Here is a 71758-nt window from a genome sequence, read left to right on the forward strand (position 1 = left end):
TACCTGCAGTCGCTTGTGGTGGCCCTGATCCACGAGTCGGAATGAAAGGCAAACGGTTGCTTCGGAAACCCTGTGGTATTCCAAGCGTGTGTGTTAGGTTTACCTTGCAAGGGTTGAATCTCGATTCAGAATCGTCCGCCTCTCACGATGTATGAGACTGCTATATCCCCTTTACCACATAGAGTAACAAGAGTAATTATGTGATTATCAAAGATGATGTTTGATAAAGATACCATGTCTGATAGTTATAGGTGCTTACCTAGAATGGTTAATCAACTAGAACCTGAAAGCTAAAAGTTGAAATAAGGATCTACTCTTTGTTGCTTTTTAGCTGAAAACCCTACCAAAGCTAAAAGCCATCATGAGTCTAGTTATGGGCTAAGATATACCCAATTCCGGGTAAGTCTTGCTGAGTATTAGTATACTCAGCCTTGCTTTTGTTGATTTACTTCAGGTAATCCCTCTGATGAGCCAGCATTCATTACACCGTGGCCTTACCCTTTGCCTGATGGTTGGTCCGTGGAATGGGATCCGTCCCCGGCCAACACAGATTCCGCCGAGTGATATTATGCCAGGGCTAGCATAATATCTGTAATGACGACGTGTATAATGACTACGCTTTTTTTTTAAACTCCGCTGCTTTGACTAAAACTTAAAACTGTTTGTAATAATCTCTCCTTGTGGGAGCTAATGTGACTTTTGTATTTTTGTAATATAACTGCCTGTGGTGTAAATTATTTTGGCATTATATCTCTGGACTCACCTTCGTGTGAGGTACCTTGTTGGATCCTGAGTTCGGTGGTTTATCGGGACGTTACCCGACAGCCAATGGTTTTATACCGTTTGAAGTACGAGGTAGCCCTCCGGTGAGGACTCGCGTACTTGAGTCGGTATAATTCAGGTTGGTTCTGCCACAGCTGGTATCAGAGCTAACAAGTGTACCTGGAGATATAATTAGCCTAAAAAGTAATTTTTAGTATAAAAATTGATTAATCAAGTATTTGCAAAACTACGTTGGTTCGTTAAGGATTATGTATAGTACGTAAGCCCTAGGGTAATGTTATTATGGGAATTAAGGTGGCTGTATATATATATATATATAACTGACTTCCAGCATTACTTTTCTGTTGAAACTTAATTTCATGCACAATTCAACTTTACATTCTGTAACGACATCTTCGATCGTGAGGTAAGAAGGTAAGGATCCTCAGCCAACTGAGGGAGCTTGGCCTTCCTGTCGGTGATGCGAACCGAACGCTGTTTCTCAAGCAAGTGGCCTACTTGAGATGCTGCCAATGTACCAATTCGGTTGACTACATTGGGAGTATATGGTTCGGCGCAGGGTATGGCGATCGCTGTTCATACCCCCGCATTTTGCGGTACCCCCGTGAATACGTTATTCAATAACGTATGTTAACGTTGTCTGTACGGCGGTAATTGTACAGATGCTGTTTCTATAGTGAGCAGTAATGAATGGGGACGCTTTCATGACATGCTGGCATGAAAGGTTCATTGGATATATATATGCATTGTGGTTTTCTGCAGGTACACTAACCACGATTCCGAAACTAGGACGGATAGGGTTTATCGACTAGTTATAGTGAGAGACGTATATATTATGCCACCGTAACTAACTACGTAAGACCAAGATTACTTGGCAGTTACTTTTGGTTGTGAGATCGATTAGTACGTGCATGCATAATCCATTAATCAACTAAATTGAATGTTTAAATTGATGCTTCCTAAGAAATAGGCAACATGTTGGTATTTCTTAATTTGGGTAAGTAAGAATCTTTAGTTGGGTATCTTAGGTATCCATCTGATTTCCAGCCTTTGCTGTTATCAGAATAGCTATCTTAATCCATTTTACCTTGTAAATTTCTCAACAGGGTAAAAATATCTTACCATTTGCATTGTTGTCGCAGATGGCTGCTCCTGCTAATACCTTTTGGGATCAGGAGGGGCACTTTCACACCAATGGTTTACATTGGGAAGGATTTCCTCGTCTTTTGTGGGAATCCTTGAGTATGTTTCATTATACAGAGCCTCCTCTGTATGATGGGGTAGAGTATCGTGAAGAAGGAGTTCCCCGCTGCAGGGTTAAGATGATAATTCCTCAACACCCTTTCCGCTCCTTATGGCCTCCCATAGAAGTGGAAGTGGTTGGATATCGTCTAGTGGATACTCTTGAAACTGCTACTTTAGAAGGTGTCAAACTCTTCTGCAATCAACATCCGATTGAAGTTGCTGCATATCCTATTGGGTTATTTCCTACCATAGACCCGGTAATTCGGACTGGGATTTTCGGACAGATCATCATGGTCATCTGCTAGGGGATCTGGCTGAAGAAACCGTCCGTATGGTTACCAGGTTCCATGGATGTGCAATATCATTATCAAATGCTACTGCGTCATGGAGTAAGTCAGATAACTGGTGTGGCTCAAGGCCACTATCGGAACGCTGACCATCAAGTAACCCAAATAGAAGAATTACAAGCTTTGGTAACTCAGAAGGATGAAATTATTGCAGCAAGAGATGAGACAATCCTCCATCGTGAAGATCAGATCTATGAGAGTGATCATATTATCACTCAGCGTGACACTATTATTGAGTTTCTACAGGCACAAATTCATGATCTGATACTTGTGGCTGATGATGCCCAGGCTCACATTGAGGAATTGCAGCAGCAACCGATACTTCCCGCTATACCCATAGTACCTGAAGAAGAAGAAGAAAGACCCCGAGGAGATTGAGGGTATCTCTGAGATTGATTCTGAGCATGGGGATCCTGTTCTTAGTCCCCATCACTCTCTATCTGGTAGTCAGTCTTCTGTAGGAAATTTCGACGATTTTTAGTAAATCGTCGACTTTCAGATGTAATCTAAAGGAATGTAATAGTTTAAGTAGTTAAACCTCGCACCATTTGATGTAACATAGATGGCCTATGTAGTGAACTTTCGACATGCGAAGTGGGAACTATCTCAGTCAGCAATGTAATATAATTTCCGGTTTTATCATCTTGTTCGTTATCTTTAATTCTGAGATGAGATGATTGTGCGGAATATATGCATTGTTTATGTCTTCTGAAATTGGGAGTAAGGCTATATGGTTAATAATGGACATCTCCTTTGTTTCAGATGGTTGGGGCCACACGCGGAACACCGGAAGGTTTCCGGGCTGATCAGGCCAGCGGTTCTCAACAACCGCCACCACTCCTCCCAACCTTGCCGAAGTCATGGCTCGGCAAACGGAGTTGCTTAATTTGCTGGTTCAAGCACAGCAGAATCAGCAGCATCAATTCGAGGAGGCCGTGATGATCGCAATCCTCCTGTGGCTATTACCAAGATTTCCTCAGTACCCAGCCGCCTTTCTTCAGTAAGGCCGAGGAACCATTGGATGCCGATGCCTGGCTCCATATTATTGAATCAAAGTTCGCTCTCCTGACCATACCATGTGCGGACTCTAGCAAAGCTTCCTTTGCTGCTCAACAACTTCGTGGTGCTGCTCGAATCTGGTGGGATAATTTTAACGCCATGCAACCCGCAGACCATGTCATCACTTGGGATGAATCCGGGTCGCTTTCAGAGCACATTATATTCCAGCCGGATTATTGGAGCGAAAGCTTAATGAATTCCTGGCTCTTACCCAAGGTGCCAATACAGTTCTGCAGTACGCACAGAATTTCAATCATCTGTGTCAGTATGCCAGGGTATCATGCCGATAATGATGCCAAGAAACAAGACCGTTTCCGCCGAGGCCTTAACACCAAACTCAAGGAACGCCTGAACCTTGTGAGGGCTAATACTTTCAGTGAGTTGGTCAATATGGCATTAACTCAAGAAGACTGTATTGTGGCGCATTATGCCGAGAAGAAGCGGAAGAACCCTGCTGGACCCTCGAGTGCTCAACCACCGAGGTATCGGGTTGTTTCCAATACGCCGCCCAGAGCACCACAGCGCAATGCCCAAACGGGAAGATTGGTTTTTAGGCCGCCTCAGCAGCAAGGAAGGTACAGACCTCCTGTGCCCCCGCAACAAGCACAACAATCTGGCCAACGGCCAAATAATCAGCAAGTGCCACAGAAAGGCAGTAATTATCGCTGCTTCAATTGCGGGAGTGCGGACCATTTCATCCGAGATTGTCCGCGGCCCAAGAAGCCTAATCCCGGGCAAAGCTCTACTCAGGGGAACCAGAACAAGGGCAAGAAGCCGGTGATGCAAGTCCGTCAAGGACGGATTAACTTCACCACTCTGGCAGAACTTCCAGATGGAGCTCCCGTCATGTCGGGTACATTTTCTATTTACCATAAACCAGTTGCTACTTTATTTGATTCTGGAGCAACACATAGCTTTATTAGTAACAACTGTGGTACCCGACTAGGACTTGAATCTTGTTCTATCCAGGGGTCATATATGATCTCTACCCCTGGAGGAAAAATCACCTCCAACCAAATGAGTAGAAATGTGCCACTTCAGTTAGGTAGTAAAGAAATCAAAACTGATTTGGTTTTGCTCAGTCTAGAGGATATTGATGTTATACTTGGGACAGACTGGATGACTAAGCATCGAGTCCAGTTAGATATCTGTTCCCGAGTGCTTGAAATCAATTCACCATACTATGGGATTACCACCCTTTATCTGCCTCAGCCAGAGTATCTGCACCCCTGCACTTATGCTATCACAGATATCAAAAGTCAAGGATATTCCTATAGTATGTGAATACCCCGATGTCTTTCCCGACGATCTGCCGGGAATGCCACCAGATAGAGACATCGAGTTCACCATTGAACTTCAACCGGGCACTGCTCCAATTTCTAAAAGGCCGTATCGCATGCCTCCAAATGAATTGGCAGAACTGAAAATTCAACTACAAGATCTTCTTGATAAGGGTTATATACGCCCCAATGCTTCACCTTAGGGTTGTTCTGCTCTCTTTGTCAAGAAGAAAGACGATAGTCTGAGGCTATGTGTCGACTACCGTCCACTCAATGCGGTTACCATCAAAAATAAGTATCCTCTTCCCCGCATTGATATCTTGTTCGATCAACTAGCTGGAGCAAAGGTCTTTTCCAAGATTGACTTACGCTCTGGTTATCATCAGATCAAGATTAGGCCTAGTGACATTCCAAAAACGGCCTTCTCAACCAGATATGGACTTTATGAATATCTGGTTATGTCATTCGGACTTACTAATGCACCGGCATATTTCATGTATCTCATGAATTCTGTATTTATGCCGGAGCTCGATAAATTTGTTGTGGTCTTCATCGATGATATTCTGATCTACTCCAGAACCAAAGAAGACCATGCTAATCATTTACATGTCGTTCTTCAACGACTACGGGATCATCGCCTTTATGCCAAATTTTCAAAATGTGAATTCTGGCTGGATAGTGTGAAATTTTTGGGACATACTATTTCTAGTCAAGGCATATCGGTTGATCCAACCAAAGTTCAAGAAGTTATGGACTGGAATCCTCCCACTTCAGTCCATCAAATACGAAGTTTCCTTGGATTGGCAGGATATTATCGCCGATTCATTCCAGACTTCTCCAAGATAGCTAAACCCATGACTGAGCTACTTAAGAAAGAAGTTAAGTTCCGTTGGGATGATAAGTGTGAGGAAGCATTTCACACTTTGAGAAAACTTCTGACGACTGCTCCAGTACTAGCTCAGCCAGATAGTACCCAGCCTTTTGATGTCTACTGTGACGCTTCTGGAATTGGCCTTGGTTGTGTTCTTATGCAAAACAACCGGGTTATTGCTTATGCATCCCGAGCACTTCGAACTCATGAGCAAAATTATCCAACACATGATCTTGAATTGGCAGCAGTTATTCATGCTCTCAAGATCTGGAGACATCATCTTATGGGTGCTAAGTGTAACATTTACACTGACCATAAGAGCCTTAAGTATATTTTCACTCAAGCTGATCTAAATATGAGGCAAAGGCGTTGGTTGGAGTTAATCAAAGATTATGACCTTGAGGTACACTATCATCCGGGCAAAGCTAATGTGGTTGCGGATGCACTTAGCCGCAAGTCACATTGTCATTGCTTAACCATATCCACTTTTAATGACACTCTTTGCCATCAAATGAGGAGACTCAATCTTGAGATTGTTCCCCAAGGTAGTTTAAACTTGATCTCCATTGAGTCTACTTTGCGGGATAAAATCGTCATATCACAACTACATGATGAGGGAGTCAAAATTATCAAATCCAAGCTATCCCAGGGAGAAGTTAAATATCAGTGTTTTCACACTGATCATCAAGGAGTCCTATGGTTCAACGATCGGATTGTTGTGCCTAAGGATCATCAACTTCGTAAGCAAATCCTCGACGAAGCACATTTGTCCAAATTCTCTATTCATCCTGGTAGCACCAAGATGTATCAAGATCTTCGGCAACATTTTTGGTGGACCAGAATGAAGAGAGAAATTGCCAAATATGTATCCGAATGTGATACATGCCAGAGAGTTAAAGCTAGCCATTTAAAAGCCTCTGGTACGCTTCAGCCATTACCCATACCGTCATGGAAATGGGAAGACATTAGCATGGATTTCATTGTCGGTCTTCCCAATACATCTCAAAAGCATGACTCATATGGGTGATCATTGATAGACTCACGAAAACAGCTCATTTTCTTCCTGTGCATACCACTTACTCTGCTAAGAAGTATGCCGAAGTCTATCTGGAACAAATCGTTCGATTGCATGGGGTTCCAAAAACCATCATATCTGATCGAGGGCCCCAATTTATTGCACGATTTTGGGAACAATTGCAGTCAGCTCTAGGGACCAAACTGATTCGAAGCTCTGCATATCACCCCCAGACTGATGGGCAGACTGAGCGAGTTAATCAAATCCTTGAAGACATGCTCCGAGCTTGTATTATTCACTATGGTACAAGTTGGGACAAGTGCCTTGCTCTAGCTGAATTTGCTTACAACAACAGTTATCAAGCTAGTCTTCAAATGGCTCCTTTCGAAGCGTTATATGGTCGCAGATGTCGAACTCCTTTGAGTTGGTCAGAGACCGGTGAACGCAAAATCTTCGGACCAGACCTAGTCGTTGAAGCCGAAGATAAGGTTAAGGTTATTAAATCTAATCTTAAAACCGCTCAGTCCAGGCAGAAGAGCTATGCAGATAAGAGGAGAAAACCTCTACAATTCCAAGTAGGAGATTTTGTATATCTCCGAGTATCACCTAACAAAGGCGTCCAACGCTTTGGCATAAAGGGGAAGTTAGCACCTCGATATGTCGGACCCTTTGAAATTCTCAACGTTTGTGGCCCAGTGGCATACAAACTTTGCCTTCCGTCTCAATTGGCTGCTATTCACGATGTATTTCATGTCTCTCAACTTAAGAAGTGTGTCAAAGTACCCGCGGAAATTGTTGAAACATGTGCCATTGAGATTGAACCCGATCTCTCGTACATCGAGCAACCTCTTCAAATCCTGGATACTAAGGAGAGATTCACCAGAAGAAGGGCAGTGAAGATGTACAAGATCTTATGGGATCATCACACCGAAGAAGAAGCGACTTGGGAAACTGAGTCTTATCTTCAACGGAATTTTCCAGACTTTCTTCAAGCTAATCCCCAAATCTAATTATCCCTTCCTGCTCAGCTTCGGAATCTCGGGACGAGATTCTTTTTAAGGGGGAAGGCTGTAACATTCTTGTAATTAGGATCTGGACACTAGATATTAGTGTGTTGTATGTATATTAAGCTTCGTACAAAGGACTAGGGGTGTAATTGCAAATTATGAATTTCATAAGTTTCTATGTGCAATTGTGTGAAAATATTCTTAAATGTCAAATTTATTTGACTAGAGCAAAGTAAAGCCCAAATGTTAAGTTAAAATCCAAAAGAAATAAACTTCGTATGAAATCAAGGACTTATGTGTAATTAAAACAAATATAAGGGTTATATATGAAATGGTTGAAGTAGGGAAGTCAAATTCAAAGTTGTTTAGGGATTAATGTGTAAAAAGAGTTAGTAATGATTACTGCAGGAAATCTTGCAAAAAGACCCTAAACATTAGAGCATTTTGTTTGAATTACAAGACAAAGTTTATAAATTAAATTATGCTCTAAAGTTTAAATTAAAATTATATTCTTTGGGATTTTGAACTTGAACCTTAAAGCAGTCTGGTAGGGTTTGAAATTCTCTACAACTTTGCTTTAGACACTTTTCTCATTAGGCTTTTGTATCAACGGGAAATCTTAGTTTACAGAGGGGTCCCTGGAATTTTTGGGAATTACAAACGAGTCCTTCTGACTCCAGTCTGCTTCTTCCTCCTCTGGCACCGCTGCTTCTCCCCTGCTCTGCTTCTGTCGCCGCCGCCCACCGCCGGCACAGCTTCCCGAGCACCACCTCCAGCTCCTGCGCGTGCCCACGCGTCGCCTGAGGGCCCTCCCACCGCACTGGCCCTTCCCCGGTGTCGCCCCGTGCACACGCCACGGTAACCCGATCGCCCATCGGTCGCCACCACACCGCCGCCGTGGAGGACGCCTGACCAGGCCTTGAAGCCCTTACCTTTCACGCGCACAAGCACTACCAGAATCTCTACATCCCATTTCCCCAGTATGCCGTGGCATTTCCTGAACCCTCCACCCACATTCCGCGTTACTCCTCTCTCCCAGCTCCGGCCGCGCTCGGCACCGCCGTGGGCAGCCCATCCCAAGCCATTTCACGCCACCACCGTGCTCTAGCCTGCACCACGTCACCCCTACGACGCTCCCTGACCTGCCAATTGAGTTCCTAAGGCCCTGTATTGGCTTCCCGACGAGCTCCCCGAGCATCCTTGTCGCCGCCGTGTCCGGTCCACTGTGGGACTCCACCTTCCGGCCTTCCCTAGCTCAAGCTGACCCCGGCCTGAGCTCCAGCACACCCCCAGGCAACTCCCCGACCTCTCCACCGTCGTCCAAAGGCACAGGAACACTGCCCCACCGAGCCACCTCGCCGCCGGCCGCAGGCCTTCGTCGCGCCGCCGCTCCGAGCCGTCTCCCTCCAATTCCCGGCTCGCGCAGGTGCGCATAGGGCCCGAGATGCTCCCCCGCCCCTCTGTTCTCACCCCTAGGGCTCGCCGTCGCCGGAGTAGGCCGGTCAACATCGAGCTTTTGCTTTGACCGAAGGGGGGGATTGGAGGAGGGACTGCGGGTTAAAAGAAACGAAAGTCTAGGGGGTTTTGTGTTAATTCTAGGGACTGATGTGTAAACCTTATTTGAGTTTCTTGCTGTGAACTTTGAAAATGCATAGAAAACAGTAGAAAAATCAGAAAAATACGAAATTGGTTGGGTTAGAAACCTTATGATGAGCTCTGCAACTTTTATTTTATAACCATGCCATGAAAGTGCATAGTTTGTTCTATATTTTAAATGCTAGTAAAAGGATGCATTAATTAAATCTTGTAATCCCTAGCCTTGTTGCTGTTAGTTTTTGGAGCATGTGTTGTAGGTAATGTAAATAGCTCTGTGTAAATTTTTGAGATCTAGATCAGCCCCTCTAGCTAGAGTATTTGATTACTTTTGTTATAAGTTAATAAAAGCTTGGCAAATTAATTTCAGAAGTATCTATGCATATTTAGGGATGAAATTTTTACTATAGTTTAGTCTTTATGAGTGTGATATAACATAAAAATTTAAGAAACAGAAACCTAACATAACTTAAGTTATAAATTACAAACTTAGATTTCAAGATAAATCATAAATAATAATTAGAATACATGAAAATTTGTGAAACTTTTCTGGAATGCTAGATTTAAGTAGTTTATGATGTTCTTAAGTTTTGAACCCTAATTGTAGTATAAAACTCTAGTTATAATTACACCTTGAAATTTCAAATCTTGATCTTGTTTAATTAGGTAAGTTGTTATTTATTGTATAAAATATCTAGAGTAAGGTTATTTCAATCAAACCCACTTAGGGTAATTTTCATAAGTATTAATTTAATTTTACTAAATTATAATTTGCCTAAGATTAATTCAAGGTTAACCATAATTAATTAATAACCTAAAAGTTAATTACAATGTTTAACTAATAAATAGGAGATTGCTAAATGTATGTAGTATTGCTTAAGGTAATCCCATACGCTACTTAAAGGAGTTAGATGGAGTTTGAGGGTAACCCACCCCGGTTGCCTAACGAGACTAATTAGTTTAGTTAGTACTCGATAAATGACTGCCCAGTGCAGGGTAGTTAAGTTGATTGTTAATATGCAATGCTCTTTATTTAGATTGCAACTTTATCGTGAACTGAACTACAAATGTATGCATCCATTAAACTTCATTCTGCATATCATGTAGAATCGACCACTCTCGCCGACGGGGATTATCAGCTGATCCCGAAACAAGAAGGAGGTTATTCTGAAAACCCCGGAACTCTCGTCGCGGATTTCTCTGAAGCCCCGAACCAAGGTTCGGAAGAAAATAGTTTGACTAACCCCAACCCTACCAACGAAGGCAAGCCCCGGACATAACCCCTACTTTATTACAATGCAACCTATATTATTTATATATATTTCTTTATGCATTAGGTTCTTAGAAATTGTTTGGAAACTTAGTTGCATTATTTTAGGAACCAATGAATTGAACACTAGAACTGGAGTCCGAATAGCTGCTCTGCTTATAGGACCGGTAGAAGTCGAGTGATTTCCTGTCACTCGCGCGATATATAGGAGTTGTAATATTTACATTCCTGTTATCACTATAAGGATGACGGACGGGAGTTTTATGAGGTATCATGGTCAAGATGATACCCCGTCTGTTTTGATGAATTTGATAAGGTCGCAGTGTGTGGTAGCGGTGGTTAAGCGTTTGAACGTACTAGCCACATACCGTGAAATATGGTAAGCGGTAAGCCTAGTAACCGATCGGCCCGAGGAGTGGACATACCCCCCACCACATGTATTTGCTTCTTTTGGTTACTTTGTTCGACGTGTAGGCGTACGTGTTGCTGGGCAACCAGGAGTACGGGTTTTGTAGTCGCGCTACAGACGTACTTCCTGCACTTTGGAAGTGCGTATGACCTGCAGTCGCTTGTGGTGGCCCTGATCCACGAGTCGGAATGAAAGGCAAACGGTTGCTTCGGAATAACCCTGTGGTATTCCAAGCGTGTGTGTTAGGTTTACCTTGCAAGGGTTGAATCTCGATTCAGAATCGTCCGCCTCTCACGATGTATGAGACTGCTTATTCCCTTTACCACATAGAGTAACAAGAGCAACTTTATGATTATCAAAGATGGTGCTTGATTAAAGATTTCACCATACTCGATTAGTTATAGGTGCTTACCTAGAATGGTTAATCAACTAGAACCTGAAAGCTAAAAGTTGGAAATAAGGATCTACTCTTTGTTGCTTTTCAGCTGAAAACTCTACCTAAAGCTAAAAGCCTTCATGAGTCTAGTTATGGGCTAAGGTATACCCAATTCCGGGTAAGTCTTGCTGAGTATTAGTATACTCAGCCTTGCTTTTGTTGATTTAATTCAGGTAATCCTTCTGATGAGCCAGCATTCATTACACCGTGGCCCTACCCTTTGCCTGATGGTTGGTCCGTGGAATGGGATCCGTCCCCGGCCAACACCGATTCCGCCGAGTGATATTATGCCAGGGCTAGCATAATATCTGTAATGACGACGTGTATAATGGTTACGCTTTTCAAATTCCGCTGCTTTGACTAAAAACTAAAACCTGTCTTGTAATAATCTCTCCTCTGTGGGAGTTAATGATGTTTTGTACATGGTTGTAATGTAACTGCCTGTGGTGTAAGATATTTTGGCATTGTATCTCTGGACTCACCTTCGTGTGAGGTACCTTGTTGGATCCTGAGTTCGGTGGTTTATCGGGACGTTACCCGACAGACCAATGGTCTTATACCGTTTGAAGTGCGAGGTAGCCCTTCGGTGAGGACTCGCATACTTGAGTCGGTATAATTCAGGTTGGTTCTGCCACAGATACCTGCAGGGGATCCGGTGATATCATGATCGCAACGTCAGGGAGCGGTCATTCAGCGTTGGTGATTTGGTCTTGCGTCGCATTCAGCACGAATCCGGCCTACACAAGCTCAACTCAAGGTGGGAAGGCCCGTTCGTCGTCAAGCAGGTTACACGACCAGGGTCATATCGACTACAATGTCCCGAGGGTCAGGACATCCCGAAATCCTGGAACATCCAGAACCTGCGCAAGTTCTACCCATAAGAAGATGCCTGGTGCTAGCTGAATCCCCGGGGGTTTAGAAGATCTCTTTTCCTCGAATCAATTCGGAGGCTATGTGCCATGAGATTCGACTTGTACATCCCTTTACCAACACAAGGAGGCTACTGACATGAGCAGTACTTGTATAAATCGACTTCCTGTCGTGAATGTTACGGAGGCTACGGCCACGATCATATCTGATCGCTATCATTTTTTGACGGTACCCTCCGCTCCACCCAAATCCTCTACATATCAATTTCCGCCGCGACCTTGGATGGTCGCACACGACAGCAGTCGCATTTTTCCCAATATAATCGATCCGTTCGACTGGTTCATACCCAGTTTGTTGGATGAGCTCGTATAAAGAGCTACCTCGACTACATCCTGCGTGGTTGTACCCAGAGCAGTCTCGTTTCTGCCAAGAGCACGGCATACCAGCGGCGACGCCCGCATTTGCTCCCAACAAGTCCGATCCATCCGTCCGGGTCCTACCTAACTTGCGGAGCGCGCTCCTATGAGGAGCGACCCCGACTACGTCCAGAGTCGATGCACTCGGGGTAGTTTTGCCTTAAGCCTGGCAATTGCGTGACGATGCTCGCGTTCTTTTCTAACAGTTTTAGACCCACGACATCGGGTTGTGGACAACTTGTTAGATAAGTTAATACATGGAGCTATGGCTATCTTTAGGGTCGTTGCACCTAGGGTAGTGTCTACTACTTAAGCCTTGTAAGCCTGGATTCCAATTCAGCCTAAGCACATACACAAGTAGAGACATCAAAAGAAACCATATATACAAGGAAGTGAATACTTGTTTTTAGTACCCTAATCCTGCATTACACTTTGAACTATACGTTCTGACACAGGTTGGGCTTCTAGGAGGTATTTGTCAAATTGATCCTCAGTGCAGTCCGCCGCCATGACTTGAGCAAATATTTCCAGCTGCGCATTTGGCAGGAAGGACTTCACGATCGCAAGGGCGTTGTTGACGCATGTGACAGGTGCCTCGGAGAGGAATTTGATTACTTTCTTTGGGGCCTCGCGGACCCACTCTAGTAGGGGCCGGGGGTTTGTTTCGCCTTCTTCCGGTGGATCCACCATGTCCACCAGCTCCCGGGCGGCCCCCCTGAGGTCTTCGAGTTCTTCGCCCAGCATCTTGATTCGCTGAAGGCTGTCAACGAACTGTTGCGCAGTGTCGCTGATCACCTTCTGTAGCCTCTCGACGTCATCTGCACGGTGATAGAGCAGGTTCTTCATGTCAGTAAGTAGCTCTTCTTTACTCGTTAAGATTCTCCTAAGCTCCGTGCTGGAAAGCTCTTCAGAATCCAGGTTGAGTCATACAGTGCAAGTACCCGAGTGAAGCAATGGCTTACCTTGGTGCGCTTTCTTTTGCTCCTTGAGCTGCTCCTGGTGCACGTGCTTATGTGCCTCGAGCTCCCTCTTCTGTTCCTTCAGTTGTTGCTGGAGCTCGACGTTGACCTTCTCGAGATGCGAGTTCTCCGTCCTCTCATCGTCAAGGCGTCTTCTCAGGGCAGCAAGTTCTTTAGGGTCACAGGTAAGGGTCTTCAATTCCTCTGCTTGTTTCCGGGAGTGGGCGATCACACTCTGCATAAAAAGGGAAATCCGGATAAGCAACTCGATATAGTTACCTACAGAAAAGTGTTCAGGCCTTACCATGGCAAAGTCATGCGCCTTCTTGAGGTTCTCTATATTGTCATCTGTCAGCAGCTGGTCACCTGCCAGGTCAGCGGCGACGGCATCTCGACAACCTGACCCGGCCAGGAGCAGCTCAACAGGCCTCCTGGAGGTTCCCATGGCTTCTTCAGAAGGTGGCTGCTGAGCACCTGCAATCACAAATATTCTCAGCATACAGCATGCGGATCCCGGCAGCTAGCCAGGGCGGTCAGATGCTTACCTGTGCCATCCGTAGGAGCGGCGCCAGGGGCCTCGACTTGTTTCTCACCGCCGGCCCTGACCTCGGCTTGTCGGAACTCGGGAGGTGGCAGGTCGGGCAGCGTCGTGTCTACCCCGGGGGCTGGCTCCGCGAGCACTGGCCCTTCCGGGGCCGACGGCTCGGGGGCTGGCGCAGCTGTGACTGGCCCAGTGCTTGAGGATTCCTCTCGGGTCGAAGAGCCGGGGGCTGGGGTAGTCGAAGCTGGTGGCAGCTGGAGGTCCGCGGCGCTTGCAGCTCTAACGACGTCGAAGTCAGTCAACAAACAAGTCGAAAGATCAAAATATTTATTGTGCAACCAGAGGCAGACTTACAGTATAGATTTCTTCTTGATGGCCCTTTTCATCCGCACAGCCTGACGCGGCGTTCCCGTTGCTGGCGGCGGGGTTTCACCAGCCTGTGGCGTGGTCCCCGCCACAGCGATGGGGACGGCTGCGGCGGTCGATGGGTCTATTCCTTCTTCTTCAGGTTTGGCCTGGGAGGAGGAGGCGGAAGGACTACAGGAAGATATTGTAAGCACGACACAATATCAATGTATAGCAATACAACAAAGCAGCTAGCCCTTACCCGGCAGATTCGAGTTCTTGCTCTTTCCGTTTCCGCGCTATCCGACGACCTTGCGGCACCAGCGGCAAGGTGCCGGTCAACTCCACGCCTGGCCCGGAGGCGTTGTCCCGACGCACTTCCCCTTCAGCTCCCTCCTCCGACTGGAAGCTCACATCCTCGGTGGTTCCGCTGCTGCGCTGAGCTGCAGCAATGCGAGCCCTCTTCGCCTCAACAGCGGCGCTTGGGAGGAGGTGGTCCGGCCGGGGGATGTCAGGCCGTGGCGAATAGCTGCGGTACAGCTCTGTGTGTCCCTGCAGAGGGTTCTTCATTCAGTAATGAAGTAACAGAGGTTGATTTTAACAAAAAGAAGTTGACTACTCACCGGTTTGGGCGGATTTCGCGTGGAAAACAATGTTGGCACATACGGCACGGCGTCCACGTCCAGCAACACCCGCTGAACTCGCTGGAGCGCGGCTTCATCTGACAATTCCTCTGCGCACATGCGAGAAGGATCAGCGGGGCCTGTGTACTCGAATCCCAGCCGATGGCGCTGCTGGATTGGCTGGACGCGGCGTTTGAAAAATGCGAACATGACGGAGGCACCGGTCACTCCCTTCACCTTCTGCGCCTCTATGATGTCTAGTAACTCCCTGACTTGATCCATGTCTCCACCAGAAGGTTCAAGATTCCACTCTGGCCTCACCGCAGGCGGTCTGTTTGATTTTGTTGGGAGTTGGGGAGCATGGTTCTCGCTGAAGAACCAGTGATTCTTCCACCCAGGAAGGTTGGAGGGGAATTTGTATGTGAGATATTTGTCGCCGGCCTGCTGACGCAGTTGGATGCCAGCGCCCCCAGCAACGGAAAGGTTCTTTGATGTGGGCTGTGGTTTGACACGGAAGAGGAAACGGAAAAGATCCTAGTGGGGCTCGATTCCGAGGAAAGCTTCGCAGAAATAGATAAAAATTGAAATGTGGCAGATAGAATTCGGGTTGAGGTGATGAAGCTCAAGCCCGTAGTAGTACAGAAGGCTGCGGAAGAAAGAACAAGAGGGGAGGGCCAATCCCCGTTCGGCAAAATGGAGAAATGTGACGATTTCATCAACATTTTCTATGGGGAAAGGTTCACGGTAAGAGGGGCACCAGTTGACAAGGTTCTTCTCTTGCAGCAACCCCTCAGAAATATTTTCTATGGGGAAAGGTTCACGGTAAGAGGGGCGCCAGTTGACAAGGTTCTTCTCTTGCAGCAACCCCTCAGAAACTAGCTTGTTTAGATCATTGAGGGAGCACTTACTGTGTGTCCACTCCGCGGTCGATGGCTGCGCTTCCTTCTTCTTCACTTCGATCTCTGACTTCTTGGGTGCCATCTCCGATTTGCTTGCCACGAGATGCTCGGGGGCTGCGCGGAGAGAGGCGCAGAGAGGGGCGGGGAGATCGGGGCGGGGGGATTTCTTTGGGAGGATGGCGGCGGCGTTTGGCTCTGATTGGGGATTTTGGTGGCTCTTGGCAAAATGCAGATTGATTGCATAGTTTTTTCACTGTTGCCGCGGGGTTAAATAACCAGCGGGGTGGGGAAAAGTTACTGTTCCGAAGTTCAAGAGTCAATTTTTGGGAATATTCCAAAGATGAGGGGTTGTTTGGTGGACTGTTTGAATTAGCTATTCGATTAATCATTTTTTCAGGGCTAATTAGCCCGAAAAAAGGGGGTTTTCCGAATTCATGATCTAATTTCCATCATTTGTATCATCATTTTGGTAATTTCTCAAGTTGACATTTTTAGCTTGCATGCCACGGTTTTCGGATCCTTATCTCCAAAATTGTGGGATCTGAATTCAAGGCTCGGGGGCTGCGGGATACGTGGCATCGACTACTTATTTTTTAAATTTCTTTGAAGGATAAGGAGGATTACAGACTAATGGGACCCTCAGCCTGATTCTCCGATTCAACCTAAGACTCGGGGGCTACTCCATATGGAGTGCGATTTTTAAATCGCACACCATAACCAAAATTCGGGGCATGAGCACCTCTTAGTTTCGATGCAGCCAAGCAAGTACTCGAAGAAGGACTTCAAGATGAAGCTTTAGAAGAAGTTGAAGACTGCTTCGAAAGTACTCGATAAGCCTGCAGTACTCAGCTACGAAGAGCTCGGGGGCTTGTCAGACCCGGGGCCACGGGGCTGTGTATATAGTGTAGTCTAAGAGATTAAGTCCGTCTTATCTCTTATTTATCTCGTTTATCTCTTATTTATTCCGTTTAAATAGGAGATAAGGCTAACCGATATAGGAGGAATCTACTCGAGATATGTTCTGATACGATTCCTTAACTGGTGTTGGTTAGTATCTTTGTAACCCTGGCCACTCGGATATATAAGGGAGGACAGGGACCCCTCTCAAAAGACGATCTCTAGGTCATTCTACACCAAAGGCAATACAAACCACCATACAGGACGTAGGGTGTTACGCATCTTGCGGCCCGAACCTATCTAAACTTTGTGTTCCTTGCACCTTCGAGTTCCTGATCTCGGCGTCTCCTCACCCAAAACTTACCACCTTGGGTATACCCCACAGTGGGCAGCCGGTTAAACACCGACAACTATTACACTCACTAATCAGATGAATTCACGTTTACCAACTGTTCAATTTGACACTCTTCAGTTCATTTTCAATACATCATTAGAGTACAAAATTAAATAAATAAAAATAAGAGCTAACTATATTGCAATAGAAACATTCACAATTTTTGCTAATTCATATTCTCAGTCAAATTTGACATTCACATTTTTTGCTGATTCACATTCTCAATAATTCAATATATTTCACATGAAGCAAATGATGTAGAAGCTCGTAATTTGGATGGTTGGTTTAACTGTACATTTGCCAATCCTTAGTGAGCAGACGTGACTACTGAATTTGAATTTGAGTAATAGTGTTCTTGTGAGTATCAGTGGCTACCGATAGGCCTAGCAGCAAGGCCAGTTGGCCCTAACATTTCCTGGCCGATATTTGGCGAGGTGGTGTCCATAGAAGTGATTAGAATGACCTCCTCCACATATTCTTGTATCGACATCACTAATGAGCCTTCAATAATGCTTATGGTCATCAGGACTTTAAAACTTTAAACAATTAGCGGATCCACAATAGTTAGTTTGGCTTTAGGACACATATCCAATGTATGACCCAACGAGTGAACACGAACCTAAGACCTGCCATAATGGTACCAGAGTTAATATTTGACTACATATGTAGTCCCTCCAGTTTAAAATACACATTATGTTGAGATTTCTTGTCTGTCAAAGTTCTTAAACTTTGGCCACCACAACGTATAAAAAATAACATCAACTGACAATATAGGATAGTTCACTACCGGAAAAAAGATCTTTGCCGAGTGTCAAATATTTTGCCGAGTGTTTTTTTTCGGGCACTCGGCAAAGAGCTTCTTTGCCGAGTGCCGGTCTTTGCCGAGTGCCTTTTTTAAGACACTCGGCAAAGAAGCTCTTTGCCGAGTGCTTTTTTTTAGGCACTCGGCAAAGAAGCTCTTTGCCGAGTGCCTGTTTTATGACACTCGGCAAAGAAGATCTTTGCCGAGTGCCTTGTTTAGACACTCGGCAAAGATAATTTTCAAATCATATTTTGAAGTAGTAAATTAATTCAAATAAAAATATTTTCAACTACAAAGTTGTATAACTCATCAAGATGCACAATTTTTATTTTGGACATTTCTTCATTTGACAAAATAAATATATCTCTCTCTCGTAGTTTATGAAACTATAAGAGAGATATATAAGATTTGTGAACAATATTAGAATTATCATGACAGATGAAGAAATAATAAAACAACCAAAATAAACTTTGTAGATCTTGAGAAGTTATAAGATTTTACAGTTGGCAACATTTTAATTTGAAGTCATCTTATCAACAAAAACTACATGTGAATATAGAAAATTTAAAATTCGAATTTTGCAAATGACCTCGAATGGAAAAACCATCAAAATTAAAGTTATAGATCTCAAAAAGTTATGAAAGTTTGTAGTTGACAAATTTTTAATTTGAAATCATTGTGTCATATTAAAATACGTTTGAAGTTTTCAAATTTGAAATTCAAATTTTGTAAATGATCTCGGATGAAGAAACTACCAAAATAAAAGTTGTAGATCTCGAAAAGTTATGCCACTTTGTAGTTAACAACTTTTTCATTTGAATTTAGTTACTATCTTAAAAAAACAATTTACACTCGGTCAATTATAATACGTGGAGAATAAAAACGTAATGTTGACACATGTGGTTCAATGGTGCAGTGGTAGAGGGAGTTGTTTGTGTGCAGGAGGTCGTGAGTTCGAATCCTATCATCGACAACTTATCAAAAATTGCTGAAAAAATGTGCAACCCATTAGATGGGTCATTAGCTGGCTGTGCATGCCTCCCCTAATAAAATTTATTTTTTCCTATTTCAGTTTTTCGATTTTTTCCGATTTACATTTTGCCGAGTGCTTCTCTTTGCCGAGTGTTTTTTAGCACTCGGCAAAGCCTTTGCCGAGTGTTTTTTAGCACTCGGCAAAGCCTTTGCCGAGTGCCCGACAAAAAGCACTCGGCAAAGACGTCTTTACCGATGAAATCTTTGCCGTCGCGGGTGGGTAGATCCGGAAGAGGAGAGAGAAGGGAAGGGCATACATGGTGGATGCCCGTCGCCGGTGCAGGGTTGGGCAAAGGCGTAACAAATGGCGCCGCTGCTCGCAAGGAGGAGGCACGGGGAGGGGAGGCGCCTCACGGAGGGGAGCTCGAGGCCGCCCACGGAGGGGCTAATAAAATTTATTTTTTCCTATTTCAGTTTTTCGATTTTTTCCGATTTACATTTTGCCGAGTGCTTCTCTTTGCCGAGTGTTTTTTAGCACTCGGTAAAGCCTTTGCCGAGTGCCCGACAAAAAGCACTCGGCAAAGACGTCTTTACCGATGAAATCTTTGCCGAGTGCTCTTTGCCGAGTGTAATCGGGGCTTTGCCGAGTGTCTGGGACACTCGGCAAAGCCCCTGAATCCGGTAGTGGTTGTTAGTATATTCATCATGAAAAATAGTTTCAAAATATTCACTTATCTTGGTTCGGGATGTGATATTTTTATATGTATATTGTTAACCAAAATTTCACCATTGTAAATTGTACCGATGTCCTTTCTTTACATAAAATTTCATGCACGCAAATATAGATGCCATCAGATACTTACGTTTGTTTAGATTCCAATAATTTGTAGGAAATATATATCGATTCCTAAAAAATGATAATATTTAAACACCACCCCCCCTGACTTGGAGGCGATTTCACCGAGCCACGCGCTCCCCTCCCCCAGGCCTACTCTAGCCACCACCGCCGGCCGGCCGGCAGCGGTCCGCGACTGGGCCGAAGCCGATCCAGCTCACCTCCTTCCCTCCCTCTTCTTTCTCCTTCCCCCAACCTGCAAACCTAGGTCGCCGGTGCCATTTTTCATCGCTGCCAGTCACCAGCCGCCGTCGCGGGTGGGTAGATCCGGAAGAGGAGAGAGAAGGGAAGGGCATACATGGTGGATGCCCGTCGCCGGTGCAGGGTTGGGCAAAGGCGTAACAAATGGCGCCGCTGCTCGCAAGGAGGAGGCACGGGGAGGGGAGGCGCCCCACGGAGGGGAGCTCGAGGCCGCCCACGGAGGGGAGGCTGGGAGCGGGTGGCAACAGAGAAGATGCGCGTGCAGGTGGCGGTAGTGGCGTCGAAAATTTTGGGCAGCCTAACGGCATCTGCTCGCATGCTTGCCCAGGATCTGAAATTTTTTTCTAAGTCACAGTCTGTATAGGAAAAGGATTTTTAGGGGCGGGTGACGCCCCCACCCGCCCTACAAGTTCTTTTCCAATTTTCACTAAAAATTTATTTAATACACAAATCATAGCAAAACACATCGAAAAAACTTAAAGTTTTTACCATAAGCATTATGTGACATGTAGAACTTAATAAAAATTTCAAATAACTATTTCATTGCAATTGGAAGGAACATCGTCAGCAATCTCATGATAGTTATAGCCGCATAGTGACAGATCTTTCATCGAGACTAGTTTCCTTATGTTGGACATGAAACGACTCGGGACTCTGATCCCTCTTAAGCTCTCGCACATTGCCTTCTTCTCATCACGTGTTAAGTTGTAGCTAGTTGGGGGAAGTTTATATCGGCCATTCCTTTTATCCGCTAGGCGAAGACCTTGTCTTATCTTTATGGCTACCAAGTCCTGACGTGTCTTCAAGGTATCCTTTATTTTGGCTGATGTCTCCAGGAGGAGCCCAATTGTGTTACCAAATACATTCTTCTTTGGGTGCATACCATCGATTGCATGGCAGACCTCAAGATCCGCCCAATACGGCAAGTACTTGTAGAAGATGGACTGCTTCTTGAATTGTACACCATCGATGGGTGCCTTATCTCTCTTTCTCTTCTTCCCATATCTCTCTTTCTCTTCTTCCCATCTTCCTTTTTTCTTCCCATAAATGACCTGGATGGTCCAAAACATATTGAAAACATAATGCCCGTCTTGTTGTACTGGAGCAGAATGTAATTCAGGCCTGCCATCAAAAAGATTATAGAACTTCTTACTTCAGTACCTATGTCCTTCCACCAAGAAGCATCTGTACCCAAGGTAAACTACCTTTCAAGAACCTTCAAGGAAAGACGATACGGTTCCATCCATGCACACCGTGCATCCCATCCTACCTTTGATCTATCCTGACAGGACAAACAATGCCTGATAATCATGGATGGTGACAAATATAATGGCTCTAAGATTAAAGGGCTGCCGTGCAAAACATTCAAAAATATTGATACCCTCCTTCTATAAAAATATCTATATCGATGCCAGGATGCTTGGGGCCCTGTATAAGGACAGATAGCAAAAGATACTTCCTCTTCTAGTAGAACCATGTAGGCAGTTTGTACATCATCAGTATCACTGGTCATGTGCTGTGGGTGCTACTTCTTTCACCAAACGGATTCATTCCATCCGTACTCAACGCGAACTGAACATTTCTCAGATAATTCCCAAATTCCAGATAGTACTTCTCATCGAATTCCTTCCACTACCGAGCATCAGCTGGATGTCGGAGCTTTCCGTCATCCTTCTTACGCTTATCTGAATCCTACCATTGCATTAGTTCAGCATCCTTTGGGTTCGAGAAGAAACGCCTCGGGCGATCGGAAACTAGGAGGTACCACATAACCATGGCGGGAATTCTGCTCTGCTTCTCAGAAATGCCTAAAGTAGCGTCATCTGGCTCAACAGAGGCAACACTATTCTTCACCATGTTCCTTTTATTCACATCGGTTGGACCATGATTGTCGTCACCATAGTAACCAGCATTATTTTTTATCGACTTGCAAAACATACAGGGCATTTCTTCAAGTCTTTAAAAGTATCCCCACGATACAAAATACAATGATTTGGATATGCATGAATTCTTTCCACGCCCATCGTGAACGGGCTCACAAGCTTCTTTGCTCGGTATGTGCTGGCTGGCACTTTATTTGGCTTTGGAAGCAACCAAGCTAAGATATGCAGTAGATCATTGAAACTACCATCTGACCAACTATGTTTAGCCTTCAGAGTCAAGAGCTCAAGTATAAAACGAAGCACAGTCCAGTGTTTCAGGCATCCCTTCAATCGCTCATATATATTTTCCTCTGCTAATTTTCTCACCATCTCGAAGTTTGCTAACCCCTAGCACTAGCAACCAATACCTCCACTTTGGTGTGGCGCAACAATTGGCTGAGAAAATCACCATCATCAAGTTCATCGCCACTACTATCACCATCCATAGGACCATCGACATCATCATCTTGGAACCACCAACCCCATCATCATCAGCAACCCCATCATCATCATATCACCATCATCATCTCCACCACCATCAAAATAAGAATGAAACATTCTGTCAAACTCCTCATCTTGAATGATTTCATCCAATGGATTATTCGTCAGAGGGGGAGCATCCGTCTCGCCATGATACTTCCAGATCTTGTAGTCCTTAACAAAACCACTCACCATCACATGCGATCTAATTATAGTTGGATCGCTGAATACTCTCAAATTCTTGCAGGCATTGCATGGGCAATGCATCAATCGTGTCTTCTCATTTCTTGCGTGGTTCTCCGCAACTTGAATGAATTTATTAAGCTCTCCATGGAAATAAGCGTCCATCCTTTTTGCATTGTATATCCATGTCCTATCCATATCTGAAAAGATAAAAAATTAAATCAAATTATTTTCTCGCAAAAAATAGTCCTAAATTCACATAAATATATACTTCTATACATGTATAGGTGTTGGAAAAGTTAATTTAACTAAATCTAAATAAAAAATTGATTTCCAATCTATTATTGTACCACTAAATATTAGGAAAAAAATGTAACATGCATGTATGTAAATATAGAAAAAATCAAATCTTTTTCTCAAAAGAAATGGAGCCCTAAATTGATATAAATATATACTTCTATATATGCATAGGTGTGAAAAAAATCAATTTAACTTGTACTAAATAAAAACAATAAAACTCAACTTATTATTTTACCACTAAATGTTGGAAAAAATTTAACATGCATATGTGAAAAATAGGAAAAAAAATAAATCATCTTCTCTCTCCTCCATAGATCTAGGGTATTATTTACTTAAGAATGATGCTAAAAACTATAGATTGAGTCAAAGTGATTACATAATTTTTTTTCCTACTAAAATAGCACAACTTCATTCAAAAGTTCGAGTCAAATGGTGTCTCAAATGGCTAATCCACACCATGAAGATCTAGAGCTAGTTAGAGGCAAAGAGAACTCCATTTGAGCCATAAATCTAATAAAAGAGCTTAGAAATGATAAGAAATTAGCGTTAACTTACCTCCTAGAGCACCCAACTCGAAAGAAATCAAGTTGAAAAGCTCCCCCCCTTTTTTTCTTTTTTTAGCTCTTGCGAGAGCTCCTCTCCCGAGCAAACAATGGGGGTCGGGAGGAGGAAGAAGGTGTCCAGATTTTTATAGATTTTTATAAATGTCACCCGTTCTTACAAATAGGGCACGGGTACTGTACCAACCGAGCCACCCCTGCAAATCCATTTGCAGGGGCGGCCTACCATTTGCAGGGGCGGCCTACCCTCCCAGCTGCCCCTTACAAATGGATTTACAGGGGCGGCTCAGTTGGCACTATACTCGCACGTTGTAGGGGTGGCTGGGAGGGTAAGCCGCCCCTACAAATAGATTTACAGGGGCGGCTCGGTTGGTACAGTACCCGCGCTCTATTTGTAAGAACGGGTGACATTTTGGCCCGTCCCTAAAAAAAATTTGAGGTGTTGCTACAAATTATTTTTAGTAGTGTCTATATATATATATATATACACACTTTGATGCACGACCACGGGGGTTATTTGTCTGCGTTATTTAAGTTGATTATTACTCATCGATCAGTTCTCACCTGTTCTAATCCTTCTCCTGCAATTCGATCTACGCTAGGCAGTCTCGGCCGTACGTCGTGTATGTGGAGATCCTGAATCCGAAGCATGCAACAAGAGAGGTTACCCCGTGGCACCTCAGTATACTGGCTAATGTCCTTGGGAGGCAATAACTCTCGCTAGCTGTAGATCAAGCTGCAATGTTTCTCTTGCATATATGATAAATGTCTACCGCAAATTATCTTACGTTTGGCGGGGCTCGTCCGATCCATACAGCGACGAAGAAGCCCACAAGAAAATGATACTTAGCGATAGCTACAATTCTGAATCTTCCGGATTCGCGGCGAGGCTCACGGAATCGCAGGCCAAGAAGATTGCCAGTAGGGCCAGATTTCTGATACAATTAGAACACAGTGTCTGGATTACCTGATGAATGCAACCAGCAAAATTTTGGGTGCAGGTTGGACATATTATCCTGTTTAAGCCTAGCACTGATGAGAACGTGATCCATGATTGGGGTTTAGGCTGGAGTTACGCGGAAGAAGCTAAGAACGATTCCTTCGTAACAAGGTATGTGCAAAAACATTTAACCATTTGAGATTCTCCATCCGTTGCAATAAATTTTAATTTTTTTAGATACATAACTTTTATTATGCACATAGATATATGTTCAACTTTTTAAGTACGTAACTTTTTAGCTTACATTTTCTTAAGTATTATATATAAGCTAAAATGATCCATAATTTGGGATGAAAAAATAACTAGTAATCAAAGCTACGTTGTAGTCATTCTCATGCTATCTGTTTTTTCTTTCTTCGTAGATGGCGAAAAATATATGGGAAGAATTCGCTCATCGAGTGCAAGGGAGACTTTAGTGAGGAGTCCGGTAAAAAACTCCGTATTGGTAAAAAGATCTATATTCTTAGGTGTCGGCTAGGAAACAACCGGTAGAAACTGTGTTGGAGAGCTTTCTATCCCACATTTGAACTTTGCCTTGTAAACCTTATTGTTACTGTTTTATTTTCCAGACAAATCAGTGGTTGCGTGAAATGACTTCATACCCTCATTTATTAACCCAATGCAACTAACCACACTTTTCAAAATCAAATCATTGCGAGAAAAGAGTGCTTATATTATTAATCAATCAAGGGATTACATCATCTGCGAGTAGCTCACTTGCACAGGCTGGTGCCCTACCTCTCCAGGCAGCACTATGGAAAGTTCTCTTCGCTAAGTGAGCTAACTCATGAGCTACTACATGGCACTCTCTTCTAATCTTTTTTAAGCTTCTACTTTGTGATCAAAGGTACACAAGCCTTTATCTCTTTTACTATGTGCACTACATGTGATCTGCCCTCTAGTGTAGAAGTAACGGACGCTATTGCTGATGCACAATCAGATTCAAGAATGACAGGCTTTCTTGCCCATTCCGACTAAGTTTCAAACCACAAGACAAAACTACCGCTTTCCCATGTTCTGCTGAAGGCAATCTGAGAGAATTTTCCAGAAAGACAGGACTACTTGTCCTCTATGATCCCCCGACAATACCTCCAATTCTTGCCTTGCCTGTTTTGCATTGTGAATGTCCCATCAACATTAAGTTTTAGGGTGTGTTCGTTTCCTACCCTCTAAACTTTAGACCCATCACATCAAAGAGAATCTTGCTATTTAAAAGTATTAAATAAAATCTGTTTATAAAACTTTTTGCACAACTGGGTGCTAATTCGTGAAATAAATTTAATGAGTCTAATTAATCCATAATTTGCCACGGTGATGCTACAGTAATTATCCGCTGATCATGGACTAATATATCTCATTAGATTCGTCTCGCGAATTAGCTCTGGGGTTCTGCAATTAGTTTTGTAATTAGACTTTATTTAATACTTCTAAATAATAAGATTCTCTTTGATGTGACCCCTCTAAATTTTAGTCATCAGGAAACGAACGCACCCTTATCCAGCCATCCAAAGGAGTTTCCCACGTGCTTAAACGACTATCTGTATTGCCGCTGAGATTCAAGTTATGCGTTTCTCGTTTCCATGTTTGATTCAGAGGCTTGTTTCCCTTTATATCATCTCCATCTCTTTGTTGGATGCACAATAGTGAGTTCCTGTAACTTATGATAAAACGAGCAGAGCCCCTGCTTTGAAGCTAACTTCTGATTTCATAATGGAACTCTTAAAAATATGCATGTTATTATAGGAGAGCCAAATAATTATTGCTCTGATACATGAAAAATAAAAATCGCACCAACATGTTCAGGGCCACAAACTAAACCTGTATGAGGTCGGGCGGGCCTGCTGGCTCTGTCACTCTGTGAGCGTTTGGGCCTCCAAAACGCCTAGCCCATTTCCCCCGCGCTCTCGCCTCGGACGCCGGCCTACGCGCGCCGGCAGCCAGTGCCGCCACGACGACGACGAGCATGGAGGGGGAGGAATCAGGCAGGAAGAGCCAAAGATAAGATAGAGGGGGGAACACGCACGCAAGTTCCTTCCGGAATCGGGGGGAGGAGCAATAATAGCAGCGGGCCCACCCACCACCCTCTCTCTTCCGCTCGTTCAAGATTCCTCCTTCCCCCCGTCTCCGTCCTCCGTTTATTCGCCTCGCCGTCGCTGCCCCCACGGAATCAAGAGCCATCATTTGCCCAGCCGGCCGCCGGGTCTCGCGGAGTGGTGCTCGAGCGAGACAGAGGCAGGGAGGATCGGCAGCCCGGCCGGGAAGAAGGAGGAGGATGCTGGAGGGAAAGGCGCGGGTGCAGGACACGGACATGCCGGCGCGGATGCAGGCGGCGGCGACCTCGGCGGCCTCCCGCGCGCTCGACCTCTTCGACGTCGCCGACTGCCGCGCCATCGCCGGCCACATCAAGACGGCACGCCCTCTTCTCCCGCCGTTCTTGGCATCTGGTTGCGATTTTTAAATGGTTCGTGAAATGAAGAGGATTTTATTTTGATTGTCTCCCTGATTCGTGGCGCGCAGGAGTTCGACAAGCGGTACGGCGTCGGGTGGCAGTGCGTGGTGGGCGCCAACTTCGGGTGCTTCTTCACCCACACCAGCGGCACCTTCATCTACTTCTCCCTCGAGCGACTCTCCTTCCTCCTCTTCAAGGCCGCCGCCGCCGCCGCATCCTGAATGGTAGATGTTCTCCTCCGGCTCCCCTCCACGCCCGGCGCCGCCGTACCGCACGGCCTCCTCTGCAGGCGGCTGCTGCTGTTCTCAGTGCCCGCCGGCGATGGATTGCAGGCCCCGCACGGCAGGAGGCGTCCTCCACGGACCGTGTGCTGCTGCATCAGTGTACGCCCAAAGCTCGAATCTGTCGCAACTTGTACATAGATCACTCAGAACCAGGCGATGCTCTCTCTCGTTTTCTGGAATGTAGCCTCAGCCCTCTCAATGTTCTTCATTTCTCATCGACTCCAGGATGGGCCTGATTGGTTGGTTCCGTGCCTGATTTGACATGACATTTTCTTTCGTCCCAGCATTCTCCCTCGTTTCAGCGAAGAGAAAAGAAAATATCTTTGGTTATTGATGCCTGCCAGCATTTTGTCGGTCAGGTCAGTGGATTCAGCGAGTGATGTCTGGACGAATGCGAGAGGCCTGTGAGCTGTCCGGTAGAGCACCAATCTTCCTCGCTCTTTTCCTGCTGCTAAAGCGACAAACGGCCCCCATAACCGGGGTCTTTCTTTTGCTTTCCTCTTCTGATGGGGACGCCGCGAAAGCGAGAGGAGAACCTCTGCGTCATCGTCATCGCTACCGGCGACCGCCGACGCGATTCTTCAGAAAGCGACTTCTCTGCGCGTCGTGGGTCTCCTGGCTTATCCTGTCGAAGCTGAAGCTTTAACAACTGCTGGAATCGCAAACAGCCGCGTGTGCAGCCTGAACCAACAAACGATCAATTAATCCGCGATGATTTTGTCAGCACAATGCTACCGGGACGATCGCGGCAGCTTTGTTTATTTCGCCAGCAGCTGGCAACTCTTCGAATATGGATGCTTATCCTGATCAACATTTTCAGAGTATCTGAATATATGTATATGCTTATCGACACAGCATTGAGTCATTGACACAGTCTCATATTTTTTTAGAAAAAAAAACCAGCAACTTCTGGACAGATTTATGCTGCTGGAATCGATTTTATACTTTTTTTACAGCGATGTCAGTGGTTAACTACGGGCCATGGCAAGGATACCCTCCTCCTCCGTGCATAGCTTTCGTACCATCTTGCAACATCGATTCTTTTGCTTGAAAACTAGAGGTGTATATTATTATTCTTAGGTGCATCTCCAATTATTTTTTATTCAAATATTTGTACTACTTCTTTAAAGATTCTATTTTAGAAAAATAGTACAAATATTTGAACTAAAGAGGGTTGGAGATGCACCTGAAGATCACCTATTTGCATCCCTATCGAAAACTGATTTGATGCAAACCTTTGCAGCAGGCCAAACACGATTCAAATCAAGGCCAAACTAAAAGGCATCTCCAGCAATAACCTCCGAACCTAGCATCTCCGGCAATAACAAGCATCTCCAAGAACTATGGGATGTTTAACATGATTTAAAGCAATTATTGCTTAGAGCTATACCATGCGGCAGACGGCGATCTATTATTTCTATCCATTGGCGCTTGTGGTTTGTAGGTTGGTGGTTTGTGTTTAGCGCTCTTCTTCACTCGAGGGAAATATTTCTGTAACACCGTTGGTCACTCAAAGAAAGCTCTTTGCAATACTTCTGAATCTTGTAGTGAGGGGGGAAAAAATCTTCCTGCCTTTGTACCAGTTAGGCGGGGGCGGTGCAACCGTGGGGATTGGATTTGGAGTCCTTTGTATCTAAGGGATGTAGTAGGATCCTACTTAAATAGAGCTTGTTCTTTTCCTCCAGCCCTAAAAACTGCTTAGGGCCCTGCTAGAGTTCTGCTCTAAAAAAGCATATATATGCTTAGCTCAAGTAATTATGGTGGTTAGGGTTGGAAAAATTGCTCTTGCCTCGTTAGCTCGCTCGATTCGCAGCCCGCTTGGCTCGGCTCAATCCAATTCCTAACGAGCCGAGCACAACTTTGTGCTCGTTAGTATAACGAGCGAGTCTTTGTGCTCGTTAGTATAACGAGCGAGTTCAAGCCAGCTCGCGAGCTGAACAAGCTATATGTACAACATGATTTCCATCTATATTATAGAACATCTAGAAGCCAAGACTCAGTATTTTATTTGTGCCTTTGTACTAGTCCAATGTCCATTGAGTGGAGCGATCAATTTATATATCCAAGAGACCAAGATTCAGTATTTTGTAACCTTTTTTGTTATAATAGGCTAGCTTATAGACATATGTTATTGATGAAATATGTATGATTGATGAATCATGAAAGTATCACATGTGAAATTACATATGATTCTGAAAGTACAGAAATGGAACCATATATTATTTTAATATTTTTTATTTGATTTGTATGCATGTATATCACCTAGGAGAGTATGTCAGTGTTTGGCTCACGAGTTGCACCGAGTCGAGCCGAGCCATCTTAGCGAGCCGGATCGAGCCAAGCCGAGTTAGCTCGTTGTCCAGCCCTTGGTGGTGTTGAGAGAGTAGCACTGGCCACTAGGGAGTAGTTATGCCTTTTTTGCTTACCCCGTACTATTATTAGAAAGATTTGTATTCACTAGCTTTATAGTGTCTTTAGCACTAAAGTTTCGCTTGAGAATGTACTGTATGAATTGGGCAAATTCCTTACAATCGGGTCATGGGATGATTCGGACCAAAACACGGCAATGAATAACAAGATCCCTTGATTTTCTGTAATGATCAATACGTGGAGTTTCTTTGTGACTTGCAGTACACTTTTTTGTTCGGTGCTGTTGCCTCAATTCTTTGGGGAAAAAATATCTTTGGGGTATGGACGTGGATGCCGGGATTTGTCATTTGTCCGTGCACTCAGTAGTGATAATAACTGATGCTGTTCCGGATGGTTGTGAGATGTGATATGATTCTTTTTTTAATTCACATCCTCCTCCTCCTATTACGGTTGGAATTTAGAAATGGATCCACTATAATGTGGTCGGTCTTTCCTATTTGCTCGGAAGAGAAATTTTACGGTGCTTAGAAATTTTAAGAGTCGATCAAGGGTTCAGATCCAATAGTTAAAAAGTGAAAGTAACCTGTTACGAAGAATAAAAACGTGGACCGAAACCTATAATTTTGTGGGCTAGGAACTACTTCTAAATATAATGCTAAGGGTGTTTTCGATATTTTGATTTAGTATTTCCAGAAAATCTACGATATATCGACCTAAATGCAGTTGTCGCCTGCCGCCATCGCCGTTGCCGCATAGTCGCCGTGCGCGCGACATCCGTATCAGGCTCGAGTCCCTCGACCGCGCAATCGCCACGCAATGGAGGCTCTCCGCGGGGTGGTGCGCCCGCCGTTGGACGGCCGCCGTCACCGCAGGGCTCCGGAAGAAGCTCAAGCACCTCATGTTTGGCTTCCAGGTAAAATGAAGCTCGTAGAACTGAAAAGAAAGCGAAAAGTGTCCGGGGGACGAGCACCTTCACAGCGGCACCGGGTGGCTGACGACTAACGAGCACCTTCGCCGGGCGACGGTGTGCTCTGGTTTGATGGGGAGCCGCGCAGGCGGTCTCCAGCGGCGGCGGATGGACGAACCGCTTGTGCGTGACCTCTTTGATCTATCGGTGCAGCAAGAAAGAGGATTCAATTACTAAACTGCCCATATTTTTAATTAAACACTTATATTTAGGATCAACGGTTCACAATAATTGAGTGAGGAGGAACCACGGGTTCCTCTCAAGCACCATAACAAACCTCCAGCCGGAAAGCCAAAGCAAGAAGAATCCGTGGTGTCCTGATGTAGACCGGCGGCGTACCAAGTTCGACACGATATGAAGCTGCTAGGTCGCAATCAGCCGTGCGGCCAAGCAACCAAACCAATCAGTTAATGACCTCACCGTCGGTCTCCCCTCAAAATTCCAGCACCATATATATATACATATATATATATATAAATTCTTTCTATTCTCACTTTTAGCTACTCCCACATGTGTATCTTATGATGTAGAACGTATCCGACCGATCGAAGAGTATGTACATGGAGTATGTGATCGTATTAGAACATCTTTGATGGTATATATATTGGATATGTGACTATACATAGAGTATACGAAAATACTTATTTTTATATACTAATATTAAGGTATAATCATAATATATTTAAAAAATAGGGATGCTTTTGAAAATTTTTATATATATCCCTTTTGAAGTATCTTAGAATTAGTATATGAACATACTCAAAGTGACACTCAAAATGATAAATAAGTATGCGGATATATGCACGGTGGTATACTGATGATGACGATGGGAGTAGCTAGACACACGCATACCCCATCGTCGATTGTTTTGTTAGCTTTTAGCTCAGTGGGGTACATCTTCTGAAATCACGCGCAATCAGCTGTGTGTAATAAGCAACATGAAGTCCTAAACCAACTAACGATCAATTAATTAATCCTCGATGATTTTGTCATCTGCGCAATGGTGCCGGAACGACGACCAGCGAGGGGGCTAACTGAATTAATTTGTGCTGCTGCTGCTGCAGATCGGTGGCAACTCCGAGTGGATGCATGCAGCGGAACGCATTGCTAGCGGTTGTGGCAAGTCCCCTACCGGATTGTGTGTCTGAGTTGTTTCATCCTGATATACTTGGCAAATATCCTACCAATCATTTTTGAACTGATGACACCCCGTACCACTCTCCTTTTATCTAGCCACTCGCATCCATTTTCTCTCCAAGTTACATCCACTTCCTTTAATTTCGCTTTCAGTTTAATGATATAGATCGACCTAGTGTAAGGTTCTTGTGATTTCGACGATTTATGTCAACACTATCGATTACATTAGCAGAATTTTACGGTATATGAGGTTGAGTCTTATGGACACTAAGTTCTGAACTTATTAGGGTAAGCAAACGCCTAGAAGGGACTAAGATAAATCAAGGTAAGAAAAAGAATGTTCATGGAGATAGCGTGAATTCATTTAGTAAACTGAGGTAAAAATAAATTAGAAAGTCAGATGAAGCTATTTTTTTTGGTTTCACCGATTTTGACTTCTCTGGTGGAGCCATTCCTCTAGTGAAGCTATTTGAGGAGAAGCTCTCCAAATGCACCCCTAAGGGTCCCTTTGGTTCAGCTTTGAGGAAGTGATTCCAACCAAGAAAGCTGAAATCTCAACCAAAAGGGTTCAGTGAAGAAATTGATTCTTCAAAATCTGATGATTTCACTAGTTCAAGTGGGAAAGCTGTGGGAAAGCTGGTACCCCCCCCAGATTTCACTGCGTTGAGGGACAAATTACCCACCATGCCATCCATTACACACATAACGATTCGTTCTTTTCCCCACCTCCCTCCCATCCACCAGCCCGTCGCCCACCTCCCTCCCATCCACCAGCCGCCGGCCGTGCCGCCCCGGGCCACCCCGCCCCCGGCCGCCCCGCCTCCAGCCGCCGGCCGCGCCGCCCCGGGCCACCCCGCCCCGCCCCCGGCAGGCCCCGCCCCGGCCGCCCCGCCTCCAGCCGCCGGCCGCGGCGCCCCCGCCCCGCCCCGACCTCCAGCGCGGCCACCCCGACCCCCGCCCCGCCGCCCCGCCGCCCCCGACCCCGGCCCCGAGCTGCTATGCCCTCGGCGACCCGAGGAGCTCCGCCGAGATCCGCTGTCCCTCTACCCAGCGACGCCGCCGGCCGCCCCTGGTCCACCGTAGCTTGCTTGGAACGACGCCGCCGGCCGCTCCGAGGCAACAAGGAAGCAAGCAACTATAATGCACTAGTTCATACACAAATCAACAAATTTCATACAAGATAAATGATATGTTGGAGCCTTTTTTGGAGAATATTAATACTGAACTCAGAGATAACAAGGGTATTACAGACATTTCTACTAAGAATCCACAGTTGACAGCTGTTTTAGCCAAACAGCTTTCAATTTTCCCACCGCTGGCAGCTCACAGCTGATTTCCCACAGCTAGCAGCTGAAATCAGATTCTCAGAAATTCACAGCTCAACCAAACAGACCCTAAATTTGTCCATGCCTTGCAAAATTGGGTCTAGTTCGATTTAGTGTCCCAAGGATATATATATATATATATATATATATATGTGAAACAAAGTTACTGCTTGGGATGGTTGGGCGAGACCAAGGTGGCCCAGCCCAGATCTGATGAACCAAGCAGCACAGGCCGCTTTACCGGCCCACTACCCATCCGTCTGCTACTCCGGCAATTCTATCCATTTTTCGGAAGAAAATTTCTTATACATCTTCTGATATTTGTGATTCGTATAAATAGTGATGCAAGTTATATATATTCTAGTTATTGGTTGACCTATAAAATAGATAAAATGAATTAGAATAGTATTTTATGTAAATAATTTGGGAGGAGAAATAAACTAGAGTAGCGCGCTATCGTAATTAATTAGCTGATAAAAATATTATTAGATACCCACTTGTCATTGTTGGATCCAAACAATTGCTCTGCATGGGTAGCTGTGAGGGACCAGCCGGTTGGAGAGAGGTCACGTGGTTGAGATAGTGAGCTGGACACGTGTCGGGCCCTGGTAAGTGTAGATCGCTTTTGGGTTTCAGACTTAAAATATATTTTTCTTCCAAATGGTAAATTTATTTTTAAATCCGTTTAAACTATTGTGTTCCTGAGAATTAATAGACCTAATATCTATTTTGCTATGTTTTAAAATTCAACATTTTGGATAAGCTACCTCAATATTTTAAATATGCTTCTTCAACATTTTCATACCAAATGTTGAACTTAATTTAAAAAAATGTTGACTCTAGTATTTAAGACGTTGGCTACATTAGTTTAATATTTGAATATATCAGACCATAAAAACTTTATCAAATATAATGAATTGATACACATATTTGAGTACCCGCAAAAAAAATGATACACATATTTGAGGGGGAAAAAATGAAAGCGCACTTGCACGTTCGTTACTGTGATGCTGGCCTGCTGCTCTCCCCTGTCCAGCCTGCACGCACAGCGCAGGCCATGGGCCGTGGGCGATGCCGCAGTTGCTGGCCGTGGCGGGCCGTGCGATATCTGCGTCGCACGGAAGATGTATAGGAACACCCAACACCCATATGTGGCGACTTCGGCGGCGATCTCATCAACGGCGAAGGTATCACGTCTATCCCCACGGCCCTGCCTCCCCTCGCTCGGGCTGACAAGGGGCTGCCCTAGCGCAGCTGCCCGGCCTTGGCGAGAGGTGAGAATCTAGGGTTCCGCGGGTGGTAGCTCTAAAGTCCTGCTGCTGCTTTCTCATGTCCTTGAGAAGAGGATGAAGAAGGCAGGAGAGAAGGAAGCATCTACAACTCTAACAAAGGGCAAGGTGAGGAATGTTGAGTACTCTATCCTGCCTGTGATGAGTGAATTGTCAACCGTGCGGTGTGATCGTGCGCTTGGTCTTTGGATTGCAGGTACACGGGCGTCGAGTGTCGACGTAGAGTTGCCATGGAGGAGCTCGGGCTGGGCGGCGGCTGTGGCGTCCACTCCTGGATCAAGGATGCAAGCGGAGACGGAAGGCGGGTTTCTTGGTTTGCGCCACAAAACCAAGGAGGTGGACGGTGGTTGAAGACGCCAAGTCGTGGAGGCATGGGCGTCGGTCTCGGGACTGACGGAGGCGACGGGCGTCGACGGCGTCTAGGGCCTCGCTGCGGGCGAGGAGTGACGGGCGTCGGGCGGCGTCTAGGGCCGTCAGAAGGCCGAGGTGGGAACGGCGTCTAGTCCACGGCGTGGAGGCGGGAATCTTCCCGCGCGTGGAGTTTTGGCGGTTTTCTCAAAACCGGCCACCTACCCGGGTTTTGAGGATCCTCCAAAACCGCGGACCGGATCTTCGTCCACACCGCGGCATCGCGGAGAAGACTTCGACTCGAAGAAAGAACCTCGGCCGTCGGATGAGTCCAATGTATCTTTTCCAGTTTTGCCCCTACGGGCTTTCTAGTGCCTAGTTAAGTCTAGGGGTATTTTAGTCTTTAGCCTGGAGAGTTAGTGGGGGTTAAAAGAAAGAGGTGGGCAGCCAGCTCTTGGGAGGTAGTTCCCGTCGCCCCTTGTATCCTCCTCTGTTTTTGTTTTGTTTTTCCTTCTTTCTTCTTTCACCTAGGTTTAGGATTTTTCCTATGGATCTTTGAGACCTGGTACTGCAAATCGATGGGAAAGGAGGCCTTCTCCTCCTCTTGCCCTCTGGGCGGTTGATTCGATTCGATTTTGTTTCTCCAGTGTTGGATTTTGGTTTGGTCTCCCTCTGTTGTTCTTGCGCAGGAATTTTTGGTGCTGGTCGCTGGGCTGTTCTTGGTGCAGGGAGCAGTGCAGGTCCAGGCGATCTGGTCCCTGGCGCAGAGCAAGTCGCCAACAGCCTGCGGCGGTGCGAGGCAGGGAGGCAAGCAGCACAGGCATCTGACCAGCACCAGACTAAGTAGCAGCTGATCTTGGCGCAGGGGACAGATGAGCATGTCCTGGTTCAGCTCCAAACCCAAGGTGAGCATCGTTGATCATGAGTTGAGCAAGGACGTGATGTGAGATGGCCATCGTGCCACCTTCTGTTTTTGTGCAGGTCTTCATTAGAAATCCTAGGTAAATGTGAGGTCAATTTCAAGTGAGTTATTACATGCCCATACACTGTTCGACGAATTGTCCCACTCTATTTTCAGCAGCCAGGTTAATCTCCAATTTGATGCTTAGCCTTGTTTAGGTTTAATATTAGCTTCTTGTTAAGCTTTGCTTCCACTGAATTTTGAGATGTGCTAATTGTTGAACATTTTGTATGCTTAGTCAAGTGAAGTTTTGCTGTGGAATTAAATTTCTTGCTCTAGGCCATAATTAATTTCCTGCTTAATTGAAATCAGAAAAACCTCTAAAAATTAGTTGCTAGCCTTTTAATCTTGCCTACTAGCATGCTAGGGTTAGATTAGTTTTTACTTGAGCATTTAATTTAGTTTTTGTTCGACTAACCCTCTCGTTTTGATCTATTCTCGTTTTGCCTGGTTTCAACTTGTTTTGCTATCTGATTGTGTGTGCTTTCGGGTTTTGATTCCACAAGAGTTTTGCGACACTCTGATTGTGTTCCTAGCACTAGCAGCTTGTCCATGCTGCATAGTGTTGGCACATTTTAGAAGCAGTGGTGTGGTGTTTGTATCGGAACTTTTCTTCTTCGATTTTCGGATCTAATTTGAGGCTCCCATTCAACCTCCCCTTCCGGTCGTCTGTCCGGTCCTTCACAAGGCAGCCTCCCAGGGAGGGGATCGCCGATCATAATGAGTTGCTTAAAATGAAACTATCGTGGATTGGGCAACGGCGCGACAGTGAAGGAGCTTCGTGATCTCACAAAGAGTGGTGCCCCATCTGTGTTATGTGTGCTGGAAACTCAGGTACACAAGACATGTGTCGAATGTCTCAAAACTACTCTTGGTTTTGATAATTCATTTTCTGTAAGCAGCTCGGGCCGCAATGGTAGCTTGAGAATATTTTGGAACAATGACATAAAGATTGAAATTTTACCGTACTCCCAATATCATATTGATGCCGTATGGGGAGGCCCAGACCAGCGAGTTTCAAAACGTGGAATCTGTTGAAACACATAAAGTCGTCGAACGCACTGCCGTGGGTGTGCCTTGGTGACTTCAACGAAGTTTTACACCGATCGGAGCATGGAGTACAGGAGCGTAGTCATGCCCAAATTGAAGGCTTCCGTGAGATGGTGGATCTATGCGGCCTCCATAACTTGGGTTATGAAGGTCGTAGATGGACTTTTGAAAACAAAGTGGCTGGGGGCACATACTGCCGAGTGCGGTTAGACCGGGCCCTGTCTACTACGGAGTGGACTTCTCATTTCCCTCTTGCCAGGGTGTGAAACATGTCGGCGGCGGCATCGGACCATGGGCCCATTCTACTCCGATGGCGCCAGGAAAAAGGACAACGAAAATCCAGGGGAAGAAGATGTTCAGGTACGAGGTTATGTGGGAATCACATGAAAACTTTAGCCCGTGGATGTTTAATGCATGGCAGGAAGAGAAGAAGGCGACGACGGTGCAGGAGTTGCACCGAAAACTAGCTGCTGTGACGAGGAAGCTTGACGGTTGGGGGAGGACAATTTCGCCCTATCAGTTTGTGCAACGTCATTTATAAGATAGCTTCGAAAGTGGCTGCAAATCGGCTAAAAGTGATTCTACCTCAAATTATCTCCGAAGAGCAGTCAGCTTTCGTACCTAAAAGGCTTATTACTGATAATGTGATTACCGCATATGAGTGCTTGCAAGAAAAGACCGAAAGATACACGTTGTTGTGCACTGAAGCTTGATATGAAGAAGGCATATGATCGTGTGGAGTGGGGATATTTACGTGCTATCATGGTTCAACTTGTATTTCATCGGCTATGGGTTGACATGGTAATGCGGCTGATTTCTACTGTTTCTTTCTCAGTTTTATTCAATGGAAAACGACTTGAATCTTTTCAACCAACACGGGGAATCCGTCAGGGAGATCCTATTTCTTCGTATTTGTTTCTTTTGGCAGCAGAGGGCCTCTCGTACCTCTTAAACTCAAGAATTCAGTCATCAAACCTCAAAGGTATTAAGGTTGCTCCATCGGCTCCGGTGGTAAGCCACCTTCTCTTCGCGGATGATAGCCTGCTGGCTTTTAGTGCAAATGCAGAGAATGCTCAGGAAATCCATGATGTGATGAATATCTATTGTCGTGCATCGGGTCAACAAATCAATATGGATAAGTCATCGATCCACTTTGCAAAAGGGGGTATCGAACAGGACCAGAGAGGAAATCAAGAAATGTTGAATGTGCCGACTGAGTCACATAGTGAGAGATACCTGGGAATGCCCTCAGATGTGGGTGCATCTACCAATGGTGCGTTCAAATATTTGAGAGATAGAATTTGGAAAAGGGTCCAGGGATGGATGGAGAATTGCTTGTCGCCAGGGTGAAAAGAAGTAATGATCAAGGCAGTGGCATAGGCAATTCCAACTTACTCTATGTCCTACTTCAAGATTCCAAGAGGCCTGTGTGAGCATATTAATGGGATTGTGAGGAGCTTCTGGTGGGGCAGCAAAGACGGCAAGAGGAAGCCGTGCTGGGTTGCTTGGGATGACATGATTAAGCCTAAGAGATGGGGAGGACTGGGCTTTAGAGATACTGAATTATTCAATCTTGCTTTGTTGGCTCGGCAAGCATGGCGAATACTGAACGAGTCAGCTTTCCTAAGTGCACGAGTCCTTAAAGCAGTTTACTACCCTGACAGGGACTTCCTGGATGCTGATGTTGGCTCATTGCCATCTCGGGTATGGCGTGCTATTGTTGAAGGTAAGGAGGTATTGGTGCAGGGTCTAATCAGAAGAATTGGGACGGGGGAAACAACAAATATCTGGAGCACGAACTGGCTACCAAGGGATGGCCAGCTTCGGCCACTCTGCTGCCCCATGCCCAACGCACCATAGTTGGTTCAAGAGCTGATCGACCTGCTGACTATGGGGTGGGATCAGGAAAAGCTGCAACAATTCCTTACTCTGATGGATGCAGAGATAGTCAGCTCTATCCCTTTGTCTACAAGGAGTTATGATGACTTCTGGGCCTGGCATTATGAGAGAACATGCCTGTTCACAGTACGTTCAGCGTACCACATGCTTGTCCAGAAGGAGGAGAATGCTACAGCTTGGCTGGAAAGTAGACCAGGGAGATCGAATGTTCATGCAGAGGCGAAAGAGTGGTCAACTATATGGCAACTTAAAGTTCCCTCAAAGATCAGTGTCTTCCTCTGGAGATTGGCGAGGCACTCGATTCCAACTGCAGATGTTCTTCATAGGTGTCATATGGCAGAGCAAGCTGCATGTTTGATCTGTGGTGCACCAGATTCTTGGAAACATTCACTTCTGGAGTGCAACATGGCCAAATGTGTGTGGGCCTTGGCGAGGGAGGATACGATGGAACATATCTGTAACATCCAGGAGCAGAGTGCCAAGGCATGGTTAGCAGCAGCCATCTCCTCTCTTTCGGTAGAGGAGTCGCGACGTACGATGGTGACCTTATGGGCAATGTGGCATGCGAAGAGGAAGGCTGTCTACGAGAACATATTTCAAAGCCCTCTATCGACGCACAGTTTCGTGGAAAGGTTCATTGCTGATTTGGATCTTTCAATATCTAGGCCGGAGGCAAGACAAAAAACGGCAGCTAGCTTCCGGCGATGGATTCCTCCTCCGCGCGGTGTATCAAAGATTAACGTGGATGCTACTTTATCCAAAAACTCGAGCAAGGCTTCAGCTGCTGCGGTCGCGAGGGATGAAGCCGGAAATTTTCTGGGAGCATCGGCAGTGATGATGCTGGGAATTACTGAGCATGTGTACCTTCGTTTTCTTTCTTTTAACGATTCTTGATATTGGAAAATTTTTCTCACATCGTAACACCCAAGCATGTGTACCTTTTGAATTAACTGATAAGCCATTAGCACGGTCATTTTTAATGGCCCTTTTAGCTAGCGCATTATTTTACCATCCTTTTAGATATTTGCAGCGAACAATTCCTACTGTTCGAGTGTTTGATCCTAAAATTCTGTATTATATATTGATCAATGGTCATATGGAACAATTTAACTTTTAGGCATGGCGATCTTCAGATTGCACTAGCAGCAAATTGCAATTGCCATTTGCCAGTGGATGCACATTTTATTTCTTTGCAAAACTTAAGCTGTGTTCTGATTGATATGCCCACCTATTAGTTCTGGGAACAAATGATACTTTTCTTTTGAAAACTGAATATTTGGCAATGCAACATCACATATAATCTAGTTTTTGGTCATGTTCGACTTGCTATGAACAATTTTTTGATATTGGCAAGATGCGCCTAGGAAGTAGTTGTCTTTGTCTTAATGAACCACAAGTTGCGGATCTAATACTTTTGTTTTTTTACGTTCTTTCACTATGATCTCTTGTAAATATTAATCTGTCGGCATCACTACTATTTTACGAAACTGTATATAGTAAGCTATGTATATAGTAAGCTATGAAACTAACTTGTGTTCTTGGTACTTTTCAGATTGTGCTTGTGGGAAATCCCCATTACCAGCGGAGACCAATTAACTAATCACTGCTGAGCTTCAATTATGGTAGTACCCCGCCAGTTTACAAATCTGCCAACATAAATCTTCCACTGCTGGCATGTTATAGCTTATAAGGCTGATGCTTTGACATGTTTGCCAGTATTCTGTTGTGGAATTTAATTTCTTTTAATGTAAGCTACAATGGCTAGTCAAGGACCTCCTTTCATTCCTCTGTAGTTGTTTATGATCATGACCGACCGCGATGATGACTAAAGGTTTAGAGTTAAACTAACTGTATTTAGAGCTATATTGATGCTTTACAAGAGCCCATTTGGAACTGAACGCATAGTTTAGTTCTTTAGACTGAAAACTGAGTTTGATCGTTTGAGTTCAGTATTTTACTTCCTGAACGAGTATTGTTCTTTAGACCCTGTATGTAGTTCTTTGATTGTTAGAGCTATATTGATGTTTTTTTTTGAAGCGAGAGGAATATGTTTTATGTTTCCGCACGAAAACAATCTACTGAGGACAGCAACCCCGGTCCAAAAAAAAGTAACGAAAAAATTTATTCCGAATAATAACCTCGTGTGCTAATAAGCTGTGCATGCAGCGACATTTGACAGTAACAGTGGATCAGTCTACGACGAATCCGCGATGAAGTCCTGGATCACAGTCCGGACCGCGACCGGAATCCTCACCGAGTGGTTACCACCGTCAAGCCATGTTAGACTTCCAAACGTGTAGCCACCCTGCACCCTCTGCCTCGCCGTTAACGTCACCTGGAACGTCGCCTTCCTGTCGCCGCCGCCGCCGAACCTGATCACCGACGGCTCCACCGACACGTCCACCCCTGCCGGAGCTTCGACCTCTGCTCGGTAAGCCGCGTCCGCCGGCCCGACATTGGTCACCGTCCGCGACACCGTGACCGAGTCCTTGAGGTCCGGCACGGCGATGGACGGGAGGTTGAGCTGGTAGAGCTTCCCCGTGTAGCTCTCGCAGCCGTCGTCCTTGGGGCCAAGGGTGCAGTTGAAAAATTTGGTGTACTCCCCCGCATCGACGTCGTAGACCAGGCCGGGGTCGGCCGCCTTGTCCGGGTTGATATGGCCTCCGCCGAAGTCGAATGGGTCGGCCAGCTTCCTCGGCGATCCCTCCGCTTGGATCGGCATGCCGAAGCGGTCGGTCACGGATGCTGCATAGCAATGCCAATAGCAATCGGGTTAGTACTGATCATCATATTAACACAAGGAATTTCACAGTTTGGGAGTTTGGGTTCGTGCCTGTGGTGACGATGGCCGACTTGATCATGGCCGGTGACCAGTCCGGGTGAATCGACTTGAGCAGCGCGGCGACGGCGGAGACGTGCGGGCACGCCATGGACGTCCCGGACATGAACTTGTATGACCCGCCCACGGCTGCCAAGATGCTGACTCCGGGCGCAGCTATGTCAGGCTGTTCCAACAGAACGGGACAACATCTCCACTTTAGTTAAGAGCGCGGCAATGACTTGTACAGTGATAGTATGTTTTACACGCATGGCAAGAGTTTGTCACCTTGATTATGCCCGGGAACGCCGCGCTGGGGCCTCTGGACGAGAACGCGGCGACCCTCGGTGACAGCACCCCGTTCCCGACGACGCTGAAGGTCTTCGAGATCCTCACCTCAGGCATCCTGCACGAGACAAACAGAGCTCGAGCGTTAGCCTCGCATGGAACCTGACGAATACGGACGCATGGTGCTTCTTCCCATCTCACTTACTGGGCGCTGTTGGCGTAGGTCGCGATCCTGTGCGCGACCTCGAAGTCCACGAGCACGCAGGGCATGGCGCGCTTGCAGATGTCGGTGTTGTCGACGATGTTGCTGCTCTGGTGCGCGAAGATCAGGCCCCTGGCCCCCGCCTGGGCGACGCGGGACGCGGCGCCGGCGAACTCTTGCCCCGCCGGCGTGGAGGACGCCGAGCACAGAACGACCGCGCCGGTGACGTTGGCCGATGACAGCGCCCGTTCGTCGCAGCTGCCGGGAACGGTCAGGTTGGAATCGTTCAGAGTCCAGTTTCAGAAAGACACGCAGCGCAACCGCCGAATTTGCCAACTAGGTAGCATTCTTCGTTACCTGCCCGCAGAAATAAGCGTGTGGAAGTTGTCGGAATTCACCGTTAAATTGTAGTTGAGCGATTGACCCTGAGAATAGTGTCACATGATGAGTTCAATTGAGCAAGAACATTATGATTTCAATCTGTTCAATCAAATTCTTTTTTTATGATTCCAACTTACCACCAATTTCTCGTTGTTCCCGAGCGACAGCACGGTGGGGAAGGAGCGGTCGATGGTGCTGGCGGCGACCGTCAGGACCCACGGCACGGCGTTCGACACCGTCTGCGCCGCGGAGCCGTCGTTCCCGGCGGAGAACACGACGGTGATCCCTCTCTCCACGGCGTGCAGAGTCCCGGGGATCTCCTGGTCCTGGAAGCTCAGCGAGAGCGACAGCACGTCCACGCCGTCGCTGATGGCGTCGTCGATGGCCGCGAGGACCGCGGCGGCGCCGCACGTGCCGCGGCCCCAGCACGCCTTGTAGACGGCCAGCCGGGCGCGGGGCGCCCCGCCGCGCGCCGCGCCGGCGCCCAGCCCGCCGTGGCTCGCGTTCCGCACCTGGCCTCCGGCGATCGTCGAGGCGACGTGCGTGCCGTGGCCGTTGTGGTCCCTGGGCGACATGTACTCGCCCTCGAGCGCCTCCGCGCTCATGCCGCCGGCGTACCACCGGGCGCCGACGATCTTCCTGTTGCAGCTCGTGGCGTTGAACGCCGCGCCGGTCTGGCATGTCCCTCTCCACCTCGCCGGCGGTGGGCCGTAGCCACTGTCGTCAAAGCTTCTTGATTCAGGCCATATGCCTGTAGCATATTCAGAAGTCCATTAGCTATCCATGATCTGTTTATAATCTAACATACATTCGATCTGTAAATCCATTACTAGTAGTAACAATTGCCATTACAAACCTGAGTCCACTACTCCAACTATGATGTCTTCGCCGTACTTTGCTTTCTTGAGGAGGCCTGACGGTGACGACTGGTCGTGGTCGAGGCCAAGAAAATCCCAGCTCCGAGTTGTATGGGTTTGATAATGAGTGTTAGCCTTAACAGTGATGACTCCAGGTAGACCTGCATTGAGATCTTAGTTAGCTGCGCTGATCATGCAAGTAACTCAACATGTTCTTACAATTTTGGGTTGGATCATGCATTACTCGCAATAGTCCTGGCTTGGGATTCCGTGAGCACCGCCGCGAAGCCGGAAAACCCATGCTTGTAGGTGTAGACCATGGATCTCTGGGCTTCATCCTTACTGTCGCATCGACAACAAGAGCAAGATAAAAGCAACAAAATGCATGTGAGCAATCATCTGTGACATGTAATGGTGAAGATGCAGATGCCGCAGCTTTAGAAGAACTGACAGTACATACCTCCCAAGAACAGATGCCAGCACGTCGTGGTGGGACGCGGTGACCACCGATGGATCATCGTGCTTTTTCTGACCCATGTACACAATGTAGAGCTGAAATGTTGATGTAAAATTTTGAATTAATAAGTAATAACAGTATCAGGACATGTATCTAACCGGAGCAGGTAAAGCAAACTTTCAGTTAGACAGAAGCTTATGTCTTACTTTGCTCGAAGCATCAGCTGAAACGGGAAGCATTATTACTACTGACACCAGTAGCAACGCGCAACAGAAAACTGATCGGAAATCCATCTCAGACTTCATGGAGTTGTTGTGTGTTGTGTTTGTGATGTGGTTGGTTGCCTCTCATGCAAGATGCACAAGTGCATATATAGCAGCCATCAGCAACCACGAGCTGCAAAAGTGACGCGCATCCTAATTCTTCACACGCGTTGTTAGGTTAGGTCACAAGTACGACCAGATCGATCAGGCCAATCTGAAAACGAAATGAAGCGTCTCTTTGATCAGGTCCATCACACACGCTTGAAGAACAACCAAACTGGATACATATAATGCTAAGGTTCAATATGAAATTCAGATAGGCCGGATGAAACGAACTTATTCAGAAGTTTTTTTTCCTGGACAGTGACCGTAAAGAGAAGCTTGTGCTGCTTTCTGGTCATCAACAAGAGGCGGCTAGGATGATAGATGGGACTTAGTCTCGTGGCGGCAGTTATAGTAGCGTGTCTGTGTCGGCAACTGATTTAATTTGGAAGGCGAAATTCTTTGACGAAATTGTCAAAATGGATGTCTATACCGGCCGACCTTGGTGATCATATCATTGGGGAAATTATTGAAACAGTCGTTGATGGAGACTGATGTGGTTTCCGTCTGTGTTTCTTCATCTGGCAAATAAATAGAGGTGCAGCGTGCATTATTCTGACCGGAATCTCCACCTGAAACAAAATAGTCTGAAAGAAAACTCATACTAGTAGATCTATTCTAGTACTACTCTTTACTTGCTCCGTTCTTCAACATATGCAGACCGGCCTACAAATGCTGCTTTGACCCACAAATATTAAAATAACAGTAAACAAATGTAAAACAGTATATTGCGAGAATATTTTTCATGAAAAAAATCAATAATACCATCTGTATCCGAGCATGCCAAACAATTCTTGCAGATTATTAGTGGTTCATATTTCAATGAATGGAGGAAGTATATCTTTTTTTGGACAGGCCTAGGACAAAGTTTTGTGAATGTGTGATTGGAAAATTCAACTGAAAAAGAACTTCAAGTTCAACATGTATTTTTAAATGGAGGTGTCAGGAACAATTTCAACTGCAAAATAGCTCTGAGTTCAAAGTGTTTATATTCCGGCATAACACATTTCATAATCCATATAATTGTTTTGTATTACATAAATGGAGGCTTTGTAAGTAATAGTTTCTGGCAAAAATAAAGTTTGATACAAAGATCGCATATACTATATACTAATGAATTCATAATAACGACACAATTGCGTATACTACTTTAAAAAAATATGGAAATGTTGGGCGGCAATCCAATATACTATACTAACAATGAAAAGGTTTTACTAAAATGATTTACAAATTTATGAAGTGATATCTCACGATTCAGCTATAATCTGGCTTTACTTTCCACCGAATAAATCTAACAGATGAAATATCTCTATTTATTTTGTAAGGTGTCTGCAAGAAATTTGTAAGTTCATGTAAACAATTATTAGAATAGTTTCCCAAGTCTTATATATACAACTTCCATATTACCAAGCCAAATAATTCTTTCAAATTGCTCATCTCATTTATGGAGGTCGTGAGTTCGTGACTACATCCGCGGGGGGTGGGGGGGAGGGCATGCCCCTGCTCGCCTACACAGCTAGACTACGCACGGGTAAGAACCAAGCCTCTGGCGTGGTTTTGTGGGCATGGGACGGCCTGCTCAAACAAAACCTCCCGCTGCTCCATGGAATACACGCGCCGTTGAGAATATAAGTGGATGCAATATTAAATTTCGTACGAAATAAATCATGATGAATATAGGAACTAGCATGCATAAATTTAACGTACTAGTCAGCATAAACAACATAGCCAGAAACTCAGAATACACGCTTAAGGAACAGATCAGATCATAGAACACGTACTTGGCTAGAGGATTGACGACGAAGAACCGCCGCTGCTGGAGACAACGAAGGCGGTTGGCCCGTGAGGCGATAGAGTTTGGGTGGAAGACGCGCCGTGGTGTAGATCTTGAGCAGTCGTGCAAAAGCGCTTCCCAAAAACTTTATTCGCTCTCTCCCGATGCAGGATCCCAAAGGCGAAGAGTTCTGAAGACCTGCTCTCCTATTCGCCGATGCACGCCGGCGCTCGGGATGGAGAAGACTACGGTGGCGGCGCAGCAACGAGAAGAGGTAAAAAATCCTAGATTTTGGTGTGTCTTTGGTGGAGACCGACGAGTCATATATATATATATATATATATATATATATATATATAGGAAAGTCAAACCGGGGGCCGGATTTCGGCGGACCATTCATGCAGGTGCCCGCGCCCCACCCCGCCCCGCCCAAGCCCGGTGAGGCGTGGCGTGCGTGCTCGTGTGATGTTTTATCTTCCCTCCTCCATCATAGTTTGGAGGAGTGGAGACAACCTTGGTCATCCCACTCCTTCACTAGCAAGGTGGACTAAATTTATACCACTTCCTCTTACGTATTATAATTTTTAAATTTATTAATGGGCCGAACCCACTAAAATTCCAGCACGCCCCAGGTGGTGGTGCCGCTGAACTTGCGGCATGGGAGCTGGGAACCAGTATGGCTTCTGGCTGACAAAGCAGAGGCAGTTGCTCCTGCAGCCCTGCGTCTCCGACGCTCTCACCGCGAACGAAAACTCTGGGTTCATGAACACGGTCTGGTCCCCGGGCAGTGCCTCAACTCTAGCCCAGCTTCGCTCCATCACGTCGAGCCTGTACACCTCGAAGCCTGCTATGACTGGGAAATTGCTGTGGTCGCAGAGTGTGATCTCAAGCTCCTTGAAGAGCGTGCGGACGAAGAGGACCTCGCCATCGGACTCGACCAGTTGGCCGAAGCTCGTTGAGAAAGTCATCCATGGTGGTAGGAAGCGGTCGCCCAGGCTGCTTGCTTCCGGGAGCTTCTCCAACAGTAGGGGCGGCGGCGCGCTGGTGTCGACCCTTGACACGTGCCGATCGTGCCGGTCGCTGCCCAGCACGTAGATGCAGCCATTGCAGCTGGCCGCCGACACGATCTCGGACCTCTGCGCGGCCGCCGCCGCCGCCACCATGTGATTCGACCACCCCATGCCTTGGCCTTCGTCCTGCCGCCAGAGGCTGAGAGCGCCGAGGTATCCAGAGAGGAGGGAGTCAGGCTCACGGCTGCCGGTGCCGGTTGCCAGCACCATTAGAGCACCCCACCTCACTGCTTCGCCGTCGCGTCGCATTGTCGTCTGCAACGCGTCGGTGGCTGGGTTGGCGAGGACGATGCGCCGCGAATCCGCGAAGGCGAGGCAGCCCCGGGATGTGGCGCCGATGCGGCGTAGGCACCGGGATGTGAGCACGTCGGCTAAGCGCGCGCCGGCAGGGATCGCTGCCGACGAGAGCCGCGCTGTTCCGGCAGCTCCTCCGTCCAAGGGAACGGAGACGATGGCGCCCCGGGGATGATCGCCGGACGCGCCCTCAATCACGAACAGGTGAGGGACAGACCTTGAGAGCCGCTCGGAGACGGTGGCCGCCCACGACCTGCAGACGGTGGCGCAGCGCGCCGACTCGATCGGGCTGATGCAGCGGAGGATCCTCTCGGTGAGGTGGAGAGGGAGCTCGACCGCGCACCCGGCCGCTGCCTCGTCGTTGCCGCCGCCGCCGGCTGTCCTCCGCGCGGCGGCCGTCGCACCAACATCGCCACCATTGGTTCTTTGGCGGCCGAGAACGAGCGTGGGCGAGGATTTCCGTTTCCGAACACCGCCGGCCGCCGGCGGCGTCGCGCATCATGATCGAGAAGACGCGATGGATTAACGTTTTGTTTTCTTTTTCGTGGTGGTTTACACTTTTGAGTCTTGATGACGTACGTATAGGCTATAAGCCAGTGGCGGAAGACGCGGCAAAATCAAGGTATGGCTCAACTTATGGCTGAGTGCTACGGTAGAAATTTGACACCGCAATATATAGCAAATGATATCACAAAAGTCGAAATATGTACAACAAAAATAGAAAATACCTTATCATTAGTCCAACTTTTGTAAACGCATCATGATAAAATTTATCATCCATTCTATCATGTTTAAAAAGGTAACAATAGAAGCAATAAGCCTTGTTCTTCTTCACACTATATTCCAACCAACTATATTGCCTAAACAAATGCTTTTGAAATCTTCTTTTATCATGTGATTGAGGAAATTTATGACCAATTGGTTGAGTCGGACCTTTAGCTATGAATGCCCTTCTAACTTCATCTCTAATATTAGGAGCAAAGCGATCAATTGGAATACGAAGTCCCGGATCAAAAATGATATGATCCTGGTTGAACTCAGTTATACCTTCAAATTCTTGACCATTAACTTCTTCACTATTGTCATCTTGACGTGCTTGAACTTGAACATGTGCATTTTCTTCACCATTAACCTCTTGAATCAGAACATGTGCAACCTCTTTTTCCCCTTGTAATTGAGCTTCATGATGATCTGGAACTCCACTGGCACGAGTGCTAGGTCCACTGCAGCCTTGACTAAAATAGCTCTTCAAATCTGTCAATTATCAAACATCAATCATCAACAATGTAAACAATTAATACAGTTAGAAATGTAGCATCATATCAAAAATATACCTTTTTGGGCAATCTTTTTCCTTACATTCTTATCCATACTTCCGATGCAGGCTACGGAGCGGGCTTGTGGAGCGCGCGCTCGCCAACGGCGCGGCCGAGCTCGACGCGGAGACCTCCGTGCTCACCAAGATCGCCGGGTTAGAGGAGGAGCTACGCGCAGTGCGGGCCGCGCGGGCGGCCGGCGCGGCGCTGCCCGGGGGCCGGGGCGGTGGAGGCCGCGCGGGCGGCCGTCGATGGCGGCGTGGCCCGTGGCGGGGCGGTGGAGGCCGCGCGGGCGGCCGTCGAGGGCGGCGCGGCCTGGGGCGGTGGAGGGCGGCGCGGCTCGGGGCGGTGGAGGGCGGCCGGCGGCGGACGAACGGGGCGGTGGAGGGCGGCGGACGAACGGGACAGGGAGCCGCCAGTAGAGCCAGAGACAGGGAGCGTGATGGGATTAGGGTTACCTATTTTTTGGATTGGGCCAGTTGAAGATATGGATATAATACCTTTTCTTGGGCCAGACCAAGGTATTACCCAAGCAATACCAGGCCACATTGGGCCCTCCGCCCATGCTATAAGCTATATATATATGGAAGGATCCAACTCTCGCAAGTTGTATTGATCCTGGAGTGGAAGCTAGGCTCCCTAACGAATCCTGTACATGGAACAAAATCGATCGAATTGTACGTATACGTGTTGCAGCGGCAAAACCAGAAACAAGTTGTATTTGATCTAATCGATCGAATTGTATATGGAAGAGTGATTTCTACCAGACTGCGACTTTCATTTTTTGGGAATAAGATATTTCCACACCTTTGTATTTTCATAAAGTTATGAACTTGTCATGGCAACTTTTTATCGTGACCTTTCTCGACATCTTTTTCCATAACAGCTTTTAAGAAATTAAACAACATATATGACCAAAATTTTCATTGTTCAACATTTCTTACAACACACACAATTTATTTAGCAATCCAATTGTGCCTAACTGTTTTGGACAAAATCCTCGGACCAACTAATTATATGCCTGTTCGGATCCATCAATTAAACTTTAACCGGCTAAATTTAGCTGCTAGGGATCCAAACGGTTCAGCTAAAAGACCAACTAAAGTTTAGCTGAGCTTAGCTGTTTCAACACAGTTAAAGTTTAGCTCGGTCTATTAGCCGGAGGATCCAAACACCTTAGCTAAAGTTTAGCTGGAAGAACTTTTAGCTAGCTAAAATTTGGCTTTAAAATTTTAGCTAGCTAAATTTTAGTTGGATGGATCCAAATATGCCCTATTTTACTTTTCCACGCAACTTTTTCATATAACTTTTACATTCGTGTAAAATCTATTTGAATAAGTTTTATAGTGCCAATTTCTTTAGTAAGTTCTGTAGCGAGGGTGTCCAGGACTAGGTTGGAGGTTGGTGGTGCGCTCGAATCTCGTGGAGGAAAAGGAGAATAGAAAAGCCAAGAGTGGTGTGGTTTCTTTTGGTAGTATATTTTAATAGATGGTCGGAGAAGGGATAAGCTTCCATGAATTATGAACAGGACTTATTGCAACTGGTATTTGGCAAGAACAGGTGACCAATATTACTTAGCATCTTCAACAGTTAAAAAAGCCTTTTGGCACGGTGTAAGGAGTACACTTTACAGCATTCGCCTCTACATGTACATACATGCATACAGCATACTCTGTCGTGTGGCTAGCTAAACTACACTGGGCAAGAACCAGAGCGCCTCCGTGCGTCCTCCCCGGCTAGCCACGGCGTGCTCGAACAAAACCTCCCGGCGTTCCATGGAGTACGCGCCCCAGGTGCTCCCGCCGTAAGCGTGGCACGAGGAGCAGCACCGCCCCTCGCCGACGAAGTAGACGCAGTTGCCCATGCACCCCGCCGCCGCCTCGGACGCGCGCACCGCGAACGCCGACTCCGGGCTCACGAAGATGGCCGTGTCGCCGCCGGCCAGCCGCTCGACCTTCGCCCAGCGTCGCTCCGCCACGTCCAGCCTGTAAACCTCGAAGCCGTCCACGCCGGCAAACTCGGTGTGGGCGCAGAACGGCGCCGCGACTTCCCTGACGGCTCGCAGCTTCCGAACGAACAGGACCTCCCCGTCGGACTCCAGCAGGTGGCCCTCCCCGGCGAGAGTCTTGCACGGTGGGGACAGGTGGCCGGCCAGGCACGCCACCGGGAGCCTCTCCATGCGAAGCGGTGGCGGCTCGCCGGCGTCGACCTTGGATACGCACCCGTCCTCGTGCAACAGGTAGAAGCGGCCCTTGCAGTTGACCGCCGACAGGATGTCGCCGGTCTGCTCGGCGGTCGCCGACACCGTGCACTGTGACCACCCCTCGCCGTCGTCGTCCAGGCGCCAGAGGGCGGGCGGGCTGAGTAGGGCGCCAAGGGAGACGAACACGTTGCATCCGTCGCCGCCGGTGGCGACCACGGCTTTCTGGCAGTAGCCCACGGTGCCGAAGCCCTGAAGCGCGTCAGTGACCGGGTTGACGAGGAAGACGCCCCTCGAGCCCGCGAAGGCCAGGTGGCCATGCGGCGTGGCGCCGATGAAAGATAGGCACCGGAGGTAGAGATCCGCCAGGGGACCGCGCCGACGGATTGCCGCCGACGGGGGCCGCGCTGCGCCGGTGGCCGAGGCGGACCCGTCCAACGGGACGGAAAGTATGGCCCCGCGGCGATTGAAGGCGCAGGGGGGCCTGCTGGTCGGGTTGTGAGACGGCGGCGTGTAGAAGACCTCGGTGACGAGCAGGTGCGGGACGGGCTTCTCCTCGGTGAGGAGGAGGGGGAGCTCGATGTCGTCGCTGCCGGCGGCCGCCCCACGCCCGCGAGCTCTGCTCTTCTTTCTTTGGCGGCGGCCGGCGGCGAGTGGCGGCGAGAACTTGCGCTTCATTCCGAGCACGGGCGGCGCTGTCGCGCATCATGTCAAATTAAAGAAGGATCTGCCAAGCCCTTTTGATTTGCTTCGGGATGTCGATGCTTTTATCGTGAGGTTTGATCAGCTCTAGGGTTAGGGAGACGGAATCGTTTCACGAGCGGCTGCCGGACTCGGAAGACGGCCGGAGCCGGATCGGAGTTAACATTTTGGAAAAAAAAATTGATCAATCTTATTCGAGTTTTCAAATAAAATCTGTGAAGCTCTTTTCTTGCAACATCCGGGAGAAGGACCTAGGGTTCGTGCCGACCAAAGCCGAGGCCGCAGGCCATTGCCCGTGATGCAGCCGACCAAAGCTGCTGCCGCCACGTCAGGCTCACGCACCGATGCCCTTCACGCCAGGAAGGGCAAGGTAAGCGGCAAGGCCGCCGCCGGCGGCGGCCCTGTCGAGCTCCCTCTCCACCTCACCGGGAAGATCCTCTACAGCGTCAGCCCGCTCGTGTCGGCGCGCCTCGCCACCTTCTGCAAGTTCTGGGCGGCCGCCGTCTCCGAGCGCCTCGCGAGGCCTGTCGTCCCCCACCTGTTCGTGTACCTGCCGCCGGACATCAACTCCGACCGCCGGGGGATCGTCGTCTCCGTGTCGATGGACTCCGCGGGTGCACTGGCACCGGCAGTAGTGATCCCGAACCGCATGCGCTTGGCGGACACGAACGGCCTCCGATGCGTAGGCGCCATGCCCAATGGTTGCCTGGCCTTCGCGAACTGGTGGTGGAGGGGCAAGCGCGTCGTCCTCGTCAACCCGATCACCGGCGCGCGGCGGAGACTCGACGTCGAAAGGCTATGTCAGGACCCGGTTATTGCCGCCGGCGGTGCTTCTGATTCCTTCATATCCATTGGCGCCGACAAGCTCGTGCTCTGGTGGCGGGCTGGTGACGGCGAGGAGTGGTCGAAGCGGACCTTGGCGGCGCCCGCGCATTGGACCGACAGCATCATGTTAGCGGCCAATTATAACGGCCGCTTCTACATATTGGATCGGTACGGGCTCGTGTCCTTGATCGATGCCACTGCACCGCCGCCGGTTCTCATAGAGAACCTCCCGGCGCCGAGCCTGTCTGAGCCGGTTCTCACTGCAACGGCAACGGGCAACTTGCTCGAGTCCGACGGGGAAGTCCTCTTCGTCCGCCGAGTGCTCGCCTCTAGGGAGACCTTCTCTCTCTAGTTTCTCTCTCTAGCGGATCATGGCGAACCCGACAACGGAGCACATGAGCGCTGTCAAGCACCTTCTACGCTACGTCGCGGGCACGCTGCATTATGGACTCATCTACACCAAGGACGGCAACGATCTCAAGCTCCAAGGCTTCAGCGATGCGGACATGGCGGGAGACGTGGACGATCGCAAGAGTACCACAGGCGTGCTGTTTTGTCTCGGCCGAGCTCCAGTAACTTGCAATCACAGAAGCAGCCTGTGGTGGCCCTTTCGTCGTGCGATGCCGAGTACATCGCGGCCTCAACCGCGGCGTGCCGGGCATCTGGCTCGGGCGTTTGCTGGGGAGCTTCTACGGGCGAGAAGCGAGCGGCGCCACCATCTTCGTCGACAACCAGTCGGCGATTCAGCTCTGCAAGAATCCGGTCTTTCATGGCCGGAGCAAACACATCGAGACACGCTTCCATTACATCAGGGAGTGCGGCGAGGGTGGCCACGTCGCCATCCAGAAGATCCACACCGACGATCAGCTGGCGGACATATTGACCAAACCACTTGGCCGGGTGCGATCCCTGCAGTTGCGCTCGAAGATCGGCGTCGTCGACATCATCAACAACTAGATTAGGGGGAGTTTGTTAGATAATCTTGTTGTTTTAGTTTATTTTTCCATTTTTTTCTTTCTGTTACTGAGCTTGTAATCCTAGGTGGAGCTCTCGGCGAGTTTGTTAGAGCCGTGACCGAGCTCCTGGTTGAGCATGCCTCCACGCTGCGCCATGCGAGCGACATGCGCGTCGCGGATGTCGTGCGCGGATCCCCCGCTGGTGCCACGGAATGGCCGGGCCACCACTTGTTCGTAGAAGAATGAAAGGAAGAGGAATGATCAGGAAATGCTTCCTGGTTCTTTTGGGTAGCACCAAAACTTCGTGTGTTCTTGCGTGCGTGAGTTCTAGTCAACAGCCTCCGCGCCCGCCGCTATTGGCGCCCCGTCCTCCGCGCCACCGCCGCTCCTGCCTCGGCGCCCGCCGCCGCTCGAACCTGCCGCGGTTTGCGCTGCCGTCCGTCGTGGGGAGGCCGCGCCGCCGCCTCTGTCCGACGCTGGTACGCGGTCCCTTACGCACGCTCGCGGCTGGCCCAAGTTTCCGCGAATCATGCTGCCGCCGTCTGCTCTCGTAGCGCCCGTCGCACGCTCGTCCAAGTTCCCATGACTAAAGGAACGACGTCCCAAGTATCATCCCAGGCATCGACCCGGCATACGTACCGCGGTGATCCCGATCCCGATTTGGAAGGAACGATCCCGGGCGCGGATGGTGGCTACGTACCGCGATCCGTGTGACTGTGCGTCCACCATGTCATCGTCGTCGTCCACCATGTCATTATCAGCTGTCCCGGCGTTGTGGACGGTGGGGCACTAACTGTATACTGGCGAGGTTGGAGTTCGTGGCCGGTCAGCTCTTGCGTAGAAAGCCTTGTCCACCTCGTCGTCCGACATGTGGTACCGCACCGGCGGTGTCGATTCCTCCTCCTCGGGGCCTCTCCATCCTCTTCCTGCCGCCGTCATTACAGCTCTCATATCGAATCCGTAGTTCCTTTTTCCGTTATATGTGCGCAGGAGGCCTGGAACTTCGTAGGGTCGTTCGCCGATACGGTGGATATCGACTCCGATGAGGAGGATGACCCTCTCTCTCCACCTCGGGACGTCGCGGGCAAGGGAAAGGCGGTGGCTTGTTTCGGTGCGGCCGCTCGCTATCCCCGTTGCTGGCCGTGCACGCGCGCTCGCATCGCGCCGCCCGCGTCACGCCACGGCCGCCGCGGCTGCTGCTGCTTGCTGTGCCACTGCGTGCTTGCTGCCCGTGCACGCCAAGCCGGCGTGCGACCCACTGCTGCGCCGGTCCGCCTCCGTCCCGTCCCCTCGCCCTCGCAGCTTGCGCCTTGTCCCCGAGTATCCCGACCGCCATTAATGGCGAGGTTCCTGTACTGCCCGTGACCCTCCCATGCCGGCCATCTCCCCTCTCCCTCTTAGCCTATAAATCAGCCCCCGAGCAGCCCCTCACTCCGCCCACGCCGCCCCAGCACCTCCCCTCCTCTACCTCGCGCTGCAGCTCGCCACCGCCGCTCACCATTGCCGGCCACCACCCATCTCCGTGAACAGCCCTCCGTAGACCGTCTCCGCACGAGGTGAGGGCCGGAATCGGACCCCCTCGGCCTCCTCTCCGTTTTCCCCTCCTCCCCGGGCATCGCCATGCACCAAGGGGCCGCCGCCCATGGCCTAGCTGCCCCCCCCATCCTACCGTTCCCCTCCCCCTCCTGTTCTATCTCGAGGAAGAAGAAAGGCAGACTTGTGCATAACCCCCTCAACTTTTCCTTCTTATACAGTCCGCAGCCCTCCACTTCCCTCTCTCAAATATTTAATCAGAGCTCCTTCTATCTCTTTATTTCATTATAAATAGGTCCTCATCCTTTTAAACTACTCCCTAAATAAAGTTTAACTCATCAGTTCATGTGATATTTTGTTCCGAATCGACTCCAAACTCCACCACGCATCAACTCCAAATATTTTTTCCAAGTCTCAGGATCCAAATCCAGCAAATATAATAGTCTTCTCTATTTTTTTAATCGAAACTCTCTATTTCCCTCTCTTTTTTAAGCTCGTCGGTGAACTTTATTTTTATTGTGTGATTGTTTGTGTGTCGTAGCCGATGGTGTGACCGAGAAGGAGCAGTACCGCGAGCCGGAGCCCGAAGACCCGTACTTCGAGGAGGAGCTTCCGGAAGGTTTTGAGGACGGCAAGGCCAATCCCATCCTTTGATGCATATTTATCTCAGTTTTATAAACATAAAGTATTGGCCTATTTTATAAAATGCATTATTTTATTGCAAGACATGGTTGGATAGCCACCCCTTGATTACTATGACTATTTCTTGATGACCTACGTTAATGTCTATATAGGATTTGCTCTGTTGGACGTTAACTACTGCTAGAGATGCTTAGCACCTTTTATTTCCTTTATTATATTTTAATCATGACCACAATGCGCTTTATCGAAAATAAAGGTGTGAGTGTTTTAAAAGATAAAATGGGATTTTGGGAAAATAAAAGAAAGATATAACCTGATGAGATGGACGGTGTTTCCTGTGTGAAATACCACTGGTGAGCTTGTACCTTTATGGTTGAGCATGGTTGGGAGATGTCCTTCTTATCAATGTAAGGATGAACTGAGGTGTCATCTTGCCTAACCCACTTATCGTACAACCACTCGACCGTTGTGTGGGCAACGGCTTAGCATAAACCCCACTAGTTGTTCTGCTAGCCAAAAGGAGAGCTGGTGAGCAACGGGAGATCATGGAGAAGGAATACGATTTGTGTGAGTTATGTCTTAGTTATGACTTTGTTGATAGGTCATTAACCCCATGGTTGCTTTCGTGTTGACTAGTTAGATTCAGCTATGGCAGAGGAAAAGAGAGACAATAAGCGTAAGTTTCTGGAAACCAAAGCTCGCCAGCAGGACCGTTTTCAGAAGCTGAGGCACTTCGGCCCTCCAGTGCCTAGGTCCCAAGCCCCTATGCAGTACAGGACCCAGTCACAAGCTATTGGCTCTCAGGCCCCCAACACCTAGTTCAGGCAGTTCAAGAGCCAGAACACCATGAAGACCCCACAAAGCAATGCAAGCCAATTTACTGCCAGCAGCAATGCCAGAGCATGCCTCAACTGCCATGAGACAGGGCACTTCATCGCCAACTGTCCATATGCCAACAACAAGCCGGCAGCACGAGCCTTCTCCAACTCGGTGAATGGACCAAGGCCAGCTCTATCTGGAGCCAATCGTGTACCCATCCACAGCAACAACACTGGCAACAACAACCAGCAGATGGGGCCGCCCTAGCAGTCCTTCGGATGAGCCCGTATCAACCACATCAACGCGCAAGAGCTCAGGATGCTCAAGGCGTACTGCTCGGTGAGTTTCTAGTTAGCTCAGTTTTGGCAACAATATTATTTGATTCTGAAGCATCACATTCATTCGTGTCCTCAAGTTTTGTGGAAAAGCACAATATACCTATCGTACTACTAAAAACACCCCTATTAATTCGAACGCCTGGAGGTGACATTAAGTGTCAACTGGGTTGTTCTCGGGTAAGGATCATTTTGAGTGGGGTAGAGTTCCTAGCAGATCTAGTAGTACTTAAATCTAAAGGTATAGACGTGATCCTTGGAATGGATTGGCTAAGCCTGCACAATGGCCTTATAAGTTGTGCTGACAAGGTGGTACACCTAACCAACCCAGAAGGAGTACAAGTAACCTGCCATATTCGGGGAAGTGGACCGGACCCAATGGTTTTTAGTATGGAAGCTCAATCCTTGGAAGAAGTTCCAGTAGTAAATGAATACCTAGATATTTTCCCTTTAGAACTCCCGGGAATGCCGCCAGATAGGGATATAGAGTTTGTCATTGACCTTGTCCCTGGAACCTCCCCTATAGCTAAGAGACCCTATAGGATGGCAGGCTCTGAATTGGCAGAACTAAAGAAACAACTGGAAGGGTTACAACAAAGTGATTTCATTAGACCGAGCTCATCACCATGGGGAGCTCCAGTCTTGTTCGTCAAGAAGAAGGACGGAAGCATGAGGATGTGCGTGGATTACCGAGCACTAAATGAAGTCACCATCAAGAACAAATACCCTCTTCCCAGAATTGATGACCTCTTTGATCAGCTGAAGGGAGCCAAGTACTTCTCCAAGATAGACTTAAGGTCAGGATATCATCACTCAAGATTAAGGAAAGTGACATTCTGAAGACGGCCTTCGTCACCCGCTATGGGCAATATGAGTTTACGGTGATGTCCTTTGGACTCACTAATGCACCTGCTTATTTCATGAACCTCATCAATAAGGTGTTTATGGAAGAGTTAGATAAGTTTGTCATAGTCTTCATTGATGACATACTTATTTACTCTAAGAGTGTCAAAGAACATGAGCAGCACCTACGAGTGGTTTTGGAAAAGTTGAGAGTGCACAAGCTCTACGCCAAGTTTAGCAAGTGTGATTTTTGGCTTGAGAAAGTAGCATTCCTTGATCATATCTTGACCGCAGAAGTAGTAGCAGTGGACCTTGAAGAAGTCAAAACAGTCTCGAATTGGCAGCAACCAACCAATGTCAGTGAAATCAGGAGCTTTCTCGGTTTAGCCGGATATTACCAGAGATTTATTGAAGGATTCTCCAAGATAGCTCGACCCATGACAGAACTACTCAAGAAAGAGAAGAAGTTCACCTGGACCGAGTCATGTGAGAGAAGCTTCTAGGAGTTAAAGAGGAGAATGACAACCGCCTCGGTATTAACCTTGCCGGATATTCAACGAGACTTTGTCATTTATTATGATGCATCCCGTCAAGGATTAGGATGTGTCCTTATGTAAGATGGGAAAGTAGTGGCATATGCTTCCCGACAACTCAAGTCTCATGAGCAGAATTACCCAACCCATGATTTGGAGTTTGCGGCCGTAGTACATGCCCTCAAGATTTGGAGACAGTATCTGATTAGGAATAAATGTGAGATCTACACAGACCAATAGAGCTTGAAATACATCTTCACCTAGCCAGATTTGAACTTAAGGCAAAGAAGGTGGTTAGAACTAGTTAAGGATTATAATGTGGAAATTGATTACCACTCTGGTAAAGCAAACGTGGTAGCAGATGCCTTAAGCCGAAAATCTTATGGACCTAAGGATGCCCACCTATAAGAAGAAATGGCATGATTAAATGTGCACATTGCCCCCCATGGTTCCAGTCGCAAGTTGAGTGTTCAACCCACTCTGGAGGATAAGATCAGAAAGGCCCAAGGTTCAGACAAGGACTTGATGAAAATCCGCATGCATACTGGAGAAAATAAGGCACCCGATTTTAGAGTGGATGACAAAGGAACCTTATGGTACAAAGATAGAATTTGCGTACCCAAGGAAGGAGACTTCCGGCAGACTATTATGGATGAGGCCCACAACTTAGCATATTCCATCCATCCAGGATCCACCAAGATGTATGTGGATATAAGACAAAAGTATTGGTGGAGTGGAATGAAAGCGGACATTGCATGGTTCGTCGCCTATTGTGATACTGGTCAAAGAATCAAGGCCGAACATCAGAAGCCAGCAGGATTGCTGCAACCTTTACCCATCCCGGTTTGGAAATGGGATGAGGTAGGGATGGATTTTGTAGTGGGTTTACCCAAGACACAGAAAGGACATGACTCCATATGGGTGATAGTGGACCGGCTCACAAAAGTCGCTCACTTCCTACCCGTACGGACCATTTATGGTGGAGAAAAGCTAGCCCGGCTCTACGTGGACAACATAGTGAAGCTGCATGGTGTGCCTAGCAGAATTGTTTCGGATAGAGAAACCCAATTCACCTCTAGGTTTTGGAAAAGTTTGCATAAGGCCATGGGCACCAAGTTGGATTTCAGTTCGGCTTATCACCCGCAGACCGATGGTCAAACAGAAAGGGTGAACCAGATTATGGAAGATATGCTAAGATGCTAAGAGCATGTGTCCTTACTTATGGCAAGGATTGGGAGCAAAGTTTACCCTATGCTGAGTTTTCGTACAACAACAGTTATCAAGCAAGCTTGGGCATGTCACCATTTGAAGCTCTCTATGGGAGAAAGTGCAGAACCCCCCTGATGTGGTCAGAAGTTGGAGAGCGTGCCCTAGTTGGACCTGCACTCATAAAGGAAGCGGAAGAAAGAGTGGCTAAAATTAGAGAAAAACTGAAGGCCCCCAATCTCGACAGAAGAGCTACTCAGACAAGAAGAGATAAGAAGTAAGCTTCAATCCAGGAGACTTCGTCTATCTCAAGGTTTCACCTATTCGAGGGACTCGAAGATTTTAGGTACATGGGAAACTAGCCCCTCGTTACATTAGACTGTACCGAGTACAGAAGAAAATTGGAGCCGTAGCATACCGTCTAGAGATATCAGAAGGAATGGCTGACATACACCCAGTATTCCATGTATCCCAACTGAGAAGATGTCTGAGGGTACCCGAGAAAGAGCGTGTGCCGGAAGAAGAAATAGATTTACAGACAGATCTTCGGTACCAGGAAATACCTGTCAAGATTTTGGACACTGTCACAAAAAGGATAAGAAACTCCGAAGTACGGATTTGCAGAGTACAGTGGAGCAGACACGGAGTGGAAGAGGCTACATGGGAACGTGAAGATGCCCTGAAGAAAGTATGCTTCAAAGTAACAAGTTTGCTCCTTGAGACCAAAAAGCTTTACAAGTAAGTAATTCAGTAAGTGCTTTCTTTTATATGAAGAGCGTCGGCTTGGAAGAAGAAAAGGAAATACGAACAACCGCGCTGGTCGTAATAGATCGACTTGAATGCGTCTTCTTGCTCCAGCATTCAAGTTCCATTTCAAGGAAGGATGACGTACCATGATACTTTCTGTTTTGTCGAGCCCTGCTTTGGTCTCTGGTTTGATGGTTGTACGTGCTAAAAATCCGGTACATTCCGTTTTTTCCCATCCTAGTCTTTTGCGACACTTCTGGTTTACTTATTTTGTTAGGTCTTGACTTCTCATAAGGAAAAAGCCCAGCGGGGAACTGGACTGTGTTGGGATTATTAGGTAGTATTTTTATTCGGGGTTCTAGCTCTGCTGCCATGAAAGGCTGAGTAGAAAGAACTGAACACTTCCCTATACCTTTCCTGGCAGCAGAGCAGAGGGAGCCGAGCCCTCACCCAGGAGGGGCTCTAGTTCTTTGCATTCCCCTTGTAAAAGGGTAATTAAATGGATCATAGAACTCTAGTATTCTACTAGAGATTCTATATACTTGGTATTTAGAGAGGCATCCCTCATCCGGAGGGATGGAGAGAGGCCTACACTATCATCTCGGAGAGAGGCATCCCAGTACAATGAGATGAACCCGTGACATTTTGTACCCAAAACAAACGCGCTACCAAGCTGCGCTACATCCCTTTTCAAAATTGTTGTACAGTGTCATTGTACCGATGCTTCGAATCCCGGGAACCGACAGGAAGCTTTGGATGAAAGGATAGGAATAGCTCTTGCACAAGGAATATCAATAGCGTACGCGTACTAGTCCTAGGAATAGAAAATATCTTACCCGTGAAGGGGAAGATGAGTTATGGTATAGAGAATTCTGACCTAAATGGATGCATTGATTAGGGACAAAGACCTGGTATTTCAAGTCAAGCTTAGGCGAAGAGGTCCCTCTTTGAGGGAGGGGAGTCATAAGGTATGGAGCTGACTCTAATAAGCCAAATAGGAGTTCTTTCTGGTCAAGCTGAAGCTCGAGAGAAGGGGGATTGCAAGAAAAGGGAGTTCTTTGAAGTAGTAGTTTCGGCAAAGAAGTTGCTTGTCCAATTCTATACCAAAAAGTAGCACCGGATTCAATTCCCAAAAATTGGAAATCAGTTCCTTCCTCACTCAAGAAGGGCCCATCGCTTCTTTAGTTTAGAGTAATCAAAAAAGAAAATGAGATCTTTAAGGCATTACACTCTCTTCCTCTTTAGAGGGGTTACAGGGCTATGCTCCTTCCAAGAGGGAAAGTGGGGCGATTCTTCTTCCTGTAAAGTTTCGTGTTCACATCCAGTCTTCTCTATACACTAGTGCTGCTTCCAGTTCTATGCTATGTATGGTAGTCGTTTGACTTAGGAATCCCTGAGCCCAGCTTTTGGTCCGCGCCTGGCAGTTTCAGCCGCATGAAAAAGGCCATGCTCTAGCGACCTCTCTATCGCATGTTTCGAGGGGTCTTAAGGTGTTTGTACCTCAAGTTGGAAAACCCTCATATCACCTAATAAATAGAGCTAGAAACCATGTTGGGTTTCTAGATAAATCCCTTTTTTGTAATACTTGTCGAATATAAGTAGTGTCAAAGCCTACACAGGCTTAGCTCTGCAGCTGTTTTCAGGACGAAGATGGTGATACGATACCACTCGCTAGTGATGATAAGATTCACTCATAGCATAGGTGGAAGATCCATCCAATTTTCTTTCTAGATTTTTTTGTTCAAAGAAAAGACGCCTAAAAATCATTCTGGGAACCTACTCTTGGTATCCTTTACCATATTCACTTTCCAGATTCCCTTGCTTTAGTCCTGGCTCCCGGGACTCTTTCATAGAATTCCAACAATTTCTCCCGCTCCTCAAAAGCCCAAAGGAACGGAGTTGATGCTCCCACATCCATAGCATGAGTAGTTGAAGCAAGTGAATGATTTGAAATTCGAGTTATTTCACAGAATAACACTCGTATATATTGAGTAAAAGGGGAATACAAAGAACTAGAGCCCCTCCTGGGTGAGGGCTCGGCTCCCTCTACTCTGCTGCCAGGAAAGGTATAGGGAAGTGTTCAGTTCTTTCTACTCAGCCTTTCATGGCAGCAGAGCTAGAACCTTGAATGAAAATACTACCTAACAATTCCAAAACAACTCCCCTAGAGGGGAGGTAGGAGGGGTGACCCTAAGGCTTTTTAGATGGTTTTAAAAACCTAAGTCCCCTTGAGGGGGTTTGGGGGTGGGGCGGGAGCAGCCCGGGGGCGGGCGGTAGTAATTCTAGCGAGTTGAAAGAGTGGCAGGTGTATTGGCTACGCGCATTAGTTGTTCGGGCGAGTAATGACAGGGGTAAGACAAGCTAAGCAAGTTGGCTATTCATTTCAGTTTTGAGCAGACAGGTATCGGGTAGCAAGGCAAGTGGGTCAAATAGTTAGGGCAGCCAGAGAGGCAAGAGCAGGAAGCAAGCAAGCCGGTAAGCCGGAAGAGCAGGCCCAAGACAAGAAAGGCAACGAACTCGGTTACGCCTGGAAATCCTTTCATAACTGGTCTTTCACTACGACTTTTATTAGGATTTCTGCCGGCCTTATTCTTTTAGAAACAATTTATTCACCGGCAAACAAACATAGTCAAGAGTTCAACGTTGGAAGAAGGGAATGGACTATCTATCCAGAATGTTATTTAATAGATTATTACGTCTATTTTATAAGGAAGATCATCGTATGTATGTTCGACTTTAGTAAACAAACGGGTCTTTCATAGTCTCAAATCTTACCATTTCTGAATTTCTACTACTGGTTGGTTTGGACAAATAGTAATATTGAAGCTTTTGCTACTAGTGCAGAAGCATATTCGTCTGTGTTTGTGAGTCACCTCGTCTCGATCAGTCTATTCCCTGGTTATTTTGTAGGCACACATCTGGGGTATCCATATAGGGAGGGATCGCCCATACATAGTGCGAATGCCCATTGGCAATGTTGCAGCGAATAAAAAAGGCTATGAGGATCATAAAAATTGAGGTGGAGGGAGAATTTTTCACTAAGGATCGAGTAGAGGAAGACGTCAGTCTTTCAGTTGTAGATGATCATTTACCGAAAAAGATGTACATTCGAATGAAAAAAGAGGGCCTAACCGAGAGGAAATAAAGAATATTCATTTGCGGATTCTTCTGAATATAAAAAATGATAGGAAAGGCCTCAAATCGTTGATTTATCCACTTTTCTGGATATCCACTGCCAGTTCTAGGTCAAATGGATTTTCACAACAGTTAAACCGCATGAGAAAGGCCATGCTCTAGCGAGCTCTCTATCGCATGTTTCGAGGTCTTAAGGTGTTTGTACCTCAAGTTGGAACATACTTTTCTCGATGTTCCCAAGTCTCTTACTGATAGTCGTTGAGACTGTACTAGTGGCAAGCAATTAGTACCTCGCGCTGCGGAAGAGCTTGATTGCTAACTAATTGCTTGCTTTTAACCAGTGACTATCCGCAGCCCTCCACCTCCCTTTCTCAAATATTTAATCAGAGCTCCTTCTATCTCTTTATTTCATTACAAATAAGTCCTCATCCTTTTAAACTACTCCCTAAATGACCTTTAACTCATCAGTTCATGCGGGCATTTTGTTCCGAATCGACTCCAAACTCCACCACGCATCATCTCCAAATATTTTCTCCAAGTCTCAGGATCCACATCCGACAAATATAATAGTCTTCTCTATTTTTTTAATCGAAGCTCTCTATAGTGTGATTGTTTGTGTGTCATAGCCGACGGTGTGACCGAGGAGGAGCAGTACCGCAAGCCGGAGCCTGAAGACCCGTACCACGAGGAGGAGCTTCCGGAAGGCTTTAAGGACGGCAAGTCCAATCCCATCCTTTGATGCATATTTATCCCAGTTTTATAAATATAACCTATTGGCTCGTATTATAAAATGCATTGTTTTATTGCAAGATATGGTTGGATAGCCACCCCTTGATTGCTATGACTATTCCTTGATGATCTAGGTTAATATCTATATAGGATTTGCTCTGTTGGGCGTTAACTACTGCTAGAGATATTTTCCCTTTATTATATTTTAATCATGACCACAACGCGCTTTATCGAAAATAAAGGTGTGAGTATTTTAAAAGATAAAACGGGATTTCAGGAAAATAAAAGAAAGATATAACCTGATGAGATGGACGGTGTTTCCTGTGTGAAATACTACTGGTGAGCTTGTACCTTTGTGGTTGAGCATGGTTGGGAGATGTCCGTCTTGTCAATGTAAGGATGAACTGAGGTGTCATCTTGCCTAACCCACTTATCGTACAATCACTCGACCGTTGTGTGGGCAACGGCTTAGCATAAACCCCACTAGTTGTTCTGCTAGCCAAAAGGAGAGCTGGTAAGCAACGGGAGATCATAAAGAAGGAATACGATCTGTGTGATTTATGTCCCGGTTATGACTTTGTTGATAGGTCATTAACCCCATGGTTGCTTCCGTGTTGGCTAGTTAGATTCAGTTAAGGTGGGTAATGGCTTTGTTAGGATCCGCAGTGACACTAAGGTCTTCGTAGTGCGGTACCCTACTTGTGGGTAAAGTGTACAACCTCTGCAGAGTGTAAAATCTATTTGAATAGCCATGTCCACGGTATTGGACGAGTTACGGCATGGTCACTTCAATAGATATTTTGGGATGGTTGGTTTTGTGGCGTGAGTTGTTTTGAAAGTGCCCGGCAGTTATGCCGTGAGCTACTGTTGATGTGGAGTCTGGTAGCATTAAAACTTGGATCCTTTGTGTAGGATCAACCCCACTTAATATTCGCTTTTATTAAATGAACCCTTGCTTGTGTAAAACCTTGCTTTATCGCAAATGAACCCTAGCCTTATCCTTGATATATCCTATGCATGACCTTTATTATCCCCCTTCGTGTGTGTGGTCGGACTTGTTGAGTACGTATGTACTCACTCTTGCTTAGTTTTTATAGAGGAGGATCCGAACTTCGTTCCTGAAGATGTCGAGTAGGTCACCGTTCTGCACCCAACCTTGCCTGTGGTTCAGGGTCTCCATAGGAAGCTTACCATGGCGCAAGACTCTAATGTTATCTTAGATGTCGTTGGCACTTTAGTTTGGCTTTTAGTCCTTATGTTGTTCCTTATGATAGTGGCGCTTCAGTGCCCGCTACCTCAACGGTTTGTACGGTAATGACCATCTGATGTAATAAATACGTTATCAGCCTCCTGGAACTGATATTTGTATCATATTTAGCCACCTCTGATGAGGGGATGCTTCAGGGGGGGAGCTTCATGGCGGATGCCCACAGGCCCCCACCACCTCGTCGCTCTGCTCCGAGGTCTCCCTCACCGGCCCGTCGACCTACTCCGCCGCCTGGCAGGGCGGATCCGGTCCCCTCTCGTCAGCCTTCTTCGCCATCTCGCCCGGCGGATCCAGCCCCTCCCGTTGACCTTCTCCGCCGCTTCGTCGGGTGGATCCAGTCCCCCCCGCCCCCCGTCGGCCCTCCTCCCCGGCCATACGGCCGCCGCGTGTGGTCCCCTACATCCATGAGGATGGCTTCCGTTTGGTTGCCTCCACACGGCGCGCGAGGGAGGCACGTACTTGCTCCGTTGTCGTCCTGCTCGTCGTCCTGTTCCCCCGGATTTGGTCGGTCGCTGCTTCAATTGCCTCACCTTCGATCATGTGGTAGCGTGGTGCCCTAATCCCTTATGGTTCTTGTGGCAGAGCCGCCTGAATTATTCCGGCTCAAGTGCGCTAGTCATCGCTATCCAGACGATACTAACTCAACGCACTTCAGACGGAACAACCCATTGGTCTGTCAGCTCTCCGTCCGATGCAACCACGGTTCAACAGGATCGAAGCAGGTTTACCTCGCATGAAGGCGAGTTTACAATCATACAACAGCTCACCAACTTTTAATTCATAGAAAATTAAACATTATTACAAACCGTTTCAAACTTTAGTACATGTATACAAACTTTGTTTTAAAACCACAAGCTATGCAAGCTTGTGGGGAGTCATAGCGGAAGAAAGATTGTCACACGACTACACACGTCGCGAAAGTTGACACCAAATTCAGCCCAAGCATGGTGTCATTCCGGAAGGTCACTGCCAGCCGGGGACAGATCCCATTCCACGGACCAGCCAAACGGAACAGAGGTTGGCCATGCGGGAACATCCGTGGGGTTCTCAAAGGTCATACCTGAAAAATAGACTAGTAAGACTGAGTATACTAATACTCAGCAAGACTTAACCGGAGTCGGGTATACTTACCCATAACTAGATCATGAAAGGTTGAGTGGCTCTAGTTTTCTTTTGCTGAAAAGTAACAAAGAGTATGATCTACTTTCATGTTGTAGCTTTCAGATTCTAGTCTCATTAACCATTCTAGGTAAGTACCTATTCTAGACAAGCAAGGTAGAGATTAGCATCCATCAAGATTATTCTATAATGGTTACTGTTCTTACTCTATGTGGCAGAAGGAATAAGCAGTCTCAATCTCCACGAGAAACGAATGATTCTGAATCGAATTTCCAAACCTTGCAAGGCAAACCTAACTCACACGCTCGGAACATCCAACGATAGTTCCGAAGCAACCGTTTGCCTTTCATTCCGACTCGTGGAATAGGGCCACCACAAGCGACTGTAGGACCATACGCACATCTAATATGCAGGACGTACGTCTGTAGCGCGACTACATGACCGTACTCCTATCCGCTAGGTGGAACGTACTCCCGCACGTCGGTGCGTGCGAAAAACCAAAATACGATTGGTGGGAGGTATGTCCACTCCTCGGGCCGATTCGTTACTAGGCTTACCGCTTTTCATATTTCACGGCATGTGGCTAGTACTTTCAAACGCTTAACCACCACTACCACACACTGCGACCTTATCAACTTTTATCAACACAGACGGGGTAACCATTCAAGTCATGATACTGCACATGACCCCGTCCATCATCCTTATAGTGATTGTAGAATAGTAAACATTCAACTCCTATATCGCGCGAGTGATAGGAAATCACCTGACTTCTGCCGGTCCTATTAGTAAAGCGTCTATTCGATAAGGACTCAGGCTCAATACATAGGTTACTAGGATTCATGCATCTAGGGTTCCATTTCAACTCCTAGACGTAATGCATAATATAGATACATAAGTATAAAACTGCATAAGTGTGGTAATTTAAAGTACTTGGTTATGCATCGGGGCTTGCCTTCACTGGTGAGACTGGGGTCAGAGACGTTAATAAACTCTTCCGAACTCGGGTTCGGGGCTTCAGTTAAATCTCCGACGATGTTCCCGAGGTCTTCAGAAATTTCCACTTCGGGTTCCGGGAGGATCTGATAATCTCCGTCGGCGAGAAACGTCGAGTCTACATGTGATGTAAACTATGCAGTTTAGAAGATGCATAGACTTTTATTCTATTTCACGATAAAGTTGCAATCCAATGAATACATAGTTCACTCATCAAACATATCATTCACTCTTCTACTGGGCAGTCATTTATCGACTATAAACTAACCTAGTTAACTACACTAAACAATATGTTTAAATTCATAAAATAACTAGGGCTGGTTTCATTTTAACCTAATAGATATGGTTTATAAACTATAAGCATCTGATCTTAAGATTAAGATCTGATGCTAAAAAAATTATAAAAAATAGAACAAATAGAATCAAAATTACCCTAAAATTTTCAAAACATTTTATGCAGTAAATAAATTAGAAGAATTGTTTCAAACTGTTAACACCTAGAACATGTTTCATTTTTACAAAACAAAGTACTATAGAACTGAGGTTGAAACTTTTATCAGCTACATATAAAGCTATTTCTAAGATACTATAAATTAATCAAGATTTTATCTTCACAGAAACTATGCCACAAAAATAAACAAAAACAGCACTAACAGATTAAGAGTTATTTATAACTGTAGATATACACAAGATCTTGTTCTGAAATCTTTTGAACAGGTTACACTACTCAAGAGAAACACCTCAAAATATTTTCATAATTTTTCATAAGCAAGAACTAGCATAAATGAATTATCTTTGAAAACAAGCATAAATCCATAACTTGGTGTATAACATACTACTAATCCTAATACTTTTACTATGGATTACACATATAAAAAGGAAGCTAGGGTATAAATTTAAGATACAAACACTGTCAGAAGAAGCCTTAAATAAAATCTAAACATTCCATCAACATACAACAAAGGTACTCAAATTTCTAAGAAATTGAGTAGTAAAGAACTCGAAACTTTTACACAGAGCTACACATGGGACATACAACCTAAGTTTCAAAATTCAGCTACAGCATAACTATGAATCAAAAGATCTAATTAAAGCACCTATTTCCTATTATTTAACCTAGATCAAAAACCAGACATATTCAACTCAAAACCCCTATATAAAAGTAGTCTAATTTAACTCAAGAATTCAAACAAAACTGGTTTGGCATTTTTCTAAATTTTCTATAATTTTCTACATATTTTTGAAGTTCACAGCTTTGAATTGGGGGGCTCTGGAATCTTGCAGCTAAGACCCTACAAGTTTTCAAATCAAAGCAAATAGGTCCCTGGCTCGTCGGGGAAGAAGAGCAGGGACATCGCCGGCCAAATTCCGATGAGGGGTGGTGTCGGGGGTGGAGAAGAACTAGCCCACGAGCATCAGGAGCTCAAGGCGCGTCCAGGGGTGGGCTTGGAAAGAAGAGGGGGTGACCGGAGGTGGAATGCCCACGGTGGCCGAGGCGGCGGCGAGGAGGGGCTCGTCGGCGAGGGTTTCCCGGTGAGGAAGGCGGCCAAGTTCTGGTCTAGTAGCTGCAGCAGGAGGAGAGAAAGCTACTGGGGTGGTTGGATTGGACGGAGAAGGGGCGGAGGGATGGGTTCGATGGGAACAGAAGCCCACCGGTGAGGAGGTAGCGACGGTGAGGTGGTTCCGGTGGGGGTCCGGCCATGAGGAGTGGCCTGGGAGTGTCAGTGGGGTGAGGGGAGGCTCCCCAGGGGGTTGTAGTGGTGTGGGGAGGGCTGGGGTGAGCTGCCCACAATGGCTAGTGGCTCGCCGGCGTGGAGGCAAAGCGGCGGCGGCGTTCCGGGAGCTCGGGGTGTGCGCGGCAAGGGAAAGGGAAGGAAATGGGAGGGGCATGAGCTGAAGAAGCTCACGGGCAAGCTAAGAAGGAGTGAGGGGAGGGAAGAGGCGCCGGCATTTTCCACGGTGGCGGCGTGGTGGCGTTCGGGCGGAGCCGCAGGCGGCATGTCGTGCGTGGGGAAGGCCAGAGGGGAGGGGAGTAGGGCCGGGAGAGATAGGGGGGGCGACGCGTGGAGCGGCCAGGAGCTGGAGGTGGCGCTGGGGATGGCCTAGAACGGCGGTGAGCGGCGGAGCAGAGGGGAAGCAGAGGAGCAGCAGGGGCGCCAGAGGAAGAAGAGAGGGGGGTCCGAGGGACTTGTTTGCAAAAATAAAAAAGTTCAGGGACCTTACTGTAAACTAAAATCTCCCACCAAACAAAAGCTCAAATAAAAAAGTAGTCAAAAGTAAAGTTGTAGAACTTTTCAAAACCTACAACATTGCTTTAGGGTTCAAGTTCACAAACTCAAAGGGTGAAGTTTTATTTTGAAATATTGATCCAAATGCAAAAATATAAAGTTTTTGTCCTAATCCAAATAAATTGCACTAAGTTTAGGGCCTAATTGCAAGTTTATCTGCAGTGTAATGATGACTAGCACTTTACACTTTAGCCCTTAGTAAAAGTAAAAGTTACTTTTGTAATTAAAAAAACATACAAAATATTCTTCCTATTTGCTTGCTATATTTAACACCTAGGGTGTCACGGTTCTTCCCTGTGAAGGGACTGGCCACTCGGCCAAGCAGTGCAAGCGACCTCGGCCAAAACCTCCGGCAGCTCGTGGTCGTCGTCCCCTCTTCTTTGCCTGGATCCTGATGGTGATACTACTGGAGCTCGCCGTGAGGGTCGCCTGGCCAGGTCCGCGGCCTCTGCGTCAACGGCAACGTCTGGTTCTGGACCGATGGGCTGCCCCTACTCGCCGCCGGCCCCCCCCCCCCCCCCCCCCCCCCCCCCCCTCAATTTGTGCTGCATCTCCAGAGCCGGCTCGACGTCGCCCACCGCCGGCGTCTTCTGATCCGGAACACTTCAACCATCATCCCATCGGGCACCCCTCCCGTCGACCCGTCGTGTCGCACTGCATCCTCCCACGCTCCGAGGCACTTCAGGCAGAGCTCTGGTCATTCTGGTCATGGGAACAAGGCCTAGTTTTTCTTTACGCCAAGTGCGTCTCTTTCTGCAAGAAAATTACAATGTTATGGAAGATGACTTCTCTATGCATAAATATCATCCTGAGGATTTTTTGGCTGTCTTCCGGGATCGCGCTGTTCTGGAGAGAGTCCTTCATGCTCCTCCCCTTCCTAGAGCTGAGGTGTTACGCTTCTGACGCTGGCAACGGCTCTCGACGGCTTCGGCGGACTCTATGTTCTTCCGGGTTCTTGTTGAATTGCGTGGCATCCCTTCACACGCTTGGTCGGTTGATTCTGCATGGTCGGTCCTGGGTTCGGCATGCGCCTGCCCCTGAACCCACGCCTGATACGGTCGCTCGCAAGGACCTTAAACGTTTTCAAGCTGTGGTCTGGTGCTCTGACCCGGACCTGATACCCAATGCCTCTTACTTGCGCATCCCGGAACCGCCGAACCCAAATATTGGGGCTGAACTCTACCTCCGCCCTGATGAAATTATCTATTATCAGTTGCGCCTCTTGCGTTATAGAATTGAAATCGAGATTCTGGAAATTCAGGATTGGAAGGGTTGTCTGATGACTCAAGTGGCCCTAGCATGCTCCCTGATAGGTGGGGGAGTGATGATGATAGGAGGATTACCCTGGGTACAATGATAAATCAAGATCTTCTCCGTGGCCAAGAAAAACTGTTTTTCGACGATTGGAGAATGATGACGGCAATCGCTCGCCGCCGGACCAGAGTAATTCTGGCGGTGCTTCGGCGGGCTGCCCGGGTGGCCTCTCCTGGACGATCTGCCGGGACCCGCAAGTCGCGCGCCTTGGCTGGTCGCTCCCGAAGCCGCTGTTCTTTGGTCGCCTACCGCCCGGCAGACCCAATTCTGTTGTGGGCACGCCAAGTCCAACCTCTGATGATGAGTTCCTGAGGTCGCTACCTGAAGTACTCAGCCGGCCAGCCACACCTCAGGTGGTCGCCTCCGACCCCATGTACCTGGAAGCCTAGCTGCCTCCGACGCGTGCGTTGAGCTCGCCAGCTGATCACTCTTGCCCGCGCGTGGCCTGTGATGATGTGGCAACTCTGAGAAATATTATGGCGCCATCAATCTGGGACCCATGCTGGTTGAAGCAAATGTTCAGGCTGCTCCGTGTCCTGGATTGCAGCCCTGCCCCGCTGCTGCGGACGGGTCGCCGTCGCCTCAGCCACAAGCTCGGCTTGGTCTTCATGATGGCATTGATCATGACGTCTCTGCAGTAACTATGGAAAGGGTATGTTTTGATGATGTTACTGCATCAGTCGCGGGTTTGAACTCTCCCCCATCCCGGCGCAATGTAAACACCTCTAGGGGACCTCTCCCCTCGCTGCCATTCCATATTCAAGCTGATGCTTGCATGCCGGTTCGGCAGGTCGTCTCTAACTTTGCAATGGATATCTGCAGGGACGTGTCCCCGCCTATGGTCGCTGCTCCACCACCTCGCCGTCGTGCGCGCTCCCCTCCAAAAACGGTGGCTATCCGGTGCAGCGAGCGGCTTGCAAGAAAATCCCGGCATCGGGCCACGAAGCCCGCGATTCAGGCGCAAAACGTTCTCATGAAAGCCTAGGAATGGCGCCCACCAATATTGCACCGGATACATCTTCGTGCCAGCAGTTTGTGGATATGTTCTCGGGCACCCTCTCCGTGTCGCACTGTGAGGCCCTTGATGTGCTACTGCC

At 47.2% G+C, this 71758-nt stretch overlaps 3 protein-coding genes across 3 annotated transcripts; 2 read left to right on the forward strand and 1 right to left on the reverse strand.

Moving 5' to 3' along the window:
• The first annotated feature begins 26601 nt into the window (after nucleotides 1-26601).
• Nucleotides 26602-27637, forward strand: LOC112875541 (dynein light chain LC6, flagellar outer arm-like). Its single transcript, XM_025939458.1, has 2 exons — nucleotides 26602-26984; nucleotides 27092-27637. Exons 1-2 carry the CDS (start codon nucleotides 26847-26849, stop codon nucleotides 27242-27244), a joined length of 291 nt encoding a protein of 96 aa, XP_025795243.1. The 5' UTR covers nucleotides 26602-26846; the 3' UTR covers nucleotides 27245-27637.
• Nucleotides 27638-38152: 10515 nt separating this feature from the next.
• Nucleotides 38153-38614, forward strand: LOC112895562 (uncharacterized mitochondrial protein AtMg00310-like). The gene has a single exon (XM_025963528.1). The coding sequence runs from the start codon at nucleotides 38153-38155 to the stop codon at nucleotides 38612-38614; it is 462 nt and encodes a 153-aa protein (XP_025819313.1).
• A 2140-nt stretch (nucleotides 38615-40754) lies between these two features.
• LOC112887449 (subtilisin-like protease SBT3.9) lies at nucleotides 40755-44090 on the reverse strand. Its single transcript, XM_025953626.1, has 10 exons — nucleotides 43863-44090; nucleotides 43660-43751; nucleotides 43444-43541; nucleotides 43199-43360; nucleotides 42480-43093; nucleotides 42319-42386; nucleotides 41965-42219; nucleotides 41760-41877; nucleotides 41487-41658; nucleotides 40755-41398 (listed from the first exon to the last, which is right to left on the reverse strand). The coding sequence occupies exons 1-10, from the start codon at nucleotides 43959-43961 to the stop codon at nucleotides 40848-40850; spliced, it is 2229 nt and encodes a 742-aa protein (XP_025809411.1). The 5' UTR covers nucleotides 43962-44090; the 3' UTR covers nucleotides 40755-40847.
• Between the last annotated feature and the right edge of the window lie 27668 nt (nucleotides 44091-71758).

This window comes from Panicum hallii, chromosome 1 (assembly GCF_002211085.1).
Source record: "Panicum hallii strain FIL2 chromosome 1, PHallii_v3.1, whole genome shotgun sequence".
Classification (NCBI taxonomy): Eukaryota; Viridiplantae; Streptophyta; class Magnoliopsida; order Poales; family Poaceae; genus Panicum; species Panicum hallii.

Excerpts from the sequence above, each read along its gene's own strand:
- LOC112895562 (XM_025963528.1), top strand. The coding sequence starts at position 38,153 with ATGTCCTACTTCAAGATTCCAAGAGGCCTGTGTGAGCATATTAATGGG.
- LOC112887449 (XM_025953626.1), bottom strand. The coding sequence starts at position 43,961 with ATGAAGTCTGAGATGGATTTCCGATCAGTTTTCTGTTGCGCGTTGCTA. Across the intron at positions 43,094-43,198 it reads AGTTGGAGTAGTGGACTCAG|GCATATGGCCTGAATCAAGA; the intron begins GTTTGTAATGGC and ends AATATGCTACAG. Across the intron at positions 42,220-42,318 it reads ACGCTTATTTCTGCGGGCAG|CTGCGACGAACGGGCGCTGT; the intron begins GTAACGAAGAAT and ends CGTTCCCGGCAG.
- LOC112875541 (XM_025939458.1), top strand. The coding sequence starts at position 26,847 with ATGCTGGAGGGAAAGGCGCGGGTGCAGGACACGGACATGCCGGCGCGG. Across the intron at positions 26,985-27,091 it reads TCGCCGGCCACATCAAGACG|GAGTTCGACAAGCGGTACGG; the intron begins GCACGCCCTCTT and ends CGTGGCGCGCAG.